The sequence below is a fragment of the Lolium perenne genome, chromosome 4 (assembly GCF_019359855.2).
Source record: "Lolium perenne isolate Kyuss_39 chromosome 4, Kyuss_2.0, whole genome shotgun sequence".
Lineage (NCBI taxonomy): Eukaryota > Viridiplantae > Streptophyta > Magnoliopsida > Poales > Poaceae > Lolium > Lolium perenne.
This window is the reverse complement of record NC_067247.2, coordinates 398,209,596-398,281,684: the sequence shown is the minus strand read 5'-3', so window position 1 is coordinate 398,281,684 and position 72,089 is coordinate 398,209,596. Positions and strand designations below refer to the sequence as shown.

Genomic DNA, 72,089 nt, shown 5'->3' with positions numbered 1-72,089 from the left:
GTTTGTTATTGATATATAAGTGTTTTACAAACAATGGCACAAGCCAAAGTGGCCTTGGTTGAAGATTTGCAAAAATGGCCATAACACATAAGAGGTGATGTGTCAATTGTTCTTATTTTTGTAATTTGTTCCCCTTGCTTTACTTGGGCAAGGTTGAGGGTCAATTTAGTGTGAGATTTGGTTTAGCGATGGTTTCACACCATTTGGTCAAGGTAGGAGTGCATAGGACAATAATTGGTGAAATGGCTATGTGTCACATATGCCTCTATGCATATGTTGCATTTGATTTTTAATTTTATTTTTCTTGGCCCAATTGATGTTGTTGAGTGTTGAAATGGTATATAGGAGTGATCCAACCATTCACCACAAGTCTTAGGGTCAAGATCCTCAATTTCACAAATTTGCATTTTACTCTCATATGCCTCTATGGCATTTTTAGTTTCTTTTTATTTTCTTTGGTTTCAACTTGGAAATGGTTTGAGAAGTACTAGATAAGGTTTATGAAGGTTTTCCAATCCTCTAAATAAAGTGGAAAGGCCTAGGGTAAAGTTTTACAAAAATAGCCATAGGCACATATGCCTTTTCTTATTCAAATTGTTTTCATTTTATTTTAACTTGGATGGTAAAAAGGAATGTGAGGTTTAAGGTTTAAGAGTATTTCAAATACTAGTTAAACAAGCAATCATGGCAATAGCACAAGATTTAAACAAGATCTATATGTATCAATCTTATTTTAATAAAAGTTTTTGTTGGTTCCAAAATTTGGAACTAGGGAAATTCATTTTGTTTGTTTTGAAATTTTTTGGATGTTACAACTCCTCTATTGATGCTTCTTCTCTTGATGTTACTTGATTTGCACTTTCTGCGCCTAGCTGAAAGGCGTTAAAGAAAAAGCGCTTATGGGAGACAACCCATTATTTTATTTCTGCAATTTTTGTTTTATATTTGAGTCAAGGTGCTTGTTACTACTGTAGCAATACCTTTGTATCTTTATTTTACTGTATTGTTGTGCCAAGTAAAGTCTTTGATAGAAAGTTGATACTAGATTTGGATTTCTGCGCAGAAACAGATTTTTAGCTGTCACGAATTTGAGTTTTTCTCTCTGTAGAAGAATCTAAAAATTCTGAAAAAATTCATGAGTAAACCTCAGATATGTAAGAAACTTTCATTCAACTGGAGCTTTTCCATCTGAGCATGTTAAGTGCCTCGAAAAAATTCGTCTTTACGGACTGTTCTGTTTTGACAGATTCTGCCTTTTATTTCGTATTGCCTCTTTTACTGTGTTTGAGTGGATTTCTTTGCTCCATTAAATTTCAGTAACCTTGGGTAATGTCCAGAAGTGTTGGGAATGATTGTGTCCTCTCTGAACATGTGAATTTTTGATTATGCACTAACCCTCTAATGAGATTGTTTTGAGTTTGGTGTGAAGGAAGTTTTCAATGGTCAAGAGAGGAGGATGATATAATATGATCAAGAAGAGTGAAAAGTCAAAGCTTGGGGATGCTCCCGTGGTTCATCCCTGCATATTTCAAGAAGACTCAAGCATCTAAGCTTGGGGATGCCCAAGGCATCCCCTTCTTCATCAACAACTTATCAGGTCACTTCTAGTGAAACTATATTTTTATTCTGTCACATCTTATGCGCTTTACTTGGAGCGTCTGTGTGCTTTTATTTTTGTTTATGTTTGAATAAATTCAGATCCTAGCAATCCTTGTATGGGAGAAAGACACGCTCCGCTTTTTCATATTGAACACTGGTGTTCTTAATTTTACTTTTAATGTTCATGGCAAAAGTTAAAAGCTTCTGCATTTATTGCTATTTGGTTGGAAACAGAAAATGCTTCATGTGGTAATTGATATATTGTCTTGAATAATTTGATACTTGGCAATTGTTTTGAGCGCTCAAGTAGATCATCTTTAAGCTCTTGCATCATGTGGTTTAAACCTATTAGTGGAGAACTACCGTAGAGCTTGTTGAAATTTGGTTTGCATGATTGGTCTCTCTAAAGTCTAGATATTTTCTGATAAAAGTGTTTGAACAACAAGGAAGACAGTGTAGAGTCTTATAATGCTTGCAATATGTTCTTATATAAGTTTTGTTGTACCAGTTCATACTTGTGTTTGCTTCAAACAACCTTGCTAGCCCAAAGCCTTGTACTGAGAGGGAATGCTTCTCGTGCATCCAAAACCTTGAGCCAAAACCTATGCCATTTGGTTCCACCATAACTACCTACTATGTGGTACTTTTCTGCCAATCCAAGTAAATTGCTTGCGTGCTACCTTTAAAAAAATTCATTCCTTGTCTTTGCAATACATAGCTCATGGGAAAGTAGCCTAAGAAACTATTGTGGTAAAGAATATGTCGCTTATATTTTAGTTCTTATAAGTTGCTTGTTGAGCGGTAACCATGTTTCTCGGGACGCCATCAACCTATTACACCTTTGTTGAATATCATGTGAGTTGCTATGCATGTTCGTCTTGTCTGAAGTAAGGGAGATTTGCCATGAGTTGAATGGTTTGAGTATGCATATTGTTAGAGAAGAACATTGGGCCGCCAACCAAAGCCATGTATCATGGTGGAAGTTTCAGTTTGGACATTAATCCTCAAATCTCTTATGAGAATATTATCTGTTGTTGAATGCTTAAAGCATAAAAGAGGAGTCCATTATCTGTTTTCTATGTTGTCCCGGTATGGATGTCCTCAAGTTGAGATCTATCAAAATTGAGAGATCAAATGAGATCTATCTCCTTGGACCTTTGTACAGGTGGCATAGAGGTACCCCTTTGTGACACTTGGTTGAAACAAATGTAATGCAATGATAATCCATGGAAATCCGAGCTAATTAGGACAAGGAGAGGGCACTATTAGTATTCGATGCATGAGGCTTGCAACTTATAGGAGGTTTTATGCATAACACATATGAATTATTACTACCGTTGACAAAATTGTTTCCATGTTTTCAAAATAAAAAGCTCTAGCACATGAGTAATCCCTGCTTCCCTCTGCGAAGGGCCCTTCTTTTACTTTATGTTGAGTCAGTTTACCTACTTCTTTCTATCTTAGAAGCAAACACTTGTGTCAACTGTGTGCATTGAGTCTTACATACTTGCTTATTTGCACTCATCATATTACTTTGTGTTGACAATTATCCATGAGATATACATGTTGAAAGTTGAAAGCAACTGCTGAAACATAAATCTTCCTTTGTGTTGCTTCAAAACCTTCTATTAAGAATCTATTGCTCTATGAGTTAACTCTTATGCAAGACTTTTTGATGCTTGTCTTGAAAGTACTATTCATGAAAAGTCTTTGCTATATGATTCAGTTTTTTAGTCATTATCTTCACCATTGCTTTGAATCACTGCATTCATCTCATACGCTTTACAATAGTATTGATCAAGATTATGATAGTAGCATGTCACTTCAGAAATTATCCTTGTTACCGTTTACCTACTCGAGGGCGAGTAGGAACTAAGCTTGGGGATGCTTGATACGTCTCAAACGTATCTATAATTTCTGATGTTCCATGCTAGTTTTATGACAATACTCACATGTTTTATATACACTTTATATCATTTTAATGCATTTTCCGGCACTAACCTATTAACAAGATGTCGAAGTGCCAGTTCCTGTTTTCTGCTGTTTTTGGTTTCAGAAATCCTACACAGGAAATATTCTCGGAATTGGATGAAACAAAAGCCCACGGTCTTATTTTTCACAGAGCCTTCCAGAACACCGAAGAGGAGACGAAGAGGAGGCACGAGGCGGCCACACCATAGGGGGGCGCGGCCCCACCCCTGGCCGCGCCGCCATATGGGGTGGGCCCCTCGCGCGTCCCCCGACTCTGCCCCTTCGCCTATATATTTCCTCTGTCGCGAAAACCCTAGTACCGAGAGCCACGATACGAGAAAAGTTACTGGGACGCCGTCACTGCCAATCCCATCTCGGGGGATTCTGAAGATCGCCTCCGGCACCCTGCCGGAGAGGGGAATCATCACCGGAGGGCTCTACATCACCATGCCCGCCTCCGGACTGATGCGTGAGTAGTTCATCCTTGGACTATGGGTCCATATCAGTAGCTAGATGGTTGTCTTCTCCTATTGTGCTATCATGTTTAGATCTTGTGAGCTGCCTATCATGATCAAGATCATCTATTTGTAATGCTACATGTTGTGTTTGTTGGGATCCGATGAATATGGAATACTATGTCAAGTTGATTATCGATTTATCATATATGTGTTGTTTATGATCTTGCATGCTCTCCGTTGCTAGTAGAGGCTCTGGCCAAGTTGATACTTGTAACTCCAAGAGGGAGTATTTATGCTCGATAGTGGGTTCATGCCTCCATTGAATGCAGGACGGATGAGAAAGTTCTAAAGTTATGGATGTGCTGTTGCCACTAGGGATAAAACATCAATGCTTTGTCTAAGGATATTTGTATTGTTTACATTACACACAGTACTTAATGCAATTGTCTGTTGTTTGCAACTCAATACTGGAAGGGGTGTGGATGCTAACCCGAAGGTGGACTTTTTAGGCATAGATGCATGCTGGATAGCGGTCTATGTTCTTTGTCGTAATGCCCTAAGTAAATCTCATAGTAGTCATCATGATATGTATGTGCAATGTTATGTCCTCTCTATTTGTCAATTGCCCAACTGTAATTTGTTCACCCAACATGCTATTTATCTTATTGGAGAGACACCACTAGTGAACTGTGGACCCCGGTCCATTCTTTTACATCTGAAATACAACCTACTGCAATCATTGTTCTATGTTGTTCTTTGCAAACAAACATCATTCTCCACACCATACGTTTAATCCTTTGTTTACAGCAAGCCGGTGAGATTGACAACCTCACTGTTAAGTTGGGGCAAAATATCTTGATTGTGTTTTGCAGGTTCCACGTTGGCGCCGGAATCCCTGGTGTTGCGCCGCACTACACTCCTTCACCAACAACCTTCACGTGGCCTTCATCTCCTACTGGTTCGATAAACCTTGGTTTCTTACTGAGGGAAACTTGCTGCTGTATGCATCACACCTTCCTCTTGGGGTTCCCAACGGACGTGTGCTTCACGCGTCATCAATCTGCGCGTGCTAGTGCTGGAGCACAAAGCGGAGATTGAGGGCTGCACAAGAGGGATGCGGAGAGCCAAAAGACCATTTCGATCATTGAGACTCGTTTGAAAAACAACGAGGGTAAGGATTCCGACTTTGCCTCAAGCTCCTCAACGCAGTCTTCATGTGAACATGTATTTGTATAGTTACTTTTCTCTTGCTTTCTGCCTTATAGAGCAACTTCCAAGCGCCCCTCCATTGTTGACATCTCCGCCGAAGTCGAGGTGCTAACGACCGAGCATGCCTCTCTCAAGAAGTTCCTCAAGGACTCCTCCGAGAAAGAGACCAAAGAGAAGAAGGAACTCGAGGAGAAGCATGCCAAGGCCATGTCGGAGCTTGCCGAAAAGCTGAAAACGAGCAACCAGAGGATCAAAACTCTGGTGTCAAAGGCAAAGGCTTATGAGGCGGAGGCGGTGAACATTGACAAGATGATCTTCCGTAAGGACTTCACATTTTTCCGGCTTCTCCACTGCATTCATCCCGTCCCATCTCGGAAAACAGGTCATGTGATTTTTTATATGAAACATCGTGTCTCGGATTCGAATGGCCGGAGGAATCTCCCCTCTCCACGACTGAAGCATATGAAGAAGCGTGGAATTCCATTGATGACCTCTTTGAGGCTTGCCATGGCATCGCCGAGTCTCTGTATTTGAAAAGAGCCCGCACCACGCTCATCGACCGGATAACGATACTTATGCGGATGGTGCCGGATCTGATCAAGGACTGGATGGAATCTTCAGCTTGAGGAGTTGCCTCCATTGCCTTGGCGATGTGCAAAGCACACTTTCCTGCCATGAGTTTTGCGACAATTGCGCGCGGAGTTCCCAAGGGCACCAAGGTCAAGGAAGCTCTCGCAGAAACCAAAGGGTACGACACGCTGTTTGCCAGGCGAGTTGATCACTCATCTTGGTACAAGAAGCATGATCCCCCTCACGGTTTTTCCGACGACGAGAATGACGAAGACGTCGAGGAGGGCTCTGGGTCCTGCGCGAACCGCTCATACGATGACTCCGGCGAGGGTTCCGGCAAGGATGACACTTATCAAGCCTCGGAGGATGACGCACTATCCACCGAATGATTCCTGAAAAAACAATGAGATGCATCATTTTGGCCCCTGAGTGGGTTTGTAATATAACTTAATCATTTGAAGTAGCTAGGACGAAACACGCGTATGTGGGCGGAAAATACTTTACCTGCGATTCGTTTTTACTTTATGAATGCATGTTTCATTTGTTTGGAAAGCAAGTGCTAGTTTGTAAGTTTTCTGGCTTATTTACTTGACCTTCCGCGAGACGGAAGACCTTTAGCCGGAAAAGACTCGCCGACGGTGACGAAGCCTAATGGCGATCCGTCAATAACCACGGAAACAAGCCCCCAGCCAAGTTGCCAAAAATCACTACCAGGAATCCATAAATTCGCAACGGCAAACTCATCCACTAGAAAACTTAAGCTTACGCCCTTTAGGACGATTTTTAAAATCACAAATTTTATACACGCCTAGGCGAAAACATCCAGCTCTGCGGTTTTAGTCGGAAAACTTTACACAATCTTAAAATGAACAACTAAAGGAGGTAAAAGACTCAAAGAGTGAACCATATGCTTTATTTCATTGATCATGTATAATTATTACAAAGTATGCAATGCGAAAATTGTAAGTGTGGAAAGGACGTAGCTGTGCTATATTCCAGGGACAAACTGTTTCATCGTATATGTCAACCAGATCCTCTCGTTGGCATTTCCGGTGCCAATTGGTAGGTCTGTCTTTTAACTCGCGGAAATCGACGAGGTAGTAAGATCCGTTGTGCAGCGCTTTGCTGATGACGAAGGGTCCTTCCCATGCAGATTGCAACCTATGCTCTTTCACTTGTCGAAGGCGGTGGACCAGGTCACCTTCTTTGAGCGAGCGATTCCGAACTCGACGACTATGATAGCGTCGGAGTTTCTGCTGGTAAATGGTGGAACGTTGGTCAGCTAAATTCCGAGCTTCTTCGATCAATTCCATAGATAGTTGTCTAGCCTCGTCAGCAGTTTATTCATTATAGGAGGAAACTCGCGGGGGATCGTGGATGATGTCGGAGGGAAGCACAGCTTCAGATCCGTATACTAGGAAGAAGGGGGTTAATCCAGTTGATCTGTTAGGGGTAGTTCGTAAACTCCACAGAACAGAATCTAACTCCACAACACCTTCTTTAGTTGTTAGCCAGTAAAATCCTTGCCGGAAGGCTTTTGCAACGAGGGACCCGGGAGTGGCATGATGCCCGCAATCACCTGCATGGATCTCTCTGAGGATTTCGATGCCATCTTGGTTTGAGACACATTTCAGAAATACCCCGTTTGCGCTTCGTTTGTAGAGTTGTCCATCAACTATTGTGTAGGATCTTGCTCGTCTAATGACCTGTCGTGCGAGGACTTCGTCCTCTGGTGTAATACCCCAGGTATTGGGGTTACAAAAATAGAGGAAAACAGATGTGTGCATTGCATTCATGCATAGAAAATCTGGGGAATTTTCGCGCTTTAAAGTAAAACAGTCACAGTAACTGAAGTTTCACTTGACCTTGGTGGAATTGAAGTAGCTCATCAAGTCAAGCGCTATAAACCTCAATGTGACTTTGTTAAAACCTTGTTTTGGGTAAAGATGATTTGATCTAAGGGGTTAGATCAAATGGAACTAATAATCAACACAACAACACTTTACTCAATGATCAATTGCTTGATCTTATAAAAGATTATAATATGGTAATCCTTGCCATAACATTTGAACATCCAGTCAATTGGAAATCAAGTAACAACAATTGGAGTGACTATTCCTAACTTATCTTTCCCATGTCTTAAACTAATCCTTGATCCTACCATGAACCTCATGGTATTCATTTTACTTTATCCTTGGAAACAAGACAAGGAGATCCCACTAAGGAATACATATCTTTCTCTATTCAATATTATTATACATCAAACCTAGAGAGGTGAGAGTCCTATTTCATTTAAGGAAGCAATGACAAACCTAGATGCAAACCTTGGATATAAATACCCATATGATCACAACATCATCTTCAAGAGGAACCCTAGAGTATTATTCAAGTCATTCCCAAATGAGAGAGAGACCAATCATACTAATTCTAGCTTCACCTATTTAAGAATCAATGTTAAACTTTGAACTAAAGTATTAGGTAAACCATTTCACCTTGAAGTGGTGAGATCACCAAATACCAAGTGGAATAAAACTATATCCATGACTTAGTGAAATAAGGAGTGGAATAAACCAACTAAGATAGACAATTGAATCTTTGGCTCAGTAATCTAAATGAATATTAGGAGTACACCATAAACCCTAGAATAACCATTCTTAAATGAGAAAGCTCAAACCATGGTGTTATACTCAAGATAATTGAGACAACCATAGCCATGTCCACCCAAGAAACTATAAGGGAGATATTATGCTTAGTAGATCAAGACAGTGATTGATCATGGAAGTGAGAACCTCATCTAATGAGAGATACCTTAGGAAGCCAAATCTTGATCATTACAAATTGAGTGATGATCATAAAACCTAAGAACTTGAGGTAGTAATATTATGAACAGGTTGTCCATGATAATGCCATGACCATTATTTGGAGACAAAGGAGAATAATCCAAATCCTAACATTTATGTGATTAATAGATATTATTCTTCACATGAAATCATAGGGAGGTAACTAGTAAGAAACCCTAAGCTTATACCCCAACCCTAACTTGTGAACCACTTGGTGATCATAAGTAGAATCATACTATAACTATATTTCATAAATTAATGAACCTAAGAAAACCTTAGAGTTAAACACTATACCTCATATGGTGAGAAACCATATACCCATATGACCAAAGTTAACTATAAAAAGAACCATAACCAATGTAGTTACTTAAATGATAAATTGAGGTTAATAATAGAAGCCAATTGGTAGAAGATTAAACCAATTCCCAAATCCTTAGTAATAAGAGAAGCACATAAAATATTAAGCAAGTAACCATCTTATCATGGTTAGGGGAGATTAACCCTAGCACATGCAATATGTTGTCATCCCATAGCTACAACCTAGAATTATATCTCAACCTAGATTGTATATCACTTGGGTGATCACAACTAAAAACTAGGCCATAATTGAGATTCCAAACCATATGCCATTAGGTAAATAACATTAGAACCCTAGTATTGCACATTAATCAAATCTTATGCTTCAATTCTTGAACATAAGAAAAACCTTGTGCTACATATCATAATTAAAACCATATGGGTAGTAATCAACCATTTATCCTTGTAACCAAGATCAATCATGATGGAACTAATACCTACTTAGACACTTTCAATTATAATGATAATATTAACTTTAATAAAGGGGGTTATGATAGAAACTATAAAACACTAATACATTGGAATCATATAAAATCATGTGCAAGTGACCAATTCCTCAAACATGAAGCCAAGTCCTCATACTAACTTCTAAAACATTTGGAATCAGAACAATCAACTCTAATTATTCAACATGGAGTTATATTACAAATGAGAAAGAGAATTAAAATGAATACCTAAATTCTTGTCTAATTAAAATTGCAACAAGGCTCACATATTGAATGTGATTCATAAAACAATGCAGTAATGTATGTATCCTTTTCTTAATCCTAAAGAACTTCAAATTATAAACTACCTGCATGGTATAAAATTATTTAAGTTTGAATTAAAAACAGAATGTAAAATAGAAAAGGAAAACAGGAAATAAAACAGGAAATAAATAAGAGAAAAGAGAAAAGCTTACCCGGACCTGGCCACCCGAAGGAGCCCAGCAGCAGCCTGGCCGTGGCAGCCCAGGAGCAGCCCAAGGTCCATCTCCAAACCATGGCCCAAACCAGCCCGATACCCCTTCATCTAAAAAAATCTCGAGGACGAGATCGTCCTCATCCCTTTCCTTCGCATGGGCGCCAGCACGAAGACGTCCTCGTTCTTCTCCTCTCGCTGGCGATCTCTCCTTGAACGACGACGTGACGAGGTCTTTCCAACGCAGTATAAAAGCTCCAGGACGAAAATGAGCGCCGAAATCTTCCTCTTCTCCTAAAAATTCCCCACACCCGAAACCCTAGTTGCGCCGGTCACCACTACTGCCGGCGAATGAAGCACCCCCGAGTTGAGCTGAGCACACCATTGTCTCCGCCGTCCTCGACATGCTCTCGGGGCAAAAGGAATCGGACCGGGGCAAGCTATAGCCTCGCCGTCGAGCTCTTCCCTTCGTCGGCCGGCGACATAAAATCCGGCGATGCCGACCTCCATAGACCTCGCCGTCACGCTCTGCGTCCTTCTGGTGAGCTGCTGAACCCCCTGACATGCCCGCTTTGCTCTCTAGCCCGCCGTAGTGCCGCCGCACCGTGTTCATGTCCACGCCGCCGCTCGGCCTCGCCGGCGAGCAAGCTCCGGCGACCCATTCGGGGCGGCGCCGCCACCATCTGGTCTGCCTCGGCGTGCTGGTTCGAAAGAACCCGGTAGCCCATCCTAGCTCGCCCAGAATCGCCGTCGATCGCCGCCAAACCCACCGGCAGTGAGCTCCTCTGCCACCGTGGCGATTTTGACCCTGGTCAATGCCTGCGTGGCAGATGACCTGGTCACTGGCCCACCAGCCAGTGACTGTTTGGGTAGATAGCCGGGTGTGTTTAGCCTATTCCTTTTAAATTTAAATTCCAGAAAATACTGCAACTTTAAATAATTATAGAAAAATCATATCAACTCAGAAAAATAAAAATAAGACATCAAAATTCTTATAGAAGTAAATTCTATTTAATTAAAAATATAATATGAAATTTTTATTTTTAATAAAAATTTAATTGTTTAATACCTGTTAATTAAGCCTTTAATTTAAATCAAATTTTCAATTAAAATTCAATAATTAGGAAAACTGTCTAAAACAAATAAAAACCAGTAAGGTAAATAAAGAAAACATTAACACTAGTTTTCTTTATTTATAACTTACTAAATCCTTATTAAAAGGATTTAAACCCTAATTAATAATTACCTGAATTAGGAATTCATTAAAAAAATAATAAAATGTCAAATCCAATATTATTTTTATTTCAAAATTATTAATAACTTCAACTTTACAAATGAAGTTATTAATCGAAGAACTAATTGATAATTAGTAAACCCTAGTTCCACATGGTAGAAAAACAGAAAATTCATCATTTCATGTGTGAACTCAAAACCCTAATTCAACTAGAAACCCTAGCTCCACTACTTCATATGAACCCTAAATTATTCCCAAACATGAACCCTAAGTAACATGTGATCATGTTACTTCATTAGTAACCATAGATTCATATTTAGCAACTAAATGCTTGTTCAAATCCACATAACATATGGGAACCCTATCACTACTAATTAGCATCCCATGTGTTCATCTTAATCAAACCTAGTTCCTATCACAAGGATCTCGTCTTTAATTAACCTTAACTAGCATCACACCATTGTGATGAACTCCAATAGCAACCATACCTACTATTTGACATTACATAACCCTGTTCCACAAAACCCTATCAGTATGAGATAATTATTAATCATCCTATTTAGGAAACCACCATTCCTTACTTAGTAGATCCAATAGCAAACCTAGACAACCTCAACCCTAATTGATATACTTATTATTATTTAAGAAGTATGTTCTTCAAAAGTTATTCTTTTTGAAGAAAAGGAGGAATCATCATCAATCCTGCCTAATAGGACCTATAGCCAATAACCAGTTATCACCAGCAAGGTATACCAACCTTGATAGCAACTATTTGTAATAAATTGCTCAAGATGCTTAGGCTTAACTCAACCCTACAAGTTCTAGTTATTGATGAACCCAACTATGTTGTGATCCATCTAATACTTACTCCAGAAACTAACTGAAACCATAGTCAACCATAGAACCCCCTCAACCTAATTATCATACTTGTTCTTTATTAAAGAACATGTTCTTCCAAAGTTATTCTTTTAAAAGTATATGATAATTAATCATCAACCATGCCATATAGTGTTAAAATTAACCACTGCTCTTTACTTAATAACACTATGCCAATTATCATTCTTTGTGTATTCAATTAATTATTATGCTTTATTATCTACCTGTCCATGATACCAAGTAATACTACCTGAATAAGAACCTTGTTTGTGAATCACTCTAAAAGTGCAACACACCCTGAACCAATCATTACCACTCACTGATCCTAAATCATCGGGGTTAGGTCACGTTTAAAGCGATTGCATCTCATTCTTATGCATTATTGCATCCTTGCCAATCTTTTAAACATCGTCCTTACCGGACGATGATGCTATTTCAGAATTTGGAGTTATTACGCATCGAAGACCTTGTCTGCATAATCTTGCAGCCAAGAAAGGCAAGTTCATCACTTGCTCATGTCATTTGAGTATTTCTATCAAATTACTTGCAAAGTATTATGGTTATCACTATTGCATGAAAATCAAAACCACTACTTTCATAACTATGAATATGACTAAGTGGTGGGCAATGGAACCATGGATTGTGTTGATATGGTGGAGGTTCCATTGCAAGGGTTTATATCCATCTAGGATTAAACAACAAATGTCGCCAGTGATTCTTGTGCCGTAATATCCGTGTTAACCATAAGATCCGGAGTGGGACGGAGTAGTCAAAAGTGTTTCCACCTCTCGTTCATCAACGGATGCGCTTACCGTAGCGGTTGTATCTTGCGGAGCAACTTGTGGGTGGGGAACCCATTCTAAGTCCCCACGGTTATGCTGTGCATACCGTAGCGGTTGCGGCTTGCGGAACAACTTGTGGGTGGGGAACCCATTCTAAGTCCCCACGGTATTGCGGTCTATGATGGGTTGCAGCTACCGGCGAAGGAGTTTGGTTCGATCCCAGACTGTCGTCGTGGTCGGGGTCCACCCTGAAATTACGGGAATAATGGGACCGGCGAGGACCCAGGGTCGGGGCATGCAACAAAGGGTGGGTGTTCGAGGTAGCGGAGGAACATGATTGGCTAGACCTTATACCGGGCCTCACACCATAGGAAGTGTGGACGGGGAAATTGCCCGGTTGGCACCAAGGTTAAGATCTCTTATGGGTAAAGCAACACACCTCTGCAGAGTGTAAAGAACCGTGACCTGTCACTCCCTGTTCCGGGATATGGAACTGCGAACGCGGCCGGAAAGGAGCTCCATGAAGTTCTAGTAAACCGGTGAAGGCTGACGGACATAGTTCTTCTGAATAAAAGTAACCTTTTGAAGAAATGATTATGAAAACCTGCATTGGTATTAGACTTTCTGGTCTAATGCCGTAGATAGTGCATTAAACACCTCTTTCCTATAATGAACTTGTTGAGTACGCTCGTACTCATCCCACTCTTAAATCCCCTGCTTAGATATGGAGGCATCGAAGGAGGATCTACAGTGCAACTCGAAGGCCGAGGAGTCAACAACTACTTCACGAGACAGGACCATGTCAGAGGAGTCAGATACCACATCCAACAAGGAGAAAACCTAGTTTAGCCATAGAAGGGAACTAGCTTCCGAAACCTAGCTCCTATTTAGCTAGAGTCTATTCTTAGCCTCTGTAGTTAGTGAAATACTCTACAAATAGAGTTCGTGATAAGACTAGACTACGAGTCGTTCTTCTGGAGTTTATTTGCAGTTTTACCTCATTGTAAAGTAGGAGGCTGTGATGATCTTATGTAACAGAGTCGATGTTGTAATTCTATAGACATGCCTTGGACCCGCATATGTTTCTGTTGTACCACTCTGAGCGATATAATACCCGTGGAACGGTGTTTCATTGGTGTTATATCAGACTTGCATACTACACCATGCAGTGGTATGCCGGGTCTCCACAGTTGGTATCAGAGCAAATGCTTTGACCCTAGGATTAAAACCCTTTAAAGGAGACCTATAGGATTGGTAGTGTTTATAGGAAGTTGTCTAAGTCAAACCAAATACTACATATGACTTGAGATGGATATTCACTTGAGAATAATCCTGACACACTTGAGTCAACATTTCTTACCTAGCTTACCAAGATAAAGTAAAGTTAGTCAGCTAATCCCAAATATGTAGTACACCATGAAGTCCTTAAACAATAGATGAGTAGATCACGGTTGGTATACAATACTTGGTAGTCCAAAGAGAGGATACAACCATAAGGAAGATATCCTATTGGAAGATGTGTACCAACACATGTTATGGTTAAGTAAGAATTATCCAGACCTGTAATAGGAGTGATATCAAGTGATGAAGATAATTAAGATATCCTAATAGAAAATGTAGATCAAGTTAAGTAATGAGTAAGTAAATTATCCAAACTTGTGAAACAACTGATAGTAAGTGATAAAAAACAAGTGATCTGAGGTAGTATAGACCATGACGAGTCAATCATGGGAAATAAGGAAGAGTGATAGGAATATAAATATGTCTACTTATATGGTATAGATAGTAATCATATATGATTCATCTGAGAATCATTATGTGATGGACTAGAACATCATAAATATTTAAGATAAGTACAATAAGAAGTCAAGTGCTAAACAATAGTGCAAGAATTGTGTTCCAAAAATATGGGAAGTGTGCCAAGCACATCATGACCATAGTTTTACAATAGAAACACTTGAAAGTATAGGAGCTATATTCAATAGCTATGTGTTTAGCCAGGTTAGAACCAAAAGACATCATGTGAGATAGTCCTCAATAAAATGGAAGTTAAGTAGTACTTCCAGAGAAAATTAGGTTAACCTTAACTATCCTAGACCACTTTTGTTTCAAGTTTATCTTACTGCAAATGTGCAATTAAGGTAAATGTTGAGACAAATAGTAGAATCCCATATACTCGTGCTAAGTATCACGATATAAACCTATCTTATGTGGTGTTATATACTACACATCTCAACCTGATGTTTAGAGATGTCTTACTCAACTAGTATATTCAGGCTTATGATGGTGTATATTATAAACACAAAGCTGAATCTTCTTGGATTTTATTGGATTTTCATTGTTTGACTAGATCCATACATGAAGTTTGACTTTGATATGCAAATGCATGTTGCAATATCAAGCTCTTACTTGATGCTATAGATCTAGAGGGTAATAGTATTCGTGTGAGGAAGTGATGAATTCTGAAAGATTCTGAAGCCAAGGTGAAGGTTCATCAGAAGAAAGGAGTAAAGTTGTGGGAAGCAACCACACTATTCAGAAGAAAGTACCAACCAAAACTCATGCTTAGCCTCAACAAAGGAGTACTTTAGTACTTTAGAAGCATGAAGGTGAGAAATCTGGTGATTATGGTGAAGCTCAAGCAGATCCATAATTAATATAGAAGAGGGAATGCATGGGAAATCACTTAGGATACTATATTCATAGTGTCAGCTAGTGGTTTTCTTGCAACAATAAACCCTCGAAAAAGGAAGATGACTTATGAAACCATAGCAGATATAAGAAGACCATAGTTGATATCAGAAGACCACAATTGGGATAGTATCAATACTGCGAGATAAAGTAGAGGATGTCTCGTCCAGTTGATCAGAACCTAAATAGAATCCATTTTTAGATAACAAATAGCCACAATTGGTATCAAGTAGTCCACTATTGGATCAATTGTACCAAGAAGTTGTGAACAAATAAAATTTTGTTAGCCAAATAAAAAATGACCTATAATCATTTAGTCGAAGGATTCACATTGGATGTCCACAATTGAGTGGATACACCACATATATTCTTCGCGAGAACTTATAAGAATATGAACCATGAACTACACCTAAACCAATATTCTAACCATCAATCCAATGGTTGGAAGAAAAGGAGTTGAAGACCATAAGAAAACTCTAATGGGTAGAGTAAAGATTGAGTTAGATATACAATAACTCAATAATTTAAGCTTGATAGAAGCAAAAGGTCTGAACTGAGAGGAAGTTCGATCTTATTTTCATAAGATTATTGAACACTACTTTCAGAACGATGTCAGACCAGAAGCCGAGGTTCATACCTCGAGGAAGTAAGAAGTGGACTATAACTTGAGAAAGTGAGTAATAGTTACTCAAAAGTACGGAAGCTCAAGTAAGTTAAGCATAAAGAAGTTGGACGAAGAAAATACCATAGACCAAATACAGCTCAAGAAGGCCAAAGACCGAAGGATATTGACCATACTAGAATCAAAGACTAATAGAATGATTCCTTTCATGGAACCTAAAGAACCCAAAATAGTTATAGGTATCAATTATAAACCTTGATTGGATGGACTAAAGGAGTCTAATCCATTATTTGGAAAATAAACTATCAAAACCATTTTTATGGTAAGTACCTCACCAAGTACTATTATTGCAGTTTTGGTAGTAAGGGTAAACAAAGACCTATTTTATCAAATAGGAGAATGTTAACCAATTATTCCTCAATTAAGACTGTCAGGACAAGAAGAAGTCCCAAGCATTGAATATTCAACGAGAGAGGAAACAAGCTTATAGAGTTGGAAGAAATCAAAGAATAAAAGTAAGAACCATGGTTCGGAGACAAACCCTAATGGATTCCAGGAAGAATCTGGACAAGGGATATATTCAATTATATCCAGTGAGATCACTACGGAGTTCTAGAAAGGTTAAGTCTGCACAAGTCAGATCCACACTCCGAAACGTGAGAGAGATCAAACTTCGAGGACGAAGTTTAGTTTAAGGGGTAGAGACTGTAATACCCCAGGTATTGGGGTTACAAAAATAGAGGAAAACAGATGTGTGCATTGCATTCATGCATAGAAAATCTGGGGAATTTTCGCGCTTTAAAGTAAAACAGTCACAGTAACTGAAGTTTCACTTGACCTTGGTGGAATTGAAGTAGCTCATCAAGTCAAGCGCTATAAACCTCAATGTGACTTTGTTAAAACCTTGTTTTGGGTAAAGATGATTTAATCTAAGGGGTTAGATCAAATGGAACTAATAATCAACACAACAACACTTTACTCAATGATCAATTGCTTGATCTTATAAAAGATTATAATATGGTAATCCTTGCCATAACATTTGAACATCCAGTCAATTGGAAATCAAGTAACAACAATTGGAGTGACTATTCCTAACTTATCTTTCCCATGTCTTAAACTAATCCTTGATCCTACCATGAACCTCATGGTATTCATTTTACTTTATCCTTGGAAACAAGACAAGGAGATCCCACTAAGGAATACATATCTTTCTCTATTCAATATTATTATACATCAAACCTAGAGAGGTGAGAGTCCTATTTCATTTAAGGAAGCAATGACAAACCTAGAGGCAAACCTTGGATATAAATACCCATATGATCACAACATCATCTTCAAGAGGAACCCTAGAGTATTATTCAAGTCATTCCCAAATGAGAGAGAGACCAATCATACTAATTCTAGCTTCACCTATTTAAGAATCAATGTTAAACTTTGAACTAAAGTATTAGGTAAACCATTTCACCTTGAAGTGGTGAGATCACCAAATACCAAGTGGAATAAAACTATATCCATGACTTAGTGAAATAAGGAGTGGAATAAACCAACTAAGATAGACAATTGAATCTTTGGCTCAGTAATCTAAATAAATATTAGGAGTACACCATAAACCCTAGAATAACCATTCTTAAATGAGAAAGCTCAAACCATGGTGTTATACTCAAGATAATTGAGACAACCATAGCCATGTCCACCCAAGAAACTATAAGGGAGATATTATGCTTAGTAGATCAAGACAGTGATTGATCATGGAAGTGAGAACCTCATCTAATGAGAGATACCTTAGGAAGCCAAATCTTGATCATTACAAATTGAGTGATGATCATAAAACCTAAGAACTTGAGGTAGTAATATTATGAACAGGTTGTCCATGATAATGCCATGACCATTATTTGGAGACAAAGGAGAATAATCCAAATCCTAACATTTATGTGATTAATAGATATTATTCTTCACATGAAATCATAGGGAGGTAACTAGTAAGAAACCCTAAGCTTATACCCCAACCCTAACTTGTGAACCACTTGGTGATCATAAGTAGAATCATACCATAACTATATTTCATAAATTAATGAACCTAAGAAAACCTTAGAGTTAAACACTATACCTCATATGGTGAGAAACCATATACCCATATGACCAAAGTTAACTATAAAAAGAACCATAACCAATGTAGTTACTTAAATGATAAATTGAGGTTAATAATAGAAGCCAATTGGTAGAAGATTAAACCAATTCCCAAATCCTTAGTAATAAGAGAAGCACATAAAATATTAAGCAAGTAACCATCTTATCATGGTTAGGGGAGATTAACCCTAGCACATGCAATATGTTGTCATCCCATAGCTACAACCTAGAATTATATCTCAACCTAGATTGTATATCACTTGGGTGATCACAACTAAAAACTAGGCCATAATTGAGATTCAAAACCATATGCCATTAGGTAAATAACATTAGAACCCTAGTATTGCACATTAATCAAATCTTATGCTTCAATTCTTGAACATAAGAAAAACCTTGTGCTACATATCATAATTAAAACCATATGGGTAGTAATCAACCATTTATCCTTGTAACCAAGATCAATCATGATGGAACTAATACCTACTTAGACACTTTCAATTATAATGATAATATTAACTTTAATAAAGGGGGTTATGATAGAAACTATAAAACACTAATACATTGGAATCATATAAAATCATGTGCAAGTGACCAATTCCTCAAACATGAAGCCAAGTCCTCATACTAACTTCTAAAACATTTGGAATCAGAACAATCAACTCTAATTATTCAACATGGAGTTATATTACAAATGAGAAAGAGAATTAAAATGAATACCTAAATTCTTGTCTAATTAAAATTGCAACAAGGCTCACATATTGAATGTGATTCATAAAACAATGCAGTAATGCATGTATCCTTTTCTTAATCCTAAAGAACTTCAAATTATAAACTACCTGCATGGTATAAAATTATTTAAGTTTGAATTAAAAACAGAATGTAAAATAGAAAAGGAAAACAGGAAATAAAACAGGAAATAAATAAGAGAAAAGAGAAAAGCTTACCTGGACCTGGCCAGCCGAAGGAGCCCAGCAGCAGCCTGGCCGTGGCAGCCCAGGAGCAGCCCAAGGTCCATCTCCAAACCATGGCCCAAACCAGCCCGATACCCCTTCATCTAAAAAAATCTCGAGGACGAGATCGTCCTCATCCCTTTCCTTCGCATGGGCGCCAGCACGAAGACGTCCTCGTTCTTCTCCTCTCGCTGGCGATCTCTCCTTGAACGACGACGTGACGAGGTCTTTCCAACGCAGTATAAAAGCTCCAGGACGAAAATGAGCGCCGAAATCTTCCTCTTCTCCTAAAAATTCCCCACACCCGAAACCCTAGTTGCGCCGGTCACCACTACTGCCGGCGAATGAAGCACCCCCGAGTTGAGCTGAGCACACCATTGTCTCCGCCGTCCTCGACATGCTCTCGGGGCAAAAGGAATCGGACCGGGGCAAGCTATAGCCTCGCCGTCGAGCTCTTCCCTTCGTCGGCCGGCGACATAAAATCCGGCGATGCCGACCTCCATAGACCTCGCCGTCACGCTCTGCGTCCTTCTGGTGAGCTGCTGAACCCCCTGACATGCCCGCTTTGCTCTCTAGCCCGCCGTAGTGCCGCCGCACCGTGTTCATGTCCACGCCGCCGCTCGGCCTCGCCGGCGAGCAAGCTCCGGCGACCCATTCGGGGCGGCGCCGCCACCATCTGGTCTGCCTCGGCGTGCTGGTTCGAAAGAACCCGGTAGCCCATCCTAGCTCGCCCAGAATCGCCGTCGATCGCCGCCAAACCCACCGGCAGTGAGCTCCTCTGCCACCGTGGTGATTTTGACCCTGGTCAATGCCTGCGTGGCAGATGACCTGGTCACTGGCCCACCAGCCAGTGACTGTTTGGGTAGATAGCCGGGTGTGTTTAGCCTATTCCTTTTAAATTTAAATTCCAGAAAATACTGCAACTTTAAATAATTATAGAAAAATCATATCAACTCAGAAAAATAAAAATAAGACATCAAAATTCTTATAGAAGTAAATTCTATTTAATTAAAAATATAATATGAAATTTTTATTTTTAATAAAAATTTAATTGTTTAATACCTGTTAATTAAGCCTTTAATTTAAATCAAATTTTCAATTAAAATTCAATAATTAGGAAAACTGTCTAAAACAAATAAAAACCAGTAAGGTAAATAAAGAAAACATTAACACTAGTTTTCTTTATTTATAACTTACTAAATCCTTATTAAAAGGATTTAAACCCTAATTAATAATTACCTGAATTAGGAATTCATTAAAAAAATAATAAAATGTCAAATCCAATATTATTTTTATTTCAAAATTATTAATAACTTCAACTTTACAAATGAAGTTATTAATCGAAGAACTAATTGATAATTAGTAAACCCTAGTTCCACATGGTAGAAAAACAGAAAATTCATCATTTCATGTGTGAACTCAAAACCCTAATTCAACTAGAAACCCTAGCTCCACTACTTCATATGAACCCTAAATTATTCCCAAACATGAACCCTAAGTAACATGTGATCATGTTACTTCATTAGTAACCATAGATTCATATTTAGCAACTAAATGCTTGTTCAAATCCACATAACATATGGGAACCCTATCACCACTAATTAGCATCCCATGTGTTCATCTTAATCAAACCTAGTTCCTATCACAAGGATCTCGTCTTTAATTAACCTTAACTAGCATCACACCATTGTGATGAACTCCAATAGCAACCATACCTACTATTTGACATTACATAACCCTGTTCCACAAAACCCTATCAGTATGAGATAATTATTAATCATCCTATTTAGGAAACCACCATTCCTTACTTAGTAGATCCAATAGCAAACCTAGACAACCTCAACCCTAATTGATATACTTCTTATTATTTAAGAAGTATGTTCTTCAAAAGTTATTCTTTTTGAAGAAAAGGAGGAATCATCATCAATCCTGCCTAATAGGACCTATAGCCAATAACCAGTTATCACCAGCAAGGTATACCAACCTTGATAGCAACTATTTGTAATAAATTGCTCAAGATGCTTAGGCTTAACTCAACCCTACAAGTTCTAGTTATTGATGAACCCAACTATGTTGTGATCCATCTAATACTTACTCCAGAAACTAACTGAAACCATAGTCAACCATAGAACCCCCTCAACCTAATTATCATACTTGTTCTTTATTAAAGAACATGTTCTTCCAAAGTTATTCTTTTAAAAGTATATGATAATTAATCATCAACCATGCCATATAGTGTTAAAATTAACCACTGCTCTTTACTTAATAACACTATGCCAATTATCATTCTTTGTGTATTCAATTAATTATTATGCTTTATTATCTACCTGTCCATGATACCAAGTAATACTACCTGAATAAGAACCTTGTTTGTGAATCACTCTAAAAGTGCAACACACCCTGAACCAATCATTACCACTCACTGATCCTAAATCATCGGGGTTAGGTCACGTTTAAAGCGATTGCATCTCATTCTTATGCATTATTGCATCCTTGCCAATCTTTTAAACATCGTCCTTACCGGACGATGATGCTATTTCAGAATTTGGAGTTATTACGCATCGAAGACCTTGTCTGCATAATCTTGCAGCCAAGAAAGGCAAGTTCATCACTTGCTCATGTCATTTGAGTATTTCTATCAAATTACTTGCAAAGTATTATGGTTATCACTATTGCATGAAAATCAAAACCACTACTTTCATAACTATGAATATGACTAAGTGGTGGGCAATGGAACCATGGATTGTGTTGATATGGTGGAGGTTCCATTGCAAGGGTTTATATCCATCTAGGATTAAACAACAAATGTCGCCAGTGATTCTTGTGCCGTAATATCCGTGTTAACCATAAGATCCGGAGTGGGACGGAGTAGTCAAAAGTGTTTCCACCTCTCGTTCATCAACGGATGCGCTTACCGTAGCGGTTGTATCTTGCGGAGCAACTTGTGGGTGGGGAACCCATTCTAAGTCCCCACGGTTATGCTGTGCATACCGTAGCGGTTGCGGCTTGCGGAACAACTTGTGGGTGGGGAACCCATTCTAAGTCCCCACGGTATTGCGGTCTATGATGGGTTGCAGCTACCGGCGAAGGAGTTTGGTTCGATCCCAGACTGTCATCGTGGTCGGGGTCCACCCTGAAATTACGGGAATAATGGGACCGGCGAGGACCCAGGGTCGGGGCATGCAACAAAGGGTGGGTGTTCGAGGTAGCGGAGGAACATGATTGGCTAGACCTTATACCGGGCCTCACACCATAGGAAGTGTGGACGGGGAAATTGCCCGGTTGGCACCAAGGTTAAGATCTCTTATGGGTAAAGCAACACACCTCTGCAGAGTGTAAAGAACCGTGACCTGTCACTCCCTGTTCCGGGATATGGAACTGCGAACACGGCCGGAAAGGAGCTCCATGAAGTTCTAGTAAACCGGTGAAGGCTGACGGACATAGTTCTTCTGAATAAAAGTAACTTTTGAAGAAATGATTATGAAAACCTGCATTGGTATTAGACTTTCTGGTCTAATGCCGTAGATAGTGCATTAAACACCTCTTTCCTATAATGAACTTGTTGAGTACGCTCGTACTCATCCCACTCTTAAATCCCCTGCTTAGATATGGAGGCATCGAAGGAGGATCTACAGTGCAACTCGAAGGCCGAGGAGTCAACAACTACTTCACGAGACAGGACCATGTCAGAGGAGTCAGATACCACATCCAACAAGGAGAAAACCTAGTTTAGCCATAGAAGGGAACTAGCTTCCGAAACCTAGCTCCTATTTAGCTAGAGTCTATTCTTAGCCTCTGTAGTTAGTGAAATACTCTACAAATAGAGTTCGTGATAAGACTAGACTACGAGTCGTTCTTCTGGAGTTTATTTGCAGTTTTACCTCATTGTAAAGTAGGAGGCTGTGATGATCTTATGTAACAGAGTCGATGTTGTAATTCTATAGACATGCCTTGGACCCGCATATGTTTCTGTTGTACCACTCTGAGCGATATAATACCCGTGGAACGGTGTTTCATTGGTGTTATATCAGACTTGCATACTACACCATGCAGTGGTATGCCGGGTCTCCACATCTGGCAACTTATTGTGGTCAATGAGGTAATCCAGGAAAGGTTTGGTCCAAGCCGGAGTGATTACCATCACCTCCTTAGCCGGAGACACTGCCACATCTGGATTTTCCGGGTTAGCGCCCTTCACCGAGGGTATCCGTAGATGCTCAAGAAAAATTTCGGGCGGAATGGGTTTCCTGCCTGATCCGAGCTTGGACAACATATCTGCCGATGTGTTATCATCTCTCCTGGCGTACTTGACTTCATATCCGAGGAAGCACTTGGCGATATCATCAACTTCGTCTCTGTAAGCCGCCATGATGGAGTTTCTGGCGTTCCAGGTTCCGGCTACTTGTTGTGCCAACAAGTCGGAATCTCCACAACATATGATGTGTTTGATCCCAATTTCCTTAGCGATGCGTAGCCCGTGTAGTAGAGCCTCATATTCTGCCATGTTGTTTGTAGCTTCGAAGTGAATCTGTAGGACGTATTGCTGTTCTTCTCCGGTTGGGGACTTCAGGGTAACTCCTACCCCCGAGCCTTGATGTTGCTTGGATCCGTCGAAGTGGATGACCCAAGTTTTGGGTTTCGGCTCAGGTTCGCCATCCGGAGCCTCGGTCCAATCAGCGACGAAATCCCCCAAATTTGGGACTTGATCGATGTTCTAGCTTTGTAGTTGATGTCGAAGGCGGATAGTTCTATGCCCCACTTTGCTATGCGTCCTGTTGCGTCTGAATTGTTAAGAATGGTTGACAATGGAGCTTTGCTCACAACCGTCATGGGATGCTCTTGGAAGTAGTGTCTCACCTTCCGGCTGCCTAGGAACACGCCATAGGCTAGCTTCTGAAAGTGAGGGTATCGTTTTTTGGATTCCGTCAGCACCTCGCTAATATAATAGACTGGCCTTTGGACTTCGTATTCATGACCTTCTTCCTTTCGCTCCACCATGATATAGAGATTGATGACCTTGTTGGAGGCTGCCAGGTAGAGGAGCATAGGCTCTGACTCATCCGGAGCTGCCAAGATAGGTGGGGAAGTGAGTATGTCCTTCAACCCCTGAAGTACTGCATCTGCTCCGTCATCCCAGACAAATTTGTCTGTTTTCTTCAGCAGTTTGTATAAAGGTAGTGCCTTCTCGCCAAGACGGCTAACAAACCTACTAATTGCAGCAACGCAACCAGTTAGCCGTTGCACATCTTTGAGACAAGTTGGCCTTTTTATGCACAGGATTTCCTTGATTTTCTCCGGGTTTTACTTCGATGCCTTTGTGAGACAAGATAAAGCCAAGGAGTTTTCCGGCTGGTACGCCAAAGACGCACTTTAGCGGATTTAACATCATCTTGTAACGTCGAAGGTTTTCAAAGGTTTCTATGAGGTCGCTGATCAGATCGGATCCTTTCCGGATCATGACGGCGATATCGTCGATGTATGCGTGTACGTTCCGGCCAATCTAGTCCTTCAAGCACCGCTGCATCGTACGTTGATAGGTGGCACCTGCATTTTTCAAATCGAAGGGCATGGTGACGTAGCAGTAAGTGCCAAAGGGTGTGATAAACGAGGTCGTCTTTTGGTCGGACTTCTTCATCTGGATCTGGTGATACCCGGAATATGCGTCAAGAAAACACAGGTCCGCCCTGCCGTCGAATCAATGACTTGGTCAATGCGCGGTAAGGGGAACGGATACTTTGGACAATGCTTATTCAAGCTAGAGTAATCAATGCACATTCTTAGTATTTCAGAATTCGTTTTGGGTACAAGGACGGGGTTGGCGACCCATTCAGTGTGGATAACTTCTACTACAAAATATGGCTCTAGTAACTTTGCTAACTCCATCCCTATGGCACGGCGCTTCTTATCTCCAAAGCGTCGCATAGCTTGCTTCACCAGTTTGGCACCCGGATTTATGTTGAGGTAGTGCTCGGCGAGTTCCCTTGGTACTCCGGACATGTCAGAAGGTTGCCATGCGAAGATATCCATGTTAGCGCGGAGGAACTCGACGAGCGCGTCTTCCTATTTGGGGTCCTTGCTGGCTCCGACCGACACCTGCTTGGTGCTTTCTCCTACCTTGAGGTCGACCTTCTTGTTGTCTATCGCGGCCCTGAACGAGTTTTTCTATTTGGAGATCTGTTTCTTGGTGGTATGCATCTCTTTTGGATCCACCACGGCTCTGTAGCCTTGCAGCTCCTCTTTAGATATCACAGATTCTACAAAGGCGGCTTCGCCCACCTCACACTCTCGAGCTATTTTGTAATCTCCGGATACAGTGATCATACTGTTAGGACCCAAAATCTTGAGCTTATTATAGATGTAGCACGCCCTTGCGTGGAACTTGTGGTAGGTGGGCCTGCCAAAAATGACGTGGTAGGAGCTTTTGAAGGGCACGGCCTCGAACATGATCATCTCTTCGCGGAAATTATTAATATCGCCGAAGGCCACGTGAAGTCTGATGCTGCCAAGAGAATTTGCTTTTTTTACTCGGAACCACACCATGAAACTCAGCGGTGCTATGCTTGAGTTGTTCCTTAGTGAGCTGCATCTTCTCTAGAGTCTCCAGATACATGATATTCAGGCTGGCTCCGCCATCCATGAGGCACTTGGAGAAGTCAAACCCGTCGATGCGGGGACTCACAACCAAGGCGTAGCACTGTTTTGGAATTATGGTCGGGTGATCTGCTCTATCGAACGTGCAGGGAGTTTCCGACCACCTGACATACTACGGCACTGCTGGAACTGTGGCGTTCAGGACCCGAAGGGCTGATTTGTTGGCACGAACTGTTGGTGTTCCGAGGAAGGTGTGGTATGCACCAGCACTCTTTTTGATGAAGGGGTTGGATTTGTTAGCTGCGGAAGCTTCTTTGGGATCCGGCGAAGCGTCATCCTCGTCCATTGCCTCGGAACTATGGTCGTCATTTTCCTTGTTCTTGCTCTTGCCTCCTTTGTTGCGTGGGCGGTGCTTCCGGGTTCGCTTGTATCCTGCTTCCGGGTCACCTTGTAGATCATTGACCCATTTGCAGTTGTGGTTAGTATGCGAGGATTTGCCAGTAGCCGGATCCATGTGGGCCAGGCATGTAATGTCCCTATACTCTTCGTAAGTTTGGGGAGCGTGGAACTCAGCAGCTGTGACCTTGTCAGTGCGCTGCTGGCCCCTGCCGGCTCCGCCTCCACGTCTGCGGCCTCTTCCGCCTCCTTGACCTCCGTGTTGGAACGCCATGGCGACCATGTCGGATCCGCCGCTCTTCTGGTCGTCGGGGGTATTCTTCCGCTTGTTGCTGTTGCTGCTACCCCCCATTATCATGGTTTTTCTTTTTTTGGTGCAGGGGTATGGCTGTGGCAGTGAGTTCTCCACTTGCGTCGTCATCAGCGGCGGTGTGAGTACTTGCAATGCCGATCATGTCATTCAATGTGAGATTGTTTTCATTGATAGAGTAAGTAAGCTTGTGCCGGAGCAGTCCTCCCCTCTGCAGACCAGCTATGAAGGTGTGCATAGTTGTGTGATTATCCACGTTCTCACACTAGTTCCTGGTTGCTAACCATCGTGTGAGGAAATTCCGCGACGTTTCGCCTTTTTCTGGATACATGCTTGCAGGTCGCTTGTTGTAGCAGGTCTCTTGTGGGTGCCCCTGAAGTGTTTTTCGAAGGCGATCTTCAGGCAAACCAGCAAAAGATGGAGTTTTCCGGGAGGTCACCGAGCCAGGTACGAGCTGGACCAATAAGGTAGAACTGAAGCATGCGGCAGGCTATTCTCTGGTTCCCTCCGGCGAAGCTTACTGCATTGAAGTAATTTTCGATCCAGGTATCGGGCCTTTCGCTACCATCACAGTGCTTCAGATTTCCGGGTAGCTTAAGGTTCAACCCTTTTGGATAGGGCTCCTCTCGGATCATCCTACCAAAGCATTTTGGGCCAATATATTCAGATCTGTATTTGTTGAGACGTTCCCTTGCGTCACGTGGGCCGTTGTGGGGAGACTTTGAACGGGAGAGAGATCTCCGGCCTCCGCCTCCACCTCCTCCACTGGGTGGTGGGGAGGGAGATCTGCGAGGGGCCTTGTAGGACCTTTTGCTTCCGCCTTCGGGTTCGCCGCGTCCTTCACACTGCTGACTCCGACTTTGGTGGCTACCTTACCCATGATGGTGAAGGAGATATGCCCTAGAGGCAATAATAAAGTAGTTATTATTTATATCTTTATGTTTATGATAAATGTTTATATGTCATGCTATAATTGTATTAACCGAAACATTAGTACATGTGTGATATATAGACAAACAAAGAAGTCCCTAGTATGCCTCTTAACTAGCTTGTTGATTAATGGATGATTAGTTTCATAATCATGAACATTGGATGTTATTAATAACAAGTTTATATCATTGTATGAATGATATAATGGACACACCCAATTAAGCGTAGCATAAAGATCTCGTCATTAAGTTATTTGCTATAAGCTTTCGATACATAGTTACCTAGTCCTTATGACCATGAGATCATGTAAATCACTTATACCGGAAAGGTACTTTGATTACATCAAACGCCACTGCGTAAATGGGTGGTTATAAAGGTGGGATTAAGTATCCGGAAAGTATGAGTTGAGGCATATGGATCAACAGTGGGATTTGTCCATCCCGATGACGGATAGATATACTCTGGGCCCTCTCGGTGGAATGTCGTCTAATGTCTTGCAAGCATATGAATAAGTTCATAAGAGACCACATACCACGGTACGAGTAAAGAGTACTTGTCAGGAGACGAGGTTGAACAAGGTATAGAGTGATACCGATGATCAAACCTCGGACAAGTAAAATATCGCGTGACAAAGGGAATTGGTATCGTATGTGAATGGTTCATTCGATCACTAAAGTCATCGTTGAATATGTGGGAGCCATTATGGATCTCCAGATCCCACTATTGGTTATTGGTCGGAGTGAGTACTCAACCATGTCCGCATAGTTCACGAACCGTAGGGTGACACACTTAAAGTTGGATGTTGAAATGGTAGAACTTGAATATGGAATGGAGTTCGAATATTTGTTCGGAGTCCCGGATGAGATCCCGGACATCACGAGGAGTTCCGGAATGGTCCGGAGAATAAGATTCATATATAGGAAGTCATATTCCAAGTTTGGAAATGATCCGGTGCATTTATGGCAGGTTCTAGAAGGTTCTAGAAAAGTCCGGAAGAATGGCACTTTGGAAAGTGGAGTCCCGAAGAGACTCCACTTGCATGACCAGCCAACCCTAAAGGGGAGGAGTCCAAGGTGGACTCCTCTAGGGTGGCCGGCCAACCCACCTCAAGGAAAGGTGGGAGTCCCACCTTGGGTAGGACTCCCTCCTTGAGTAGGTTTCCCACATATGGGAGGTTTTAGTGTTGGGGTCTTATTCGAAGACTTGGACTAGAACTCTTGGGGCTTCCACCTATATAATGAGGAGGAGAGGGAGGGGGGCAGCCACTCTTTGGCTCAGCCTTGGCCGCACCCCTTAGAGGGCCGGCGCCCAACCCCCCTCTCTCCCCAAACCCTAGCGGTCTCTCTCCTCCACCACATCCCGCACGCTTAAGCGAAGCTCCGCCGGATTTCTCCACCACCACCGACACCACGCCGTCGTGCTGTCGGATTCAAGAGGAGCTACTACTTCTGCTGCCCGCTGGAACGGGGAGGTGGACGTCGTCTTCATCAACAACCGAACGTGTGACCGAGTACGGAGGTGCTGCCCGTTCGTGGCGCCGGAAGCGATCGTGATCAAGATCTTCTACGCGCTTTTGCAAGCGGCAAGTGATCGTCTACCGCAGCAATAAGAGCCTACTCTTATAGGCTTTGGAATCTCTTCAAGGGTTAGTCTTGATCATCCCCTCGTTGCTACCGTCTTCTAGATTGCATCTTGGCTTGGATTGCGTGTTCGCGATAGGAAAATTTTTGTTTTCTATGCAACGTTATCCTACAGTGGTATCAGAGCCAGGTCTATGCATAGATGGTTGCACGAGTAGAACACAATGGTTTTGTGGGCGTTGATGCTCTTGTTATCTTTAGTTTGAGTACTTTGCATCTTTGTGGCATAGTGGGATGAAGCGGCTCGGACTAACTTTACATGACCGCGTTCATGAGACTTGTTCCTCGTTCGACATGCAACTTGTATTGCATAAGAGGCTTTATGGTGTCTGTCTCTCCTACTATAGTGAAGATTCAATTTACTCTTCTATTGACAACATTAGTATCACCGTTGTGGTTCATGTTCGTAGGTAGATTAGATCTCTCTCGAAAACCCTAAACCACGTAAAATATGCAAACCAAATTAGAGACGTCTAACTTGTTTTTGCAGGGTTTGGTGATGTGATATGGCCATAATGTGATGATGAATATGTATGAGATGATCATTATTGTATTGTGGCAACCGGCAGGAGCCTTATGGTTGTCTTTAAATTTCATGTTGAGTAGTATTTCAAAGTAGTTGTAATAGTTGCTACATGAGGTGAACAACCATGAAGACGGCGCCATGAACCTTGACGCTACGCCGACGATGATGGAGATCATGCCCGTTGATTATGGAGATCATGTCCGTGCTTTGGAGATGAAGATCAAAGGCGCAAAGACAAAAGGGCCATATCATATCACATATGAACTGCATGTGATGTTAATCCTTTATGCATCTTATTTTGCTTAGATCGCGACGGTAGCATTATAAGATGATCCCTCACTTTAATATCAAGATAATAAAGTGTTCTCCCCTCGTATGCACCGTTGTACAGTTCGTCGTTTCGAAGCATCTCGTGATGATCGGATGTGATAGACTCAACGTTCACATACAACGGGTGTAAGCAACGTTGCACACGCGGAATACTTGGGTTTGCTTGACGAGCCTAGCATGTACAGACATGGCCTCGGGACAACGGAAACCGAAAGGTTGAACACGAGTCATATGGATGATATGATCAACATGTTGATGTTCACCATTGAAGCTACATCATCTCACGTGATGATCGGTTTTGATGTAGTGGATTTGGATCGTGTACCACTTAACAACTATGAGGGATGTTGTATTAAGTGGGAGTTCATTAGTAATTAGATTAAAACATGAACTAATTATCATAAACTTAGTCTGAGTAGTATTTTGAATTAATTTTGTAGTATTGGCATCCGTTTACTACTATGCGCTAGTCTTGTTATTGAGATAGAAATACTGTTAAAATCTGACAAGAAACTTTACGGATTGGTACCGTATTGTTAAAGAATCAAGAATTGATTAAGTCCTATTGCAAACTTTTAGTAAACCTCACATTGTTGATTCAAAGAGCTATGGTTTCAATTAGTACCTAAAGTTATCTTGTCTCCGTGAAACTTGAAGTTCAAATCTGTTTGAAAAGTAAGGAGCTGAAAATTTAGTTTTCAGAAATAATCAAGGTATGAGATATATGTGATATCTAAGACCTTATTGCAAGATGATAGAATATAAATTTGGTGAGACTACATAAACTCATAAGTTTTATGGGAATGTATGAAGGTTGAAGACGCCAGGCGTTACAATCCTCCAACTATTGGGGCACTAATAATATTCGCATATCCATGAAGTTATCGTCCTTAGTATGCACCGTTGCTAAGACTCGTCGTTTCGAAGCATCACGTGATGATCGGGTGTGATAGATTCTACGTGTGCATACAACGGGTGCAAGCCAGATTTGCACATGCGAATACCAAGGTTAAAACTTTACGAGCCTAACATGTACAGACATGGTCTCGGAAAGTCGTCATGATATAATGGATAAAATTATGAGTGAAATTGTTCATCATATTACAAAGTTACTAATAGTGAAATCTAGAACACTTGTCATATGATGATCAACTTCAAAATAAGAACCTCAAGGTTATTGGTATTAGACCAACAAACCTAGAAGTTTTTAATGTTGAAGTGTTTTTCTGAATAATGAGGAAAGCTAAAAGAGAAACTGCAAAAGATTTTTTGGCAGAAAGAAAGAAAAGACTAGAAAGTCTAGCTCAGGTGTATATAAATGATATACATGTTATGGTTGTATTCCTAGTTAGGTCACACTATGAAATTCTTGGGTATTAGTACTATATTGGTTGGTATGAAGTGTCATACAAAACAACGCAATACAAGAATACAATGGCCTAAGTGACTGACAAGGAATATGATAGAAATTCACGTCTGGAACAAAATAAAGTGTTATTATGTTCGTCGTTGGCATTCTATCTAGCCCTTAGAATTTATAATAAAGAACTTAATAATTGTTATTTTGCTCTGGTCAAATGAAAACAATGAGTTGTTCAAATTATGACATTACTCCATGTATGATGGATAAGTTATTATAAATCTTAAATGGTGAAACACACATACATAATACTGACGCTAAAATGCCATAAGGCAAATGATTTGAATTCCACTTATTTGTGGAACCGCAATTTAGGTCATATTGGAAAGGAACGCATGAAGGAACTCCATGCAAATGGATTTTTGGAGTCATTCGATTTTTGAATCATTTGGCGCTTGCAAATCTTTTCTAAAGAGAATGACTGAAATACCGTTCATAGGCCAAGAGTTGAACGGGCAACTAACTTAGTGAAAAATACATGATGATGTATGTGGTTCACTGGGCATAGGTTGTGCGGGAGATTCTGCTACTTCATGAAAACTTCCAACAATGAATTGAGTATATATATGTGGATATATTCGATAAGGAAGAAGTTTGAAACATTTGAATGGATTCAAATAAATTTCAGCATGAGGTGGAAATCATCGTAATACAAAAGTCAAATATCTATGATTGGATCATAGTGAAAATATTTGAATTACGAGTTTTAGCGAACATCTAAGAGAGTTAAGAAATTGTTCTACAACTCACGTTTCTTGGAGTATCATAATGATGATGGAGTATCCGAGAGATGAATCCAAACCTTGTTGGATCAATGATGAGATAAAATATTGATGCCATTATATTTTTGTGGATTATGCTTTAGAGACTACCGCTTTTACACTGAATAGAGCATCATCATGATCCGTTGAAATGACACCATACAAGTTATGGCATGGGTATAAACCCTAATAGTCAACCAAAATCGGATGAATGTCTTTGTTGGTTATCCCAGAGATTTAATTGGGAATTCTTCCCACGAGACAAAGACAAAAGTGTTTGTCAATGTTTCTTATTTCCGAGAAATTGTTTCGAGTGAAGTATTTGAGTGGGAGGACAATATAATTTGATAAGGTTTATGAACCTAAGCATAATGATCAGAGTAGCGCAGCATCGGAATTAGTTCCGGAAGCGGCCACGCCGATCATGGCTCCCATGTCTACAAAATGTTATAGTCATGGAGATCGAAGTACTTATTGAACCTTGTAGGTATGGTTTACTTTGTAATCAAATAAATGATTTGTGAACAAAGGATTGTTTTTTGAACAATGATAAACCAACTACATACAAAGAAGTTATGATGGGCCCTGACTCCATTAAAATGGCTATACGTCATGAAATCCAAGATAGATGAATAATTTTTGAAAGTAAACGAATCTATAAAATTGATGGACTTGGATGGAATATCCTTGAAGAAAGCTCAACTTGTCGAAAAGTTGTTTACGACAAAGTTCAAAGAGTTGACTACGATAAGATTAGATCTTCCGTAGCAATGCTTATAGTCTATGTGGATTATTCTAGTAATCACTACATATTTCTTTCATGAGATATGATAGTAGGATGGCAAAATACATTACTTAACAGAAGTGTGTATTAAAGGTGTATACAAGATACAACCAATTGTTTTGCTAGTCCATGGAATACTAGATAGGTAAACGAACTTCAATTGGATGAAGTGAGTATCACGGAGTTGGAATCTTCACCGGATGAAATAGTCAAAGATTTTTTGATTTCATCAGAAATGATGAAGAGGCTTGCATTTGCAAGAAATTGAGTGGGAGCGCTGAGACATATTTATAATACTTTATGTAGATACATATAGTTGGTTATAAATGATGTAATTATATACTTGATTATAAAAGGTTTCATTGAGAAATTAACTTCAATGAAAATATAATGACTGAAACAAATTTAGTGTCAAGATCTATGAAGATAGATTGAAACACAAAAATAAGTTTAAGTCAAAGTACATAGAATGGATATTGAAATAGTTCAATATAGAAATATTAAGAAGATGTTCTTGTCATGTAAAGTTTTAACAAGACTTGAGTGTATCTGACACTCAAAGAGTAAAAACACATGAGTGATTATAGATCACGAATAATATGTACACAATCAGATATCATGTGCTATAAAGTGTTATGAGCATTTACCAGAATGATTCATATGATGATCATTGGACGACAGTAAGAATATCCTTGAGTACTTTAGAAGAACTAAGGATATATATATATATTTTTGTATGAAGAAATGACAAACAAATCGCTGTAAGGTGTTACACCAATATTGTTTTTGTCACATATAAAATATAATTTCAATCTCAAATTAGACTAAGTGTTGTTTAAAAGGTAGCACAATGAGCTAGAAGTTGTCTATGCTAAATTTAGAAGAGTTCTAAATATTGTGATGGATTCTACAAAAGAAGGCAGAGTATGTCATTGTTTTGACAATGACAAAGGATGTTAAGTCAAGAGGTTCTTTGAGAACTTGGTGTAGTTCCGACAGAGTCAGAACTTTGAAGCTATATTGTGTGTGACAATATTAGTGACATATTTCAGACCGCGGAATTAAGGTTCCACCAGAAGATCAAACATTTTTAATGCCGACTCATTTGGAAAATGAGTGATGCGTGAAGACGCAAATGAATTGCAAAATACATACGTTTCTGAGTGTGTCAGAACCGTTGACTAAAGCTCTCCCTAGGGCAAAGTATGACCAACACCAGAATGCCATGGGTGTTAGGTACCTTACAATGTAATCTAGATTATTGACTCTAGTGCAAGTGGGAGACTGAAGGAGATATGCCCTAGAGGCAATAATAAAGTAGTTATTATTTATATCTTTATGTTTATGATAAATATTTATATGTCATGCTATAATTGTATTAACCGAAACATTAGTACATGTGTGATATATAGACAAACAAAGAAGTCCCTAGTATGCCTCTTAACTAGCTTGTTGATTAATGGATGATTAGTTTCATAATCATGAACATTGGATGTTATTAATAACAAGTTTATATCATTGTATGAATGATATAATGGACACACCCAATTAAGCGTAGCATAAAGATCTCGTCATTAAGTTATTTGCTATAAGCTTTCGATACATAGTTACCTAGTCCTTATGACCATGAGATCATGTAAATCACTTATACCGGAAAGGTACTTTGATTACATCAAACGCCACTGCGTAAATGGGTGGTTATAAAGGTGGGATTAAGTATCCGGAAAGTATGAGTTGAGGCATATGGATCAACAGTGGGATTTGTCCATCCTGATGACGGATAGATATACTCTGGGCCCTCTCGGTGGAATGTCGTCTAATGTCTTGCAAGCATATGAATAAGTTCATAAGAGACCACATACCACGGTACGAGTAAAGAGTACTTGTCAGGAGACGAGGTTGAACAAGGTATAGAGTGATACCGATGATCAAACCTCGGACAAGTAAAATATCGCGTGACAAAGGGAATTGGTATCGTATGTGAATGGTTCATTCGATCACTAAAGTCATCGTTGAATATGTGGGAGCCATTATGGATCTCCAGATCCCGCTATTGGTTATTGGACGGAGTGAGTACTCAACCATGTCCGCATAGTTCACGAACCGTAGGGTGACACACTTAAAGTTGGATGTTGAAATGGTAGAACTTGAATATGGAATGGAGTTCGAATATTTGTTCGGAGTCCCGGATGAGATCCCGGACATCACGAGGAGTTCCGGAATGGTCCGGAGAATAAGATTCATATATAGGAAGTCATATTCCAAGTTTGGAAATGATCCGGTGCATTTATGGCAGGTTCTAGAAGGTTCTAGAAAAGTCCGGAAGAATGGCACTTTGGAAAGTGGAGTCCCGAAGAGACTCCACTTGCATGACCAGCCAACCCTAAAGGGGAGGAGTCCAAGGTGGACTCCTCTAGGGTGGCCGGCCAACCCACCTCAAGGAAAGGTGGGAGTCCCACCTTGGGTAGGACTCCCTCCTTGAGTAGGTTTCCCACATATGGGAGGTTTTAGTGTTGGGGTCTTATTCGAAGACTTGGACTAGAACTCTTGGGGCTTCCACCTATATAATGAGGAGGAGAGGGAGGGGGGCAGCCACTCTTTGGCTCAGCCTTGGCCGCACCCCTTAGAGGGCCGGCGCCCAACCCCCCTCTCTCCCCAAACCCTAGCGGTCTCTCTCCTCCACCACATCCCGCACGCTTAAGCGAAGCTCCGCCGGATTTCTCCACCACCACCGACACCACGCCGTCGTGCTGTCGGATTCAAGAGGAGCTACTACTTCTGCTGCCCGCTGGAACGGGGAGGTGGACGTCGTCTTCATCGACAACCGAACGTGTGACCGAGTACGGAGGTGCTGCCCGTTCGTGGCGCCGGAAGCGATCGTGATCAAGATCTTCTACGCGCTTTTGCAAGCGGCAAGTGATCGTCTACCGCAGCAATAAGAGCCTACTCTTATAGGCATTGGAATCTCTTCAAGGGTTAGTCTTGATCATCCCCTCGTTGCTACCGTCTTCTAGATTGCATCTTGGCTTGGATTGCGTGTTCGCGATAGGAAAATTTTTGTTTTCTATGCAACGTTATCCTACAGATGGCGGTCGCCTCCCTCATTCCAGCTTCTTCGGGGCTCAGGCTCACGTTCTTCATTCCGACTCCGATGAGGTTCTAGCGTACGCACCATGTTCTGATTCCTCTGAGGAACCACGTTGTCACGGATATTGATTCCACCAGGCCCTTGGGGTCTGGTGTTTCCGGCTAGACTACGACGGCCAGGTGGTGGAGGAGGTGGCTGGTTCCACGACGGAGGTGATGGGTTCCGGTACTTGTCCCTTCCAGTGTACATCGGGTCATTTCCCTTCCTTGGGTCCGTCGGAGGTGTTTTCGAGGGTATCGGGATCGGATTTGGATGTTCTCTGGTTCTCCTTCGGCGCTCCGTGGATCCGGTGCGTGATTCATCGTCACGATACTGTCTTCCGGAGGCGTCCTTCTGCGCGGTGGATACACATAGATCCTAGTAGGATTCCAACATGCGCAAAGTGTCTACCTTACTCTGTTGCTTCATTGCTGAAACTACTAGTGTGCGGAGGTGTGCGATGTCAATTTCCTCATCTTTTTTGGCTAGAATCTCCGCGGCTTTCTTCATATTGTTCTTTGGAGTGGCCAGCGGCCAATGGCTTCCCGACGGATCCTATCTGCTTTCTTACCAGCATCCTCTATAATTGTTTCCCATTGTGCTCGGAGTTTCTTGGCCTCTTCCAAGCATTTTGCGGCTTCGCTCTCTCTTTTGAGGAAACTTTCCACCACTTCTTCTGCCTCTTGCCTTTCCTCCAGCATTGCTGCTGCGGTGTTGGCAAATACTTTGGCTGCGGCCAACATCTCCTATCTTTTTGCTTCTAGAGCTTCAGGATTTGCGGCATCATCTGGAGTTATTGGTTTGTTGAGGATTTCCGAGTGCGCGGTAGCACCCCGGCCTGCCTGTTCGACGAGCTCTTCTGCGGACAAGTTTCCCCTATGACCGGAGATATGACCTTCTCCGGTATCCGGCACGACGGGGTAGCGAGGACGCGAAGGCGGAGTCTCCGAAGTGGACGGGCCTAGGAGTCCGACGTCGGTCGGAGTCGCTTCTTCGTCAATTTCTTGCTCCAGCCCCGTTATGGTTGCAAGGACCTTCTTAGGCGGAGCAGATTCTGCTTCAGCTTCCTCGTCACCTTCTAGCTCCTTCGTGAAGCGATTATACTCCTCTGTGCCCAAGGTCGTAGCATCATCTGAGGTTGGGCTTAGATTGCCCAGGATTGATTCCTCTTTGTCTCCGGCATCCTCTTGCTGATCCGGAACGTCGCTGTCTTCGGCAGCATCCTGCTGCATTGGGCGTCGCTGTCTCCGGTAGCCTCAACCTGCATGGGTCCAGCTCCTTCCTGAGGAGGGGCGGTTCCAGCGATATGTGCGAGGAAGTGCACGAAGTAGCACCTTTGCTTCTCTAACACCTGGGAGACCCAGGCGGATCTGCATTGGTCTTCCACCGTAATTTCCTGCTCAGGGGTGGATTGGGTGGGTTTTGAAATTTCGAGATCTAAGGCGGAATCTTCTTTGAGAAGTTCATGTGTCTCAGATCGGATCTTCGCGACTGCGTCCAGCACAGCGGCGGTCGCGTCTGTGTGACTTACTAGGGCGTTTCCGTCGGAATCGACGGTCTTGCCGATGAAGATGTGAATGCCGCCGATTGGGACGGTGGAGAGCTTGACAGGGTCGGTCTTAGCCGGAATCCAGCACTCGTCCTAAGGGACGACCGGAAAATTCCTGGCGTAAAGGACACGCCCCAGAGCGATGGATTCGTCGTAGATCCCATGGTGGAACCCTCCCAGTTCCGGCCTCCAGACGTCGCTGGCTCCAAGGTGGGCGCCAACTGTCGTTGCCTATTCGACGGTACTGCAGAGGAGGGATCCTCATGGATGGAAGAAGAAGTAGGGGCCATTGGGCGGAGAGTCCTCGGGACGGTGGTACGCGTGTTACCCAGCTTTGGAACACCTGCACGATGACATGGCCTACTGCTGCTTGTCTGGAATTATCTGGGCGCTTTCGTGTTGTTACAATGAGTTGTGGTTCTGCCTTTAGGGCTCCCAAGATCCGGCTTATAAAGGCGCACGGATCTAGGGTTTACACGGAGAGTCCTAGCCGGAATACAAGTTGCCTAACTACGGTATATTACATTGCCATGTACGTCAAGGATCCGACTTTCCTTATATGTCGTACCGGATCCGGCTACCCCTGATGGGCCAGGCCGGATCTGACTTCCAGGATCGTTCGGTGGATCCGGCTCCTTGTTCCTGGGCTGGACTTCATGCTTCTTGATCTACAGCAACTAGGCCACCCGATGGGCCATATGTCACCATCTGGGTCACCCGAGCTTGCCGGATCTAGGCACTATCGATGGTACACCTATGAAGTATACCCACAACAGCCATGCTCCTGCTGAAAGCCGCGAGCGACAAGACGAGTTTTGTAGCGCTCAAGAGAACCATATGAGCGAGTCTTGATCTTGTAGAACCACTTGCAGGTGATGGGACGAACAGAGGAAGAAGGAGTGACAGCATCCCAGAGCAGCAATCTCATCAGCCATCACTAGCTGCCATTCGGGATGAGCAAGAGCATCCCGATAAGAGGTTGGCTCAAGGACAGTAGAGATACAGTAGTGAGTGGGAGAATAGCGATCAGGAGGAGGACGAGGATGAGCACGAAAATGATGAGTCGGCTTGGATGGAGAGGGCATCACACCAGAGGTGGAGGGCATGTTAGGAGGAGCATCATCATCCTCACGGGGACGAAGGGATTAGTGAAAAGGGTAGGAAGGGACCACCGTAGGCGAGTAAGGTGACATGGAAGAGGAAGGTGTGGAGGGTGGAGAAGGCGTTGAGGGAGGAGAGGGGAATCTGGTGGGTGAAGAAGGAGTAGAAGGTGGGGAGAGAACCGGCTTAGCAGGAACTTGTGGCACGGGAGGAGGTGAGTCAGGAAACATGAGAAAAGAGATATCATCCATCGAAAAGGAAGAGGAGGAGGGACACGGATAGAAAGGACGAGACTCATCAAATGTGACGTCCCGGGATATGCGCATTCGACGACCAATAGGATCCCAGCACTTATATCCCTTATGCCCAGGACGGTAGCCAAGGAAGACACACTCAACAGATTGAGCAGACATCTTGGTGTGTTCGCGTGGAGCCAGAAGAACATAGCACACGCAACTAAAAAGATGAAGGGTCGAATAATTAGGAGCGCGGCCAGTAAGACGCTCAAGAGGAATACCACCCTGCGGGGCCGTGGAGGGCTGAAGGTTGATGAGATAGCTGGAAATAGACACAGCCTCAGCCCAGAAGTGAGGAGGAAGAGAGGTGGAGATCATCATCGCACGAGCCATCTCAATCAGGTGGCGATGCTTGCGCTCAGCCACGTCATTTTGGGCATGGGCACCAGGGCAGGAGAACTGGGCAAGAGTGTCCTGCTCAGCAAGAAAACCACGCAACAGCTGGGAGTTATACTCACCAGCGGAGTCAGCTCGAAACACACGAATAGGCATGGAAAACTTAGTATGGACCATGGCGGCAAAACGCTTATATATCGAGAGAACCTCGCTGCAAGAAGTCATAAAATAGATCCAAGTGTGACGAGAGAAGTCATCGATAAAAAGAACATAGTAGCGTTGGCCCCCCTTGGAAGCAAAGGGAGCGGGGGCCCATACATCAGAATGAACCAAATCAAAAGGACGGTGAGATACAGACTCACTAGTAGGCTAAGGTAACTGATTTTATTTACCAAGCCTACATCCCTGACAACCCTGAAGCGAGACATCTCCCGAGACAGGCCCCACAAGACCTCGACGAAGTAAAGACGACAAGAGAGAACCACAAAGATGATGCCACTGCTAAAAGGAGACGGGAGTGGAGGCAGCAAGCACACGTGGTGTAGTCGGTGAAGTGGTAGAAGAAGGAACATGAAGCCAGTCAAGCTCCCAAAGTCCCTGGGAGCCACGGCACCGAGGGCCAGCCCCAACTAGTGCCCGAGTGTGAGTGTCCTCAACAGAATAAGAATCAACATCAAGAATGACCCGACAACTAGAATCAGCAAGTTGAGCAACGGAAAACAAGTTCATGGTAAGAAGGGAACATGAGAAACTTCAGGAACGAAAAAGGAGGGAGTACAAAGAGTGCCACGACCAGCAACTGGAAGAGAAGTACCATCGGCAGTAAGAACACGGACAGGAAGAGGAAGAGGGCGAAGAGAAGAAAGAGAGGAAGAATTAGGAGACATGTGAAAAGTAGCTCCAGAACCCATGAAGATGTACCAGATTGTGTAGAGGAACTAGCCGCGGAGGCAGCAGTACTCGTCGAAGCAAAGCCGGAGGAGGCAAGGAGACGCTGAAGCCTCGCTATATCCTGCTCAGTGAAGCCGGTGGTGACAGGCGCTGAAGGTGGAGCACGAGGAGGAACACCCCACTGCTTCTGATAGCAGTCAGACTCAAGGTGACTAGACCTCCGACAGTGAGTGCAGAACCGAGGAGGATGAGGGCGGCCGCCACCAGGAGAAGGGCGGGCTTCTCCAGAAGCAGCAGGCGCTGGTGTGAGTAGAACTGGCGGTGCAGGTGCAGTGGGAACTCGAGCAGCAAGAACAGGGGGTGTCCCAAGCAGTCTAGCACCACGCAGATGAGTCTCCTCAACACGAAGCTCAGTCAACACCTCTTAGATAGGAACACGGCCTCGAGCAAATAACTGAGCACGGCGGGGCTCAAACTCTGGACGAAGTCTAGACAGGAACTCATGGATCATCTGAAAGTCCATATCTAAAGGTACTGTCCGGCAACACTGGCAAGTACCACAGACATCACTGCGAAGGGAGTCAAGCTGGCGCCAGATCGCCGCACTCTGGGTGTAGAACTCATCAACAGTAGAGTCACCCTGTTGAAAATCATGCCCCTGATGCAACACAGACAACTATAGAGAATCCCAAGAAGACTGATAGCGCTAACGAAGGTGAGACCACATCTCAGCGACAGTAGCGAGGCCCATAAACTCAGAAGCAAATTGTGGCTGAACACTCTGCGAAAGAACAACAACAGCTCTAGCATCCTCATCACACCACTGAGTAAAATTAGCCAAACTATCGCGGTAGGAGCCAAGAACCTCTGAATAGGCAAGTACATGCTCCTCATATGCCTAATCAGAAGCATCCTCGGTAGACTTGGCTGCATCCCGATCAGCCTGAGTAGCATCCTCAGCAAGGGCCTATGGCACATACATCGGGGTAGGAGGCACAGGAGCAGTGGGGTGCGGCGGACAAGAGACCTCGCCAGTAAGAACACCCCACAGCCGAAGACCACACATGTGAATTCGCATAAAGGCAGCAAGCTCTCCATAGTTGGTACCATCAAAGATCACGGGGCAGTGAGGGATACTGACCTAGCCAGACAAGGAGGAGGCCATCATTTCCTTTCTCTTTTTTTTTTTTTGGTCAACCCTCATATCTGGGCCAGAGCCAGATTTTCGTGGAGGCTCACGAGCAGCTCTCCCGTGGCCAGCAGCTGGCCGGCCGGAGGCAACCAACACCGGGGCGGGCCGGGCGCGGCCAGCCGGTAGAGGGCAGCGCCGGGGCGGGCCGGAAGAGGCCGGTGATGGCCGGAACAGGCCCGACCAGCGGCAGAGAGGGCGGTGACGGCCAGATCTTGGCCGGCTTGAGGCAGCAGGAGCTCCAAATCGAGCTCCCAAACAACGAAAACGGCTAGAAGAACTCGATCTCGACAAGAACGGGAGAGGAGGAAGAAGGTGGAGCAGCAACAGCCAGAAAGATCATCGGCGGTGGTGCGGATCGAGCACGGAGTTGCAACGTGCAAAAAGCTCAACCAGGAGTTCTGATACCATGTTGTGAATGAGCAACTAGTATTCACGGTGGACAGAGTAGTATATGTACATGTGATACAATATGCAGGGAAGCCCCTCATACAGTGGGAATATACAGTAAAGAAGCACCAACATTCAGATCCAAACCCGGTACACACTCACATGGGTCACCAACCACCGCATGTGTTGCATTGTCCCTGGTGCCTTGTGTTCTGATGCAGCGATGCCTAATTACTGTAGTTTCTGTGGCAATTTTTGGTTTGACCGGGGAGGGGAAGGAGGGTTGAAACTCAATACTGGACCATACTCAGGAAAATCGTCGGTGGATCTAAAGAGATGCTCCCTCCAATCACTATTATTAGATTTTTTAGAAATTTTAATATAGACTAAATACAAATCTAAATGGGTGATCCCTACACACTGAAACGCATTTAGATACGTGCATTTTTCGAAAGCACTTGAAACACCTTATAATAGTGAACGGACAATTTTCAGCCGTGGGGTACACTTGTACCCGAGGTACCTCCAAGCACGGGACGATTCATTTCACCCTCCATCGACTATTCCACCATCCACATTCATGATAATAGATGGTTTCGAAGAACAACATGAGGTCCTGGTAGTGGCTTGGTTAGTTTGCTGGTCTTAGTCCGGACTCAGGACAGGTTGTACACCCCTGCTGCGTACGTGCATGTAGTTATGTTGCCAGCACTCGTAATAAATCCGACTAAGTACTTGGGTGTGTCATCTAGCTACAAGTGACAACTCATTTGTGTTATAAAGCTAGCCCAGAAACGATCCACTGCATTCTAGAGATGGACGACTCCAATTTCTTAACTAGGTAGCTCTAATAAATATGATGGAAGTGTTGCTGCTCCTGCTTTTGGTTTCTACCGGCGAAGCGCAGCCACTGGTGCCTGCGATGGTGATATTCGGTGACTCGATGGTCGATGTAGGTAACAATGACTACTTGAACACCCTGGGCAAGGTAGACATGCCTCCCTATGGCAGAGACTTCAAGGACCATGTGGCCACCGGGAGGTTTTGCAACGGCAAGCTGGCTATCGACATCATAGGTTGGATCCTACTTTGCCGCATTTCTATCTCATTAGCCTGCTAGACAGCAGATTACAAAGTATATTATGTTGTCTTACAGCTGAAAGGTTGGGGTTCACTAGCTACCCCGCTGCATATCTCAGCCCACAGGCATCAGGGCAGAACCTTCTGATCGGTGCAAACTTTGCATCTGGTGGATCAGGCTTTTACGATGATGCGCCATTCAAGTCTGTAAGTATGAGTGAGAACTGCATATACTTTTCAAGTAGTTTCTATTGAATAGGTTCTACTTCTACAGAACTAAAGAAAAACATAAAAAAGAAAAACATAAGCTTCTCAAAAAGTAATAAAGCATCCTTTATCGAAAAAAACAAAAACACAAAAATATAGATTTGTCATTTTTATCAACATTTCTCATGATTAATTTTTAAATTGATAACTGGTTTTTTCAAAGAGTTTGCAAGATTTTTACGAAATGCCAATTTTACAAGGAGATATATACATACACCTAAAATAAAGTTTTAAATTGGTTTGTTGTCAGCTATATAAAAGAAAACACATAGAGGAACAAGATACAACTTCATTAATTCAATACAAATCAAAGAAGTTTTGTTATACAGAAAAAAATTCAATGGAGCTTTAATACAATGCTAGTTGAGTAATCTATGCAGGTCAGACTAGTTACTATGTAGTAGTAATAATAGAACAGAAATGGATAGATCCTAGATTGTGTGATAGCGTTTAGGGAGGAGATGGAGCAGCGGGCCAATGTCCATATTCACGATCCTCGGGGTGCCGGGTTAATCCAAAACTTCTATACATAACAAACTCTTTTCACTACAGGAATGGGGCTATATGTCGAGGGCCGGGAACCCTCGGCGTAGCCTGCTTTGGCCGTCGGCGTAGACTACGCAAGGGCCGCCATCGGCATAGCTCCTCGGCGTATAACTCCCTCGGTAAAGCCACTATCGCCGTCGGCGTAGCCCGGCCCTCGGCGTAGCACGCTACGCCGACGGCAAAACCCTCGGCATAGACTTTTAAAAAATTCAAATTTCCCTTTTCCAAAAAAAATTAAAAAAAATTCGAAAAAAAAATATTTTTTTCTATATGCCGACGGCAAAACCCTCGGCATAGACTTTTAAAAATTTTAAAATTTTAATTTCTTTTACACAATTTTTTTTTACTTGTTTATCTTTCACCCAATACACTTTTAACTCTAACTACACTTAATCTTAGGTCAAATTACAATCATGGTTAAACTTCCCGATCGGTCACCCATCCTCACACTACTCCAACTACACTTTTAATTGTCGTATGGCCAAAACGGCCCGCTCGGGAGATGCGAAATGGCCGTATCGGGCGGGCTGGTGCACCGTTCGCCAACACGCTAAACGGAAAAAAATTAGCACATAAAGTGATGTGTTATAGACCTAAAAACATTTTTTGCGGAATTTATTGAGCGATGAAAAGTGTACCCCTAATTCAAATCCGGCCAATTTCCAGCAGATTTGGCGGGACACCGCAGGAAGCCGCAGGGATTTCCAGATAACTAGCGCTTACATATGGCATGTGATATATGGTGCGGAGGCGGTGTCCTACCACTATGCGGAGGTCTCGCGCAATACTAAAATACGCCCCATGTAGCTGCTTAAAAAACAGTTTTGGCACCCCGAAAATGAAAAAACCATCACCCATGGGTCGGATTGAAAATCCGCTCCCGGGGCCTTACTTCCCATCACAGGGACCATATGGCCTCGTTCGGACAAACTATGCGGTGTCACGGGCTGTTTCCTACTCATTTGCCCTAAAAGTCATAGAACTCCGAACGTGATAGCCCTGTTTGTGAAGGGTTTTCCAAAATAATTGTCGTATCCTAATTCCGACTTTTGGAGTGGTTACTAGGACACATAAAATGACGCCATGCGGCTCCGCGGGCTTTTCTGACTTCGTTTAAATTACCATTTGGCCAAAACGAGCCCCCACAGAGATGCGGTATGGCCGTACCGGGCACGCTGGTGCACCCGTTTACCATCGCGCTAAACGGAAAAAAAATTCGCATATAAAGTGATATGTCATAGACCTAAAAACATTTTTCCTGGAATTTATTGAGCGACGGAAAGTGTAGCCCTAGTTCAAATCCGGTCACTTTCCAGCGGATTCGGCGGGACACCGCAGGAAGCCGCATGAATTCCCAGATAGCTAGCGCGCACATATGGCATGTGATATATGGTGCGAAGGCGGTGTCCTACCACTACGCGCAGGTCTCGCGCAATACTAAAATGCGCCCCATGTAGCTGCTTCACAAAAAAAACCGTTTTGGCACCCCGAAAATGAAAAAACCATCACCCATGGGTCAGATTGGAAATCCGCTCCCGGGGCCTTGCTTCCCATCCCAGGGACCACACACGTGCCAAATATGGCCTCGTTCCGACAAACTATGCGGTGTCACGGATCGTTTCCTACTCATTTGCCCTAAAAGCCATAGAACTCCGGACGTGATAGCACGGTTTGTGAAGGGTTTTCCAAAATAATTGCCGTATCCTAATTCCGACTTTTGGAGTGGTCACTAGGACACATAAAATGACGCCGTGCGGCTCCGCGGGATTTTCTGACTTCGTTTAAATTGACATTTGGCCAAAACGGGCCCCCACAGAGATGTGGTATGGCCGTACCAGGCGCGCTGGTGCACCTGTTTACCATCGCGCTAAACGGAAAAAAATTCGCAAATAAAGTGATATGTCATAGACCTAAAAACATTTTTTCCGAAATTTATTGAGCGACGGAAAGTGTACCTTAGTTCAAATCCGGTCACTTTCCAGCGGATTCGGCGGGACACCGCAGGAAGCCGCATGGATTTCCTGATAGCTAGCGCGCACATATGGCATGTGATATATGGTGCGAAGGCGGTGTCCTACTACTACGCGGAGGTCTCGCGCAATAATAAAATGCGTCCCATGTAGCTGCTTCACAAAAAAAAAAACCGTTTTGGCACCCCGAAAATGAAAAAACCATCGCCCATGGGTCGGATTGGAAATCCGCTCCCGGGGCCTTGCTTCCCATCCCAGGGACCACGCACGTGCCAAATATGGCCTCGTTCCGACAAACTATGCGGTGTCACGGGCTGTTTCCTACTTATTTCCCTAAAAGTCATAGAACTCCGGACGTGATAGCCCTGTTTGTTAAGGGTTTTCCAAAATAATTGCCGTATCCCAATTCCATCTTTTGGAGTGGTTACTAGGACACATAAAATGATGCCATGCGGCTCCGCGAGATTTTCTGACTTCGTTTAAATTGCCATATGGCTAAAACGGGAACCTGAGGACATATAAGAAAGTGATTGAATTGTTTCTATATTAACATGGTACTGTACATGATTCAAATATGCATGATTTTGACATAAACGGATAGAGGATGTTTTTCTGAACATTTTGATACCTCATACGCATTTTTCTGACATCATATGAATTAGTTATGATTTTGACAAAATTAGACAAATTTGAAAAATGGCCTACGCCGAGGGTGGCTGTCGGCGTAGCCCTGTCTACGCCTAGAGCCAAAGATATACCGAGGGCTGCCCTCGGCGTAGACCTCGCTACGCCGACGGCCGCGCTACGCTGAGGGTCGAAAGGGCAGGCTGGCCTGGCCGAGCCATACGCCGACGGCCCCGACTTTTGGCCGTCGGCGTATAGCCTGATCCTCGGCGTAGCCTCCCATTCCTGTAGTGTTTCTATCAAATTGGAAGGAACATTGACAAAAAACTAAATTGTGTGATGGTGTTGCATGCATGCAGCAATACATTACATTGTCCCAACAACTGGGTTACTTCCAAGAGTACCGATCGAAGCTGGCTGTGGTGGTCGGGAGCAGCAAGGCTCAGTCAATCATCTCTGACGCACTATACATCATCTGCATCGGTTCAAATGACTTCCACCTCAACTACTTCATCAACCCTTTGCTCTTGAGCACCCTGACCTTCGACCAGTACTGCGATCGCCTGCTCATCATCTTCCTCAATACCATCACGGTACCATAACCATTGAGTTGAAATGCACATAGTTCCTGAACTCTTACCTAATGTATATGCATCTAACTGTCGTAGGATCTCTATGGTGCTGGAGCGCGCCGCATCGGTGTGATGTCGTTGCCGCCCATGGGCTGCTACCCTGTGGCGATCACAGTTGCCGGACTCGGGAACGACCGGTGCGTGCCATGGCTCAACACCATTGCCCAGGGGTTCAACGGGAAGATGAGCGCCGCCGTGGACTCGCTGTCAGGGCGATACCACGATCTCAAGATCTTCCATCTGGACATCTACACGCCCATATACGGGCTTGTCGCCTCTCCTTGGTCGCATGGCTTCACGGAGGTGAGGAGGGCATGCTGCGCATTAATCTTCTGCAACGCCCGTGGCGTCGGGATCTGCCGGAACGCCACCACGTACGTCTTCTGGGATGGTGCCCATACAACAGAGGCGGCCAACCAAGTGATCGCAGACTACCTCCTCGCACACGGCATCAACGACCTAGTGGTTTCATGAAACGTGTAGCAAGTCCTCCTTTTGATATGACATTAACTCAATTGTGCTTAGTCAACCCCCTTCCGTGTAATATCAAAAGATATCAATTACACCCAGCATCTGCAACAACGTCCCACCCTAGTGGCAGCACGGATGCACACAGCCAAAAAAGAGTAATAAAAACTAAGAAATAAAAGTCCCGCTACGGCATTTTAGACCTAGCAACAACAATACAACTACCACCGTGACAACACCTGAAATACAGACTCTCCAAAAACGACGCCTCCAAGAAGGGAACAGTGCACCAGCGCCATTGTAGCCCGACCAAAGATTTTAGCTTTTCACCCTAAAAATAGTCCCCACTCTCAAAACAATGCCTCCAACAAGATCATTGTCAGGCACAACCAGTTAAGGCCAGATCTTGGGTTTTCACCCTGGATTAAGTTTTATATGAGGACATATACTATCTTTCTATAAAAACTAGAATGGTAGCTCTAGCAAACGAGAGGGCATCATTTTAATGTATTTAAAGATTTGATAAATTCTATTTGACGCTCTTTACGGCTGTTATGAGCAACAGACAGGTAACTGGTTTTGCCCTTGTAGTTTCGTGGCATGTGATCTCTGAAGTCAAGGACTTCCATACGTCTAAGTTGTAGGGATCTAACATTTTCTGGATATATCCATCTGCAAAATGCATCCAAAGAATTACATGTAATAATCCAAGTTTGCACTTAAGTGACTGTTTTGGTGCTATTTAGATGTCAGATTTGTGACAAAAAGTTGATAGGCTGAATGGACGAGTACAAGATGTCTACTTACAAAGCCACAGATCTCACATGCTCAACAATGTTGACTCTGATAGTCTGATATGATATATGAATTCAACACGAAAAAAATGTAAACAAGAAACCAGAAACTAGGGATACGAATGCATGACATGTCTAACTAGTACTGTCTACGAATATATGAAGCTCGGGCGTATATTCCTGCATATCCTTTAAGCGACGTTCTTGGTGTAATAAAAAAATCCTTTATCAAAAAAATTGTGTACTACACCCCTATTTTTTCCATTTGACATTTTTTCCGTACCAAACTTGCCCAGCAATCATCTAAAGATTTGCATGTAATCCAATTGCCCACTTAAGTGACTGCTGTGGCGTTATTTATCTACCATATTCCTCTCAAATCTCAAATTTAAAAGGTTGACTGATGAGCAGCAGGTAGGTGACTATGGTTTTGTCCTTTAAGTTTTGTGGCATGTGATCTCTGAATGAAGTCAACGACTTGCATATGTATACGTTGTAGGGATGTAACGTTTTCTGGATTTTTCGATAAAAGATGCTTTATTACTTTAAAAGCAATTACACCCAGCCTGCATAACCAGGATGCACAGAACCGTTTAAAAGTTTCAAGTCAAGAGTCTGATAAAAACAAACTAGGCAAAATATATATCGAAGCGATGAAATATAAAACGCCTAAGAGGTGGGTGGGGCTTCAATCCGTAGACTATGCTACCACCCATGTGGGGAAAAAGTATCTCTCAACCCAGCCTCCAACCGTGTACACACCTCCGTAAATAGGTCTCGATTCTCCACTCGCTGAAGAGGTAACCACAAACGGAGAATACCTGTACATCTGTAGATAACCTGCAAAAAGGAGCAATTTTTATCGTTAAAAATCTTGTCATTTCTACTTAGCCAATGCGCCCAGATAACTGCTAGCGCCCCCACCCTAAAAAGCAACTTAAACCTTGAATCGGTACCACGAAGCCAATTACCAAAGACATTGGCCACACTAGTTGGAGGATATATGCTAGACGCTAATTAGATGACTGACCATATAGATCTCGCAAATTGGCACTGGAAGAAGAGGTGTTTAATAGATTCGTCTTGTTGACAGAACACACACCGGGTACTTCCATGCCAATTTCGCTTAACAAGATTGTCTTTGGTGAGGATAACCCATCTACGAAGATACCATCCAAAAACAATTAATGGTATTTTCATTTTTCAAATCTTCTTATTATTATCAACTGGTATATCAGAATGAAGGATCGTATTGTACAATGACATTACCGAGAAAGTGCCATCTACATGAAGATTCCATCTAAATTCGTCCAGTTCAGTCGATAGTTGTATATCTCCTAGCAGGTGAATTAGAGAATTCCATGCCAGCAGCCTTTGTCCAAGCAAAACCCGTCTGAACGTCACATTCGGAGGTGAGATAGCCGTTACCGTAGCAATGGTATCACTTTTGCGACGAACAATACTATACAAGGCAGGATACTGTTCACTTAGGGGTGCATTTCCTAACAAAATATCTTCCCAGAACCGTATATGTGGTCCATTCTTGATGGAGAAAGTACCATGGGGAAAAAATACATTCTTTGCCGCCATGAGACCAACCCAGAAGTGCGAACCCCTGGTTTCCAAACCACTTGGGATAACATCTTCGAGCAGATATACTTTCTCCTAAGAATAGTTTGCCATATCCCATCCTCGGTAAGGAGCTTAAACAGCCATTTACCTAGAAGGGCTAAATTCTTAACTTCGAAGTCATGAACTCCAAGCCCTCCTGGATCTTTGGGACTACAAACTATGCTCCATTTAACCAGTCGATATTTCTTTTTCTCGTTGTCCCCTTTCCAAAAGAATCTAGATCGATAGTAATCGAGTTTATACACAATTCATTTTGGTACTAGGAAGAATGATAACATGTACAATACCATATTTTTCAGTACCGAATTAATGAGTATCAATCTTCCTCCTAGGGACAACAATTTACCCTTCCAACTACTAAGGCGTTTTTTAGTATTTCTTCCACTATTTTCCATTCCGCGATTGTGAGTCTCCGATAATGAATCGGAATACCCAAGTAGCGAATAGGAAACTAGCCTTGCCGCAACCAAACAACTATGCATAAAGAGTCGTATCATTTTGGGCATCACCGAAATAAAACAATTCACTTTTATGGAAATTTATTTTTAATCCCGACAACTGCTCAAATGCTGCCAAAATTAATTTTAGATTGCGAGGTTTTTCAAGATCATGATCCATAAATAGAATTGTATCATCGGCATATTGAAGGATAGATAAACCACCATCGACTAGATGTGGGATCACACCATCAATCCGACCTTCAGACTTAGCCCGCTCTATCAGGATATCCAACATATTCGCTACAATGTTAAACAACATTGGGGACAACGGATCCCCTTGGCGTAACCCTTTTCGTGTTTGGAAATAGTGTTCGGTATCATCATTAACCCGGATTACCACACTTCCTCCATACACAAAATCATTGATCAAAGCACGCCACTCAGGAGAAAAACCTTTCATCCTGAGAGTCTGCTGTAGGAAAGACCACTTGACCTTATCATACGGTTTTTTAAAATCTAATTTTAAAATAACCCTATGTAATTTCTTGGTATGCATCTCATGTACCGTCTCATGCAACACCGCCACTCCATCCAGGATATTTTTTCCTTGCATAAAAGCGGTTTGTGATGGCTGAACAACATGATCCGCAACCGTATTAAGTCTAATGGTGGCCACTTTCGTGAAAATCTTGAAACTTACGTCTATATTGTTGAATCCTTTCTGCCTCATTAACTTTCAGTAACAAAATTACTTCACCAAAATTTGGCTAACCGGGTAAACCCTGGTGAATTCGGATGTAACTTTTTCCCAGGATTTTTTTGATATATTATACGTTTTTTTCCGACGTCGTATGCAAAAGTTATTGTGGTTTTACCATTTTTTCAAAACTTTTTGCAAAAAAAGTGAAAATTCAAATATGTTAATTTTCCCTAATACTAGGTTGCATAACATACAAGAATCTGAAAACCTTTTATTTTTTTGAATTTTCTATCATTTTATTTTCTATTTTACAGTGCTAAAAAAGGCGATCCAGGGGGGGGGTGCAGGGCGCGTGGGAGTAAAAAAACTCAGAAAAACCTTTAGTCGCGGTTGGGCACACCAACCGGGACTAAAGGGGTACCCTTTAGTCGCGGTTGGTGTCCCCAACCGCGACTAAAGGTTTTTCCACTGGCTGCATCCTTCCATAGCCCTTTAGTCCCGGTTGGTGTTACCAACCGCGACTAAAGAGGTACCCTTTCGTCGCGGATGGAGCATTAGTCACGGATCGCCTCCCGAACCGCGACTAAAGCCCTCTTTAGTCGCGGTTCGAATATTTCCGGGACTAATGGGGGTGAACGGAAGCCTCTTTTTCTACTAGTGGTGGATCTAAAGAGATGCTCCCTCCAATCACTATTATTAGATTTTTTAGAAATTTTAATATAGACTAAATACAAATCTAAATGGGTGATCCCTACACACTGAAATGCATTTAGATACGTGCATTTTTCGAAAGCACTTGAAACACCTTATAATAGTGAACGGACAACTTTCAGCCGTGGGGTACACTTGTACCCGAGGTACCTCGCAAGCACGGGACGATTCATTTCACCCTCCATCGACTATTCCACCATCCACATTCATGATAATAGATGGTTTCGAAGAACAACATGAGGTCCTGGTAGTGGCTTGGTTAGTTTGCTGGTCTTAGTCCGGACTCAGGACAGGTTGTACACCCCTGCTGCGTACGTGCATGTAGTTATGTTGCCAGCACTCGTAATAAATCCGACTAAGTACTTGTGTGTGTCATCTAGCTACAAGTGACAACTCATTTGTGTTATAAAGCTAGCCCAGATCGAAACGATCCACTGCATTCTAGAGATGGACGACTCCAATTGCTTAACTAGGTAGCTCTAATAAATATGATGGAAGTGTTGCTGCTCCTGCTTTTTGTTTCTACCGGCGAAGCGCAGCCACTGGTGCCTGCGATGGTGATATTCGGTGACTCGATGGTCGATGTAGGTAACAATGACTACTTGAACACCCTGGGCAAGGTAGACATGCCTCCCTATGGCAGAGACTTCAAGGACCATGTGGCCACCGGGAGGTTTTGCAACGGCAAGCTGGCTATCGACATCATAGGTTGGATCCTACTTTGCCGCATTTCTATCTCATTAGCCTGCTAGACAGCAGATTACAAAGTATATTATGTTGTCTTACAGCTGAAAGGTTGGGGTTCACTAGCTACCCCGCTGCATATCTCAGCCCACAGGCATCAGGGCAGAACCTTCTGATCGGTGCAAACTTTGCATCTGGTGGATCAGGCTTTTACGATGATGCGCCATTCAAGTCTGTAAGTATGAGTGAGAACTGCATATAGTACTTTTCAAGTAGTTTCTATTGAATAGGTTCTACTTCTACAGAACTAGTAGAAAATGGGCCTTTTGCACCGGTTGGTAAGAGCCATATGCACCGGATGCCCAACCGGTGCAAAGTATCCAGTGCAAAAGGCTCCCCTCCTTTAGCACCGGTTCAGTTGTGAACCGGTGCTAAAGGGGGCACCACGTGGCCCTCAGTGGAGAGCCTGGCGGAGGACCTTTAGCACCGGGTCTGCCGCGGCAGAAAAACGCCCCAAAACGCTGCCGCGGTAGAACCCCGCTACCCTAAAAAAATTCGAATTATTTTTCACTCCCTTTTTTTTCTTTTTTTCTTCAGAATTTCTAATATTTTAGTTATTTCACAAGTTTAGTCTCTAACTACCCTTATCTCTAGTCCAATTACTTACTCGTGCTCAAACTTCCCGCTCGGTCACCAATCCTCCAACTACTCTAGCACTAGCACGTTTAACTTCCAAGTTCCTTTCCGTCCCGCATCCAAGTGCTTCGCGCGCATGTATGTGATACTAGTATCATATCAATCATATTAACATGTCAGTCAATGTCATATTTCTTTATTGTTCAAATTTTAAATAATTATTTTAATAAACAAAAGTAATGATGATGTAATAATAATCTTGAATAAATAAATAAACATTAACTTTTATAATTTGTATTATTTTTAATTATTTTCAATTTTTTAATTTTTTTAATTTTTTTTGCCAAACCTAAAACCTGGAAATTTGAAAATCTTATAATTTGCTAAAAGTAATACTACCTCCGATTCATATTAATTGACTTCAATATGGATGTATCTAGAACTAAACTGTGTCTAGATACATCCATATTATAGTCAATTATTATGAACCGGAGGGAGTAGTAATCTTTATGCAGGATGCAATTATTAATTTTAAATTTTTTTTAAAAAAAATCCTAAATTTCTAGCAAAAAACTAAAATCTTCCTGCTTTCATATTTTAATTTGGAATTTTGAGAATCTAAAAATTGGCTAACCGGTAAACCCCGGTGAAATCGGATGTAACTTTTTCCCACGATGATTTTGATATATTATACGTTTTTTTTTCGACGTCCTATGCAAAAGTTAATGCGGTTTTACCATTTTTTAAACCTTTTTTTGCAAAAAAAGTGAAAATTCTAATTTCTTAATTTCATCGAATAGTAGGTTGCATAACATACAAAAATCTGAAAACATTTTCTTTTTTGAATTTTCTATCATTTTATTTTGTATTTTACAAAGCAAAAAAAGGCGATCAGGGAGGGGGGAGGGGTGGAGGTGCGTGGGGAGCAGAAAAACCTTACCGGTGCTAATGGGTAGACCTTTGTGCTAAAGATACGGCGTGCAAATGCCCCGGCGGGTCTCCTGGATGTCCAGACCACATGAACCGGTGCTAATGACCCCCTTTTAGCACCGGTTCGTGCCAAATCCGGTGCAAAAGCTCTTTGGAGCAAAAACCAAAGCCCTTGTTTCTACTAGTGTGGTTTTTTCAAATAGTTTGCAAGATTTTTACGAAATGCCAATTTTACAAGGAAATATATACATACACCTAAAATAAAGTTTTAAATTGGTTTGTTGTCAGCTATATAAAAGAAAACACATAGAGGAACAAGATACAACTTCATTAATTCAATACAAATCAAAGAAGTTTTGTTATACAGAAAAAAAAAATCAATGGAGAACTTTAATACAATGCTAGTTGAGTAATCTATGCAGGTCAGACTAGTTAATATGTAGTAGTAATAATAGAACAGAAATGGATAGATCCTAGATTGTGTGATAGCGTTTAGGGAGGAGATGGAGCAGCGGGCCAATGTCCATATTCACGATCCTGGGGGTGCCGGGTTAATCCAAAACTTCTATACATAACAAACTCTTTTCTATCAAATTGGAAGGCACATTGACACTGAAAAAACTAAATTGTGTGACGGTGTTGCATGCATGCAGCAATACATTACATTGTCCCAACAACTGGGTTACTTCCAAGAGTACCGATCGAAGCTGGCTGTGGTGGTCGGGAGCAGCAAGGCTCAGTCAATCATCTCTGACGCACTGTACATCATCTGCATCGGTTCAAATGACTTCCACCTCAACTACTTCATTAACCCTTTGCTCTTGAGCACCCTGACCTTCGACCAGTACTGCGATCGCCTGCTCATCATCTTCCTCAATACCATCACGGTACCATAACCATTGAGTTGAAATGCACATAGTTCCTGAACTCGATCTTGACCTAATGTATATGCATCTAACTGTCGTAGGATCTGTATGGTGCTGGAGCTCGCCGCATCGGTGTGATGTCGTTGCCGCCCATGGGCTGCTACCCTGTGGCGATCACAGTTGCCGGACTCGGGAACGACCGGTGCGTGCCATGGCTCAACACCATTGCCCAGGGGTTCAACGGGAAGATGAGCGCCGCCGTGGACTCGCTGTCAGGGCGATACCACGATCTCAAGATCTTCCATCTGGACATCTACACGCCCATATACGGGCTTGTCGCCTCTCCTTGGTCGCATGGCTTCACGGAGGTGAGGAGGGCATGCTGCGCATTAATCTTCTGCAACGCCCGTGGCGTCGGGATCTGCCGGAACGCCACCACGTACGTCTTCTGGGATGGTGCCCATACAACAGAGGCGGCCAACCAAGTGATCGCAGACTACCTCCTCGCACACGGCATCAACGACCTAGTGGTTTCATGAAACGTGTAGCAAGTCCTCCTTTTGATATGACATTAACTCAATTGTGCTTAGTCAACCCCCTTCCGTGTAATATCAAAAGATATCAATTACACCCAGCATCTGCAACAACGTCCCACCCTAGTGGCAGCACGGATGCACACAGCCAAAAAAGAGTAATAAAAACTAAGAAATAAAAGTCCCGCTACGGCATTTTAGACCTAGCAACAACAATACAACTACCACCGTGACAACACCTGAAATACAGACTCTCCAAAAACGACGCCTCCAAGAAGGGAACAGTGCACCAGCGCCATTGTAGCCCGACCAAAGATTTTAGCTTTTCACCCTAAAAATAGTCCCCACTCTCAAAACAATGCCTCCAACAAGATCATTGTCAGGCACAACCAGTTAAGGCCAGATCTTGGGTTTTCACCCTGGATTAAGTTTTATATGAGGACATATACTATCTTTCTATAAAAACTAGAATGGTAGCTCTAGCAAACGAGAGGGCATCATTTTAATGTATTTAAAGATTTGATAAATTCTATTTGACGCTCTTTACGGCTGTTATGAGCAACAGACAGGTAACTGGTTTTGCCCTTGTAGTTTCGTGGCATGTGATCTCTGAAGTCAAGGACTTCCATACGTCTAAGTTGTAGGGATCTAACATTTTCTGGATATATCCATCTGCAAAATGCATCCAAAGAATTACATGTAATAATCCAAGTTTGCACTTAAGTGACTGTTTTGGTGCTATTTAGATGTCAGATTTGTGACAAAAAGTTGATAGGCTGAATGGACGAGTACAAGATGTCTACTTACAAAGCCACAGATCTCACATGCTCAACAATGTTGACTCTGATAGTCTGATATGATATATGAATTCAACACGAAAAAAATGTAAACAAGAAACCAGAAACTAGGGATACGAATGCATGACATGTCTAACTAGTACTGTCTACGAATATATGAAGCTCGGGCGTATATTCCTGCATATCCTTTAAGCGACGTTCTTGGTGTAATAAAAAAATCCTTTATCAAAAAAATTGTGTACTACACCCCTATTTTTTCCATTTGACATTTTTTCCGTACCAAACTTGCCCAGCAATCATCTAAAGATTTGCATGTAATCCAATTGCCCACTTAAGTGACTGCTGTGGCGTTATTTATCTACCATATTCCTCTCAAATCTCAAATTTAAAAGGTTGACTGATGAGCAGCAGGTAGGTGACTATGGTTTTGTCCTTTAAGTTTTGTGGCATGTGATCTCTGAATGAAGTCAACGACTTGCATATGTATACGTTGTAGGGATGTAACGTTTTCTGGATTTTTCGATAAAAGATGCTTTATTACTTTAAAAGCAATTACACCCAGCCTGCATAACCAGGATGCACAGAACCGTTTAAAAGTTTCAAGTCAAGAGTCTGATAAAAACAAACTAGGCAAAATATATATCGAAGCGATGAAATATAAAACGCCTAAGAGGTGGGTGGGGCTTCAATCCGTAGACTATGCTACCACCCATGTGGGGAAAAAGTATCTCTCAACCCAGCCTCCAACCGTGTACACACCTCCGTAAATAGGTCTCGATTCTCCACTCGCTGAAGAGGTAACCACAAACGGAGAATACCTGTACATCTGTAGATAACCTGCAAAAAGGAGCAATTTTTATCGTTAAAAATCTTGTCATTTCTACTTAGCCAATGCGCCCAGATAACTGCTAGCGCCCCCACCCTAAAAAGCAACTTAAACCTTGAATCGGTACCACGAAGCCAATTACCAAAGACATTGGCCACACTAGTTGGAGGATATATGCTAGACGCTAATTAGATGACTGACCATATAGATCTCGCAAATTGGCACTGGAAGAAGAGGTGTTTAATAGATTCGTCTTGTTGACAGAACACACACCGGGTACTTCCATGCCAATTTCGCTTAACAAGATTGTCTTTGGTGAGGATAACCCATCTACGAAGATACCATCCAAAAACAATTAATGGTATTTTCATTTTTCAAATCTTCTTATTATTATCAACTGGTATATCAGAATGAAGGATCGTATTGTACAATGACATTACCGAGAAAGTGCCATCTACATGAAGATTCCATCTAAATTCGTCCAGTTCAGTCGATAGTTGTATATCTCCTAGCAGGTGAATTAGAGAATTCCATGCCAGCAGCCTTTGTCCAAGCAAAACCCGTCTGAACGTCACATTCGGAGGTGAGATAGCCGTTACCGTAGCAATGGTATCACTTTTGCGACGAACAATACTATACAAGGCAGGATACTGTTCACTTAGGGGTGCATTTCCTAACAAAATATCTTCCCAGAACCGTATATGTGGTCCATTCTTGATGGAGAAAGTACCATGGGGGAAAAATACATTCTTTGCCGCCATGAGACCAACCTGTATGCGAACCCCTGGTTTCCAAACCACTTGGGATAACATCTTCGAGCAGATATACTTTCTCCTAAGAATAGTTTGCCATATCCCATCCTCGGTAAGGAGCTTAAACAGCCATTTACCTAGAAGGGCTAAATTCTTAACTTCGAAGTCATGAACTCCAAGCCCTCCTGGATCTTTGGGACTACAAACTATGCTCCATTTAACCAGTCGATATTTCTTTTTCTCGTTGTCCCCTTTCCAAAAGAATCTAGATCGATAGTAATCGAGTTTATACACAATTCATTTTGGTACTAGGAAGAATGATAACATGTACAATACCATATTTTTCAGTACCGAATTAATGAGTATCAATCTTCCTCCTAGGGACAACAATTTACCCTTCCAACTACTAAGGCGTTTTTTAGTATTTCTTCCACTATTTTCCATTCCGCGATTGTGAGTCTCCGATAATGAATCGGAATACCCAAGTAGCGAATAGGAAACTAGCCTTGCCGCAACCAAACAACTATGCATAAAGAGTCGTATCATTTTGGGCATCACCGAAATAAAACAATTCACTTTTATGGAAATTTATTTTTAATCCCGACAACTGCTCAAATGCTGCCAAAATTAATTTTAGATTGCGAGGTTTTTCAAGATCATGATCCATAAATAGAATTGTATCATCGGCATATTGAAGGATAGATAAACCACCATCGACTAGATGTGGGATCACACCATCAATCCGACCTTCAGACTTAGCCCGCTCTATCAGGATATCCAACATATTCGCTACAATGTTAAACAACATTGGGGACAACGGATCCCCTTGGCGTAACCCTTTTCGTGTTTGGAAATAGTGTTCGGTATCATCATTAACCCGGATTACCACACTTCCTCCATACACAAAATCATTGATCAAAGCACGCCACTCAGGAGAAAAACCTTTCATCCTGAGAGTCTGCTGTAGGAAAGACCACTTGACCTTATCATACGGTTTTTTAAAATCTAATTTTAAAATAACCCTATGTAATTTCTTGGTATGCATCTCATGTACCGTCTCATGCAACACCGCCACTCCATCCAGGATATTTTTTCCTTGCATAAAAGCGGTTTGTGATGGCTGAACAACATGATCCGCAACCGTATTAAGTCTAATGGTGGCCACTTTCGTGAAAATCTTGAAACTTACGTCTATATTGTTGAATCCTTTCTGCCTCATTAACTTTCAGTAACAAAATTACTTCACCAAAATTTAGATGAAATAATTCTAGTTGTCCCATGTGCAAAGCACTGAACAAATCTAGAAGGTCTGACTTAATAGTATGCCAAAAGGTTTGATAGAACTCGGCTGGAAAACCATCTGGACCCGGTGCTTTGCTGCATTCTATTTGGAAAATTGCCTTCTGAACCTCTTCTTCTGGACTCGAAAGTTAACATAAGTAGATGGTGAACCCTCCCAAACTTCAAATACAGAGATAGATAGATTGTTCGTTTATCATTTTTAGTGTGAATAGTAATGGCTACAAGAAATCGATGATGGTTTATCATTTTTTGCGTGAAAAGTAATGGCTACAACAAATCGGTGATGGTTTATCATTTTTTGCGTGAAAACTAATGGCTACAATAAATCGGTGATTGTTTATCATTTTTTGCGTGAAAAGTAATGGCTACAACAAATCGGTGATGGTTTATCATTTTTTGCGTGAAAAGTAATGCCTAAAAGAGTTTATAATTTTTAGCGCGTGAAAAATAATAAAAAAAAAACCGCCCTTTAGCATACTTAGAGGGTGGAAGCTAACTGCCGACAGAGAGAGAGAGGGTGGTGGCCCCGATCAGAGAGATAGAGAGGGGTTATCCTGCCCGTTAGATCATACGATCAACGGTTGGCGGGCACGATCCGCGTGACATGGTCTAGACCAATCAGGGCAATGTTGCACGTCTGTGAGAATTTGTGAAGGGAGAGGGAAAAACTGAATAGTATGAAGAAACCAAGGGCACCTGAGTAATAAACAGACTAAGAGATTCAAATATAAGATTTAAATAATAGAAAATGCGTGGTTTGTACAATGAAACCCATCTTGGCATACCTCAAACTATTTGCAATACAAATATACATGAGTGTGAGAATTGTGGCCTCATTTAGACAAAATATGTTTTGGGGAAAGCTGTTTTGGGAAGGGCTTATTGTGGAAAGCCATGCATCTTCATAGCTACTAGGTGATTTGAGAAGTGACAATTTATGGTAAAACTTGATTTATCTATGATTGTTATGGTTCCCAACGTGGCAGGTCGCGTAAGAAGACTCCATGAGTGTCACTCTTTTTCGGAATTTTTTGCACATTAAATGACTCATTTAACTAGTTAATCCCATTTGTTGACTCTCTGTTGACCAGCCACTTGAGGGTAAAACTGAGTATATTGCACTAGCCAGTATTAGCACTCAAGGGGAAAACTGAGCACACAAAAAATGCTAGTATAAGACCCGAGGGTATACCTGAGTATATCTAAATTTTCAGGGTTAGACTCGAGTATGCGTGTTGTGGTGCAGAAGTGAAAGACGTGCAATTGTTGACGCGTAGACGCGGGTCGCGGTGCAAAAGTCGAAGACTTGCAATCGTGGATGCATGTCGCGTTGCAGAAGTCCAAGACGTGCAGACGTGCAATGGTGAACGCGTAGGACGCGGGTCGCATTAACCACCCCTCGCCTTTATAGAAGCCTCCTCGCACTATCTCTATCACTCTCACTCGCTCACGCAACGCCGCCTCTCACGTCCCATCATCTTCTCCAAAGCAAAAAAACTCTCTCCCTCTCCTCTGCCGGCGAGATGGACAAGGAGAATGCGAATCCCATCGTCCACGACGTTGTCGGCTCCAAGCGCGACGCCTCCCTCTTCGACGCTGTCCCCTCAACGGTTGTCGCCGCCGCTGCCGCCGGTGCATCGGAGGCTGCCGCCGGTGGCGGTCAGATCCCGCCGGGATGGGACCCCTATGAGGAGGTGCCGTACATCTTGCCCCCGAACCCCTACGACACCTGCATGGATGACCCATGGAACGAGGTAACTACAGTTTGCTCCCTTTTTTGTTCCTCATTCCTTTTTGAACCCTATTTTTGTTGGTTCCCTAGTAACTATTAGTGCCGATCTGTAGATGGATGAGTATTGGGTTAATATTTACGCCGATTGTATTCCATTTTGTTTTGATCCCTTCTTAATTTCGTTTAAGATTTGGGGTTAGGCTGTTTGGTTAATTTATGCAAGTAATAATGGGATCTCAATCAGTTAATTTATGCAAGTAATCATGGGATCTCAATCAGTTATTTTATGCACGAATCAAAAGATATCAGCCGTTTAATTTTGCAAATAATCTAGAATGTGTTCAAATTCTGATCTGGAATCTCTTTCTTTGCCTATGATGAATCGTTGGGCACAAATTTTTACAGGGAGGGTTCAGCGAACCATTGCTGTGTACAAACATGTTGTGCATGAGCTTTGGTTCGCTAACACCGTCCCTGTAGATATATAATCTTGTTCACTCTAACTGAGGCTAGCTCTGTTTTCCCTAACTTTGTTATCATGCACGTTAGTCATCGTTGCAACTCATTCACTCATAGTTTCCGTTTGATATGGATCAGGTGTCTGGCAGCGACGTCGGCAGCGACGACGAGGACCAGCACACCAAGACTCGGTAGGTGATGCGGAGGCTGCAGGTCAGCCAGTACATCTCCTACTTCGCCAAGGGTGTCTACAGGTGCCCCTTTTGCACTAGGAGACTCGGTGGCAGCGACTTCAACTGCCTCCTCACGCATGCGGAGGACATCGGAAGGACCTTCCCCAAGGTCGCGACGGTGAACATGTACTCCTTCCGCGCCAAGCACAAGGCGCTCAGCATTCACCTCTGCAACTTGCAGCGGGTGGAGATCTCCGCCGGGCACATGCCTCCGCTCAAGCCCAAGGTGCCCAAGGGGAGAAACAAGTGGAGGCTGAGCCAGATGGGGTAGGCGGAGTCCTGGACGTATGCTGCTGCAAAGCAGTTTCTATTTCGTTGTTAGCTAGGGATCCCTTGTTGTGATGTTGTTAGTCTGATGGTGTTGTGAAGAACCTCGAACCTGTTACTATGTTGGCTGCTGTGTATGCAGCTTATTATCTAGGGAGGGGTCCCTATTATCTATCCCTATTCTACTATATTTTGTTGGCCCTACTTTGTTTTCTCGATTTACTATGACTGTGAATTTATCGTACATTACCCTGGAGATTTGCCTCTAGATTTAACTACATAGATATGGACCAGAGGGAGTACTAGATTTGCTGCCATATTGGGCAAACAACGAGGGCCAAAAGACACAAATAATTGAAGAATGCAAGCTTCTCTAGATTTGATACTAATTTGGTGAAAAAAGACACGGAGAAAGAGGGGGAAAAGGTGCTCTTAAAAATGCCAATTTGGGCCAAGAGAGACAGAACCCAGCTCCTGCTCACGTACAACCAAACGTGGTCTCGTCCTGTCCCACGCGGTCCCTTTCTACCAGCCCCACGCGATGTGGCCCCACACTACGCGGCCCCACACATCAGCACGGAACGGTCAACGAAACGGTAATCCTCCCGTCTGAGCTCCTTCTGCGGGTTTCAAATAAAGGACTTGGGGAAAACTGAGGAAAAACTAAGGAGCTGGGGAAAACTGAGTATAACTAAGGACTTGAGGGCACGAAAATAGAAATCCCTATTCTTAATTGTCACCTCATTGAGAGAGCGAGAATCCATGACCAATCTCTTAGTAGAATCCTTCTTCTCCACAAATAAAACAGGCGCCCCCCAAGATGATGCACTAGGCCGAATAAAACCTTTTTGTAGTTGCTCTCTAAGCTGTTTCTTAAGTTCCTTTAATTCATCTACATCCATCTTATACGGTCTCTTAGTTATAGGTCCAGTTCCAGGCATTAATTCAATAAGAAACTCAACATCTCTATCAGGTGGCATTCCTGGTAACTCCTCTGTAAACACATCCAGATAATCTCTCACTATGCGCACATCCTCTATGCTAACCCCCCTAAGAGAATTGATGTTGGATCCATTAAGCTCAAATGTTGACTTAAATCGATTGCGCTTCTTCTCCGGGGTTGTAAGCATTATTGCTCTATTAGCACAATCTATAACACCTTCGTATTCTATCATCCAATCCATGCCCAATATTATATCTAAGCCTTGTGACCCCAAAACAATCAGGCTAGTGGGAAAACTATGTGCTCCAATCTCTAAGGTTAAATGGGGACACCCATAGGTCGCAATCATCTCTCCCCCGGGTGATTTTATTTTAATAGGCATGTTTATGGTCCTAGTAGGTATCTTATTTCTATCCACAAATACCCTCGATATGAATGAATTGATGGGATTCGTAGCATAGAAAACAAAAAATTTCCTACCGCAAAAACGAATAACAAGCCAAGATCCAATCAAGAAGATGGTAGCAAAGAGAAGATCATGAGACTAACCCTCGAAGATTTCTAAAGCCTACGAGATTAGATCTCGTTGTTGCAGAAGATGATCACTTGCCGCTTTCAAAAGCGCGTAGAAGATCTTGAAGGTGCCACAGTCGGGCAGCACCTCCGTACTCGGTCACACGTTCGGTGTTGATGACGACGTCCTTCTCCCCGTTCCAGCGGGCAGCGGAAGTAGTAGATCCTCCGCGGAATCCCGACAGCACGACGGCGTGGTGGCGGTGGTGGTGGAGATCTCCGGCAGGGCTTCGCCTAAGCGCTACGGGAGGTGTATGAGGAGGGGGCGGCTAGGGTTTGGGGAGAGGGGGCAGCTGGGGCGCCGGCCTTGGTGCCTCTGGTTGGTGCGGCCAAGGTGGTGGCCAGCCCCCTCCCTCTCTCCCTCATTATATAGGTGGAACCCCAAGGGTTAGCCCTAGAATCCGAATAAGAGTCCAACTCCTAAACCTTCCAAAGGGCCAAACCTAGGAGGAGTGGGACTCCCCCTTTCCTTCTTACTTGGCCGGCCAAGGGTGGTGGAGTCCACCATGGACTCCACCCTCCCACTTGGTTGACAAGTTAGGGTTGGTGGAGTCCAACCGGGACTCCACCTTCCATGGTGATTTCTTCCGGAAGGTTCTACAACATTCTAGCGCCTTCCATAAATGCACCGGATCATTTCCAAACATGGAAAGTGACTTCCTATATATGAATCTTATTCTCCGGACCATTTCGGACCTCCTCGTGATGTCCTGGATCCTATCCGAGACTCCGAACAAAATTCAAACTCCATTTCATATTCCATATCTACTTAAAACGACATCAAACCTTAAGTGTGTCACCCTACGGTTCGTGAACTATGTAGACATGGTGGACACTCCTCTCCTCTCCGACCAATAACCAATAGCGGGATCTGGAGATCCATAATGGCTCCCACATATTCAACGATAACTTAGTGATCGATTGAACCATTTACATACGATACCGATTCCCTTTGTCATGCCATATTTTACTTGTCTGTGGTTTGATCATCGGTATCTCCATACCTTGTTCAACCTCGTCTCCGACAAGTACTCTTTACTCGTACCGTGGTATATCATCTCTTATGAACTATTCATATGCTTGCAAGCTAATCATACGATATTCACCGAGAGGGCCCAGAGTATATCTATCCGTCATCAGGATGGACAAATCCCACTCTTGATCCATATATCTCAACTCATACTTTCTGAATACTTAATCCCACCTTTATGACCACCCATTTACGCAGTGGCGTTTGATGTAATCAAAGTACCCTTCCGGTATAAGTGATTTACATGATCTCATGGTCGAAGGACTAGGTAACTATGTATCGAAATCTTATAGCAAATTGAACTTAATGACGTGATCTTATGCTACGCTTATATGGGTGTGTGTCCATTATATCATTCATCTAATGACATAACCTTGTTATTAATAACATCCAATGTTCATGATCACGAAAACATGATCATCTATTAATCAACAAGCTAGTTATATAAGAGGCTTACTAGGGACTCCTTGTTGTTTACATAACACACATGTATCAATGTTTCAGTTAATACAATTATAGCATGGTATGCAAACATTTATCATAAACACAAAGATATATAATAACATCTTTATTATTGCCTCTTGGGCATATCTCCAACATGAATGTGATGCTCCAGTATCGAATAGTACGAGTGCTGAAAAATTATTGAGCAGAAACATACCAATCACGGCATCTGGCTCCTCATAGACTTCCTCCACGTTGACATGGTTGACATGTCCCTTCTGAAACGGGGTTGGCTTCGCATTCACATCTTTTTTCTCCGGGTAATCACAAGCATAGTGCCCGGTCTTCCTGTATTTGAAGCACTCCACTTGGCTGATATCCCTGCCGGTGAAGTTGTTGGGACGGTTTCGGCCATTGCTATCTCCATTGGTGTGGCCATTACCTCTTCCAGAGTTGGGGTGAATACGCTTCTGGCCATTATGGTGGTGGCCATTTCCTCCTTTGTGTTGATGTTCGTTACCACCATGGTGGTTGTGTCCATTGCCTCCATGCTTATGATGTCCAGAATTTCCATTACCATCATGGAATGTGCGGGTCCTCTGATGCGGCGCTGAGTTGTTGTGGTTATGGCTATGCTTCCTCTTGCGGTTCTCAGCCTGCTTCTGCTTTCCCTCAAGAATTGTAGCTTTGTCCAACAATGTCTGAAAATCAGGAATATGCACAATGGACAATTGAACAGCAAGATCATCATGCAAACCATCCAGGAACCTCTCCTTCCTCTTTGCATCAGTATCCACATCTTCCGGTGCATAGCGCGCCAAGTTGCTGAACTCCTCTATGTACTCAGCCACAGTGCGGTGGTTCTGGCGCAGGTTTCGAAACTCCCTTCTCTTCAAGGTCATAACTCCAGTTGAAACATGAGCTGTGCAAAATCCTTCTTGAAACATTTCCCAGGTGATACCGGCAATGGGGTGAGTTATCTGATAATTATCCCACCATGATGAAGCTGGTCCTTCAAGAAGGTGAGCAACAAAACTCACCTTCTCCATGATGCGGGCTAAGCCCGAGGGTGTGCCCAATCTTCACGGTTTGACCCGGGTGAGTGTGATTGCGGAGGGGGATTCGCGGGGAAGTGGATGAACGCGAAGAACACGATACAAACACACGCACACAACACAATCGGTTTGTTCTCGTTGGCCCGAACCACCAACTCGATAGAAGTTGCAAGGGAAAAGACCTTTCGGTAGAAGTCCCGCAAAAAGATCGACGTATCGAGATCCTATGAATCTAGAAGGGCGAAAAGACCAAATCGATAGAAGTCCAAGCAAAAGATCCAAAGGATAGAAGTGCAAGCAAAAGACCAACTTGATAGAAGTCACCAAAGAGATACAATAGGATTCGATCGGAGCCCGGGTGGTACAATAGGAATTAACCTAAGGTGGGGGTTTCCCAAATCCACTAAGGGATAATAGAGGCATAAGCCAATTCATCTAAACATCATATCTCCCTCATGAAGGTGGGGGTAGGTTCCTATTTATAGGCAAGGGGATGAAGGGGTAAGTTACAAGCCAAAGTGGGCTGAAATCTGGCTGAGGTTCGATGGGGCGGAAGTTCCGGCTCCTGGGGGCGGAAGTTCCGGTCCGGGGCGGAAGTTCCGGCCGGGCCGGAAGTTCCGGCCAACTTCCGGCCTAGTTCCGGAAACGGCCAATTTCCTTGCAGTATGTCCCCGTGATGTATTTGGCGTGTTTCCGGAACAAGGGCGGAACTTGGGCGGAATTTCCGGTCACCAGGGGCGGAAGTTCCGGTGGGGCGGAAGTTCCGGCCATCAGGGGCGGAAGTTCCGGCCTGGAGCGTCCAGCTCCTCTTTCTCCTTCTCTTCCATGCTTCCGTGACATCGGCCTTGCGTCCTCGGGCCTCCATGGCATCCTCTCTTCCCTCCGTACTTGTCGTCGAGTTCCGTCTTGGCGATCAAGCACATGATGAGGTGAAGACTGAAGGTCGGGCTGCATCATCTCCCCCCACTTGAAAAAGAGTCGTCCTCGACGATGGCTCTTCATGAACTTGTATAGGAGGTAGATGACAACCACGCTTGAATGTCCACTTGAAAGTCGTATACCCTATCAATCGCACAAGAGAAACAAGAGAACAATCAAAGCGTAGCCAATGTTCCACGGAATTAGCAAGGGGCCTCATGTAGAAGGAGGTCACCTTATCAAAGTGTCGGTGTGCTCTCATGGAGAGATCTTGTGTAGTCGAAGTGTGGGGTTGAACCCATTTGTTGACGCTCATCCACAAGTCACTTGTACCTTCACACAACAAAGACCAAGCAAAGTATATGTGTGCGTGATAGAGGAGCATATCATCAACGACATGTCCATTCATGTTCACAACACCGTTATCACAACACAAATTTATTAAGAAGAATGCATGTGCAAGGTCAATGTGCAAGAACTCACTATGAACATCTTCCAAATGTGGGAACACAAAAGCTCCAAATTGTGAGACGACCATGTTGTCCATCTCATGTAGAAATTCATTTTCATTGTTGCTCTCAAGGCATCGGAAAGAGAAATTGTTCAACTTTCTTGAAGCAACAAGTGGAGAATTTGGCCAAAACGCATAAAAGGAAGTGTCCAAAATATCATCAACATGTGTGTACACAAACCATTGGAAAGAGAAATTGGTCCTCATATTTGGTGCAACACACAACATATCTTCCAAAAAGTTCATCAAGAAAACATTTGCACAACCGTGCGTGCCAACAAACCAAATTAAAGAGCAATTGGTCAACTTGTTTGAGGCAACACCAACGGTAAGAATCACATCATCATGCTTGCAAAAGAACCATAAGAAAGAGAAATTGTTCGGCATGTTCAATGCAAAGCATGGGAAAGGTATTAGAGCCGGGTTCGATCTTGAACTCACATGTATTATGCTCTCAAGAGCTCGTTTGGTCAACTCGTGCTCAATCGAGGTTGACCGTGTCTTCCGTGTACCTACACACACAATAGGCAAAGCAAAAAACGTGTGTGCATGGTATATGAACACATCATCCATCATGATGGTCCATCTCTTTTGCACATCACCATTAGCGTTAAGCAAAGCATCATAATAGATATGGTGAATATGCGGGGTAAACACATGAACATGTTCATCATGGATATAGGCAAAGTCTCCAAAATTTGAGAGAGCTATGGGGGCAATCTCATTTACAAGCGTATTATCATTATGGCAAACCAAGCATTGGAAAGAGCAAGTGTTCAACATTTTGGTTGCCTTAATGGAAGAGTATTGCAAGCATAAAGCACAAAACATGTTCAACATTTTATCATTGTTGTCGACAAACCTAGGGAAAGAGCAATTGTTCGGCAAGGTTGTCACAACACAAGCATCATCATCATCATTGCAAGCAATACATGGGAAAGAGCAATTGTTCGACATATTGCAAGCAATGGGAGATATATTGAAACACTCATAGCATGGCATGATCATATTGTCACAAGCAAGTAATTCCACATGATCAACAATGTTATCAAGCAAAGCATCACATGGAGGAATAAACGAAGCATATGACATAGCAATTGTATCATCATCATCATGCATGAACTCACAAGTCATCATGTCCACTAGTGGGATCATGGCATCATCAACACCTATGTTGGTACCTTTGTAGTCCGACTCCTTTGAAGTAGGTGTTGTGGAAGAGGTAGGCTCCATGTGGCCTCCATGTTCATCTTCAATCAAGCATGGTGTGATAGCATCATCTTCATGCACCATGTACATCTTCTCCATGATCGGGAACTCGTCATCCATGGGACCTAATGAGACACAAGGAAACACACTAGAGGTAGAGGGTAAGTTGTTAGAATTCGAAATGGCCTCACATGACCTATCAACTACCACTCTCATCTCACATGGTGTATCACTCATGCTCTCGAAGTGTATGCACTCAAGCTCACATATAGTGGATGCACTCATCTCATATATAGTGGAATCGCTCATCTCACATATAGTGGAGTCGCTCATCTCACATATGGTGGGGTCGCTTATCTCACATATAGTGGAGTCCCTCATCTCCATGGCAATGACGTCATCGATGTCCGAGCAACCTAGCAAAGAGGAAGACAACACAAGAGGAGTAGATGTTAATGTGTTAGAAATCAAAGCGTCCTCACTCAACTCATGTGGTGTGTCACTCTTTCTCTCAAGGTGTTTGAAGTAGGATTTGCACTCGGCTTTATCTTTGGGTGTCATATTGGCTTCTCGAGCCTCTAGCTCGGCAAAGTAGGCTCTCATCTCGGCTTGTTCTTGTGGTGTCATTTTGGGTGGCTCTCACTAGGAAGGGTGTATGTATGGTGGAAAGAGAAATACCAAAAGGTCAAAACTCGCAAACCAAAATCGAGAAAATGGTTCAAGTTAGAGAATAACCGATATGTACTCACACACACACTCAAAGCACACGCAAAAGGCTAAGAACTCTATATGGTGGTAGGTGAGGAAGTGGATAGCAAACGAAAAGAACCAAAGAAAATGTCTATTGTCAAATGTGGGTAAGATCCAAAGTCAAATGTCAAAAGCGGTGATCTATGTCAAGGAAACACGGAAACACACACAAGGAAGAACAATGGGGTTAGCGCGACCAAGGAAGTGAGCAAGTGACAAGGATGGTCCTAACGAAGACTATTAGCTCGGTGTCGCGCCAACACAAGAGAGACCGTAGCTTGGTTGCATATGAGAGAAGCAACTAGATTTGCACAAATGCCACTCTTCTCTTTTCTCTCGTAGTGCGTACAAGCTTTGCACTCTTTTGTATCGGTGGACACACACTCTTTTTCTATCTCTTTTTCTTTTTCTCTTTTTTTTCACTTTTTTTTTTCTCTATGCTTAGAAGCTTTATTTTTCTCTATGTATATGTCACACTTTTCTTCTTTTGTGTATCTTTCTTACCGAGCTTGCTTCGGAGCTTTGCTCAACACAACGCACACACACACCCTCTCACGGTCGTGACACTTGTGCAATGCTTCGCAACACTCGGGAAGCCACTCTCAATGGGATAGGTACACAAAGAAAGAAACGGGGCTACAAGGGGTGAGGCAAGTTATACCTATTGGTGTTAGGCGGTGTCAAGCACACAAACTTGCGATGATCGAAGGGGTGTCGATGATGGTGTCGAAGTTGCGCCGGAATCCGGGGTGCCAAAGGTGTCGTCGCGGTGTTGGTGTAGGCGCGGAAGCGGAATAGACAACCAATGCACTCCAAAAGGAAAGCCGAGCAAATTAAGTCAATGCCCGAAAAGTTGGGTCAAAACGAGCGATCGAAGTGGTCAAAATTTTGGAGTCAAATGGGCTCGGGAAAGTTGTCAAAATTGGAGTCAAATGGATGGTCAAACTGGTCAAAATTTGAAGTCAAACGTCCTCCGGAAAGATGTCAAAAGTTGGGTCAAAGTTTGGGTCAAAACTGTGCGCCGGGCGGAACTTCCGGTCAAGTTCCGGAAATACGTGAAATCTGTCCAGAGCGTTACTGTGAGCAAAATCGCTATTTTTGGAGGTTGGCCGGATGTTGGGCGGAAGTACCGGCCGGCCGGATGTTCCGCTGATACTAGCCGGAAGTTCCGGTCAGGCAATTTTCTGATTCAGCTGAACGGAAAACACAAGATTTTTTCTGCCGCGTGAGATGAAATTGAGCTGGCGCGTTGCTTGCTGCTTGCGCGCGTGATTGAGCTGCTGAGCGGAGCGGTTCTTGCGGGGAGGTGGGCTTGGCGCGCGTGGTGGGCGGGCGGTTGCTGGCGACTGCGGCGGCAGCACGTGGTGCTGCTGGCGATTGCGGGGCGAGCGGGGTCGTGTGGTTGGGGATTGGCCTGGCGTGCGATGCGGGCGCGGTGGTTGCTGGTTTCGCCGGAGATGGGCCGAGCTGGCGTGCTGCAGTGGGCCAGGCGGTTGCGGGACGGAGCGGAGGCGCGTGGTGCGGGCGCTTGGGCGAGGTGGACCAGGCGGCCAGGTGCGAGCGGGGCTTGCGCGGGCCTGGGGCGAGCGAGGCCAGTGGAGGCGTGCGGGCGGTTGCGGCGCGTGGAGCTGGCTGGTGTCGTGCAGGCGCCTTGTGCGGGGCGCAGCGATTGAGGCTTGGCCTGTTGGCTGAGCGTGGCGCGGCGGCGGAGTGAGGCCAGGCGAGCAAGGCGAGGGAAAAACGCGGCGGCGCGTGGTGGCGATGGTGTGCTGCAGCGAATTTTGGTACGAGCGGAAGTTCCGGGTACGGAGAGCGGAAGTACCGGAAATACACGGATTTTCAGATCTGGACGATGAACTGCACGAACTCGGGCGGAAAAATGGGGGGAAAACGATGGATTTGAGGGGGAAAACGGTGGAACTGACGGCTGAAAATTGGAGTGATGATAGATCAACACCAAAGACAACTGATCTGTGGACCAAAACCACAAAAAACGCAACAAATCCTGAGATCCAAATTCGAGCTATTTTTTGGGGAAAATTTTTTTTTGGCAATTTTTTGGACGAAATTGGTGGAATCGGAGGGTCAAATCCGTGGCAACCTTTGCTCAGATACCATATGATGCGGGCTAAGCCCGAGGGTGTGCCCAATCTTCACGGTTTGACCCGGGTGAGTGTGATTGCAGAGGGGGATTCGCGGGGAAGTGGATGAACGCGAAGAACACGATACAAACACACGCACACAACACAATCGGTTTGTTCTCGTTGGCCCGAACCACCAACTCGATAGAAGTTGCAAGGGAAAAAGACCTTTCGGTACAAGTCCCGCAAAAAGATCGACGTATCGAGATCCTATGAATCTAGAAGGGCGAAAAGACCAAATCGATAGAAGTGCAAGCAAAAGATCCAAAGGATAGAAGTGCAAGCAAAAGACCAACTTGATAGAAGTCGCCAAAGAGATACAATAGGATTCGATCGGAACCCGGGTGGTACAATAGGAATTAACCTAAGGTGGGGGTTTCCCAAATCCACTAAGGGATAATAGAGGCATAAGCCAATTCATCTAAACATCATCTCTCCCTCATGAAGGTGGGGGTAGGTTCCTATTTATAGGCAAGGGGATGAAGGGGTAAGTTACAAGCCAAAGTGGGCTGAAATCTGGCTGAGGTTCGATGGGGCGGAAGTTCCGGCTCCTGGGGGCGGAAGTTCCGGTCCGGGGCGGAAGTTCCGGTCCTGGGGGGCGGAAGTTCCGGCTCCTGGGGGCGGAAGTTCCGGTCCGGGGCGGAAGTTCCGGTCCTGGGGGGCGGAAGTTCCGGCCGGGCCGGAAGTTCCGGCCAACTTCCGGCCTAGTTCCGGAAACGGCCAATTTCCTTGCAGTATGTCCCCGGGATGTATTTGGCGTGTTTCCGGAACAAAGGCGGAACTTGGGCGGAAGTTCCGGTGGGGCGGAAGTTCCGGCCATCAGGGGCGGAAGTTCCGGCCTGGAGCGTCCAGCTCCTCTTTCTCCTTCTCTTCCATGCTTC

The 72,089-nt window shown here is 43.3% G+C and overlaps 3 protein-coding genes across 3 annotated transcripts; all 3 read left to right on the top strand.

The window, feature by feature from the left end:
• The first annotated feature begins 42,579 nt into the window (after positions 1–42,579).
• Positions 42,580–47,363, top strand: LOC127349315 (GDSL esterase/lipase APG). Its single transcript, XM_051375054.2, has 4 exons — positions 42,580–42,829; positions 42,910–43,040; positions 46,600–46,833; positions 46,909–47,363. Exons 1-4 carry the CDS (start codon positions 42,610–42,612, stop codon positions 47,344–47,346), a joined length of 1,023 nt encoding a protein of 340 aa, XP_051231014.1. The 5' UTR covers positions 42,580–42,609; the 3' UTR covers positions 47,347–47,363.
• Positions 47,364–52,086: 4,723 nt separating this feature from the next.
• LOC127349316 (GDSL esterase/lipase APG-like) lies at positions 52,087–54,845 on the top strand. Its single transcript, XM_071819574.1, has 3 exons — positions 52,087–52,325; positions 52,406–52,536; positions 54,521–54,845. The coding sequence occupies exons 1-3, from the start codon at positions 52,106–52,108 to the stop codon at positions 54,761–54,763; spliced, it is 594 nt and encodes a 197-aa protein (XP_071675675.1). The 5' UTR covers positions 52,087–52,105; the 3' UTR covers positions 54,764–54,845.
• Positions 54,846–54,885: 40 nt separating this feature from the next.
• Positions 54,886–55,272, top strand: LOC139830396 (GDSL esterase/lipase APG-like). Its single transcript, XM_071818396.1, has one exon. The coding sequence runs from the start codon at positions 54,886–54,888 to the stop codon at positions 55,270–55,272; it is 387 nt and encodes a 128-aa protein (XP_071674497.1).
• The last annotated feature ends 16,817 nt before the right edge of the window (positions 55,273–72,089 follow it).

What these genes read in the sequence shown, in the direction of transcription:
- LOC127349315 (XM_051375054.2), top strand. Translation starts at nt 42,610, where the DNA reads ATGATGGAAGTGTTGCTGCTCCTGCTTTTGGTTTCTACCGGCGAAGCG. An exon ending in ATGATGCGCCATTCAAGTCT is followed by an intron (nt 43,041 to 46,599) that starts GTAAGTATGAGT and finishes GCATGCATGCAG; the next exon opens with CAATACATTACATTGTCCCA. An exon ending in TCTTCCTCAATACCATCACG is followed by an intron (nt 46,834 to 46,908) that starts GTACCATAACCA and finishes TAACTGTCGTAG; the next exon opens with GATCTCTATGGTGCTGGAGC.
- LOC127349316 (XM_071819574.1), top strand. Translation starts at nt 52,106, where the DNA reads ATGATGGAAGTGTTGCTGCTCCTGCTTTTTGTTTCTACCGGCGAAGCG. An exon ending in GCTGGCTATCGACATCATAG is followed by an intron (nt 52,326 to 52,405) that starts GTTGGATCCTAC and finishes GTTGTCTTACAG; the next exon opens with CTGAAAGGTTGGGGTTCACT. An exon ending in ATGATGCGCCATTCAAGTCT is followed by an intron (nt 52,537 to 54,520) that starts GTAAGTATGAGT and finishes GCATGCATGCAG; the next exon opens with CAATACATTACATTGTCCCA.
- LOC139830396 (XM_071818396.1), top strand. Translation starts at nt 54,886, where the DNA reads ATGGGCTGCTACCCTGTGGCGATCACAGTTGCCGGACTCGGGAACGAC.